Source organism: Thunnus albacares, chromosome 13, assembly GCF_914725855.1.
Source record: "Thunnus albacares chromosome 13, fThuAlb1.1, whole genome shotgun sequence".
NCBI lineage: Eukaryota > Metazoa > Chordata > Actinopteri > Scombriformes > Scombridae > Thunnus > Thunnus albacares.
The window spans coordinates 21846300-21918388 of record NC_058118.1 but is presented as its reverse complement, the minus strand read 5'-3'; the positions used below and the strand labels follow the sequence as shown (position 1 = coordinate 21918388).

The 72089-nt window shown below is 39.6% G+C and overlaps 1 protein-coding gene across 2 annotated transcripts; it reads left to right on the top strand.

Annotated features, from left to right (window-relative positions):
• The first annotated feature begins 58649 nt into the window (after positions 1-58649).
• Positions 58650-71314, top strand: pitx1 (paired-like homeodomain 1). 2 transcript variants are annotated; one of them, XM_044371710.1, is made up of 5 exons: positions 58745-58762; positions 59906-59960; positions 65244-65393; positions 66626-66828; positions 70429-71314. In XM_044371710.1, the coding sequence occupies exons 1-5, from the start codon at positions 58760-58762 to the stop codon at positions 70975-70977; spliced, it is 960 nt and encodes a 319-aa protein (XP_044227645.1). In that variant the 5' UTR covers positions 58745-58759; the 3' UTR covers positions 70978-71314. The 2 variants fall into 2 exon arrangements, with proteins under 2 accessions (XP_044227644.1, XP_044227645.1); XM_044371709.1 differs by lacking the exon at positions 65244-65393 and having other exon boundaries at positions 58650-58762.
• Positions 71315-72089: the final 775 nt, after the last annotated feature.

The window sequence follows — 72089 nt, the reverse complement described above, 5'->3', positions numbered from 1 at the left end:
GAAAAGTAGGGGAAGATGGGAAGCTTTGACCATCTCTCTAAATCATTTTTGGTGCGCTCCAATATTGTTTTATAATTATATTTAAAAAGAGCCTCAATTGTGCTTGCTATCATAATTCACAAATAGTTACATTTCTTATGTTCAATTTTAAAGGGCAGATGATTATATGTAATCTGTTTAGCCAAATCATATAATGGAAAAAGTAGAGTTTTGGATAAATTTATTTATATATCTGAAATCTTACCAAATCTCTGCAGTAGCACCAGGAGGTGAGGCACACCCTCCACCGGGTCAGACATATATAGAAGCAAGTCGTCTGCATAAAGAGAGACATTTTATGACTTGTCTCCCCACTACCCCTGATTCTACTCTCTGACCTATGGCTATAGCTAACGGTTCGGTCGATTTTTGAGGGAGGATTGAGCTTCAAGATATCTAGGGCATCAAGTAATGAATAATTTCACAAATCTATTTCAGCAGCACCTGATTGGTATAAAGCAGAAAAGTATTGTTTAAACTGATCATTAATAGTTTAGGGATTGTGTGAAGTTACATTTGTACCTGTGTTAATCTCTGGTATTGTATATTTAGCTGACTGCTGTTTGAGCTGTTGATGTCACTCATAATTAACAACCCTGCCTCTTTCACATGAGCGTGCTCGTAGCTGCATCGGAAAACCAAGGGTTGACTGAGCTTATTGATAGCCAACTTCGTGGTACCGGTTATCTGGATGGCCAATGTTAGGTTCAGTGAAGCCAGCTAATGAAAAGATATCCAGGGTATGTTGAACTTGCTTTGTAGTACAGGCCCCTGATGTGGGCAACAGAGCGTATCTTTTATCTATATCAACAATGCCGTGTGTTAGTGTTAGATCCTTAAGTCGCTTAGAGCGTTGTCTGTTTCTGTATGTAATGTAGGAAATTATTATTTCCTATATTTAGGAAATTATTATTTCCTAAAATAAATTATTTGTCCTCTATTTGTCCTCAAAAAGAAATTACACTACATTTTGGAGGTAAATGCACTCCAAACTGTAGTGTTGTAGTAAGCTAGTAGGAAATTAGCCAGCTTGTGCCATAAGCTGTGGCATTAACATGTAGCATAAACAGTAGTCGCAATAGTCCTAGGTAGCATTAACCTTCACTCTGTGAAACATCTGGGGTATTATAAATTTCAAGAAATCTATTTGTTCAGGTCTTGCATGTTGACAATATCTGGTTGTGTACTGTATTAGACTGAATCATAAAAAAACAATGATACATCAGTAAAACCAAAATAAACAAATAGAGCATAACAAACAAAAACAACCCTGTGTCATCCTGGATCCCTGGGCTGGTCTTTCCTAAACCAAAGACTGCCCTACGAACACTTGTCTCTCCTTTTAGCATATAATATGTCAGAACTATTCTAAACTCATAAAAGAACCATGCATGGGTTTAGCACGCAGATAAGTACATACAAGCTGAAGTGCCATCTAAAGCTTACAGTTGGAGACATTATCCAAAAACAGAAAAAAAAATCTTGGTGAAGAAAAATAGGATAACGATAAAATCAAAATAGAATCATTTCACCAATTAGTGATGGATGTGACCATATAACTGCTTCCATGTTCATGTTTTATATGAACATAAATACACATAACTTCCTCCAGACAGGTTATCCAGGGGTCCTTGAGGGGGTTCCCGGGAGTCTGGGATATTTTGATCATGGGTTTCATACACTTCCTGTAAAAGCGTCTAAAAAGCATCTTATCAGATGGGGGAGCCTGGGATGAAATCTTATCTAATGGAGGTCCGTGGTCTAATTTGTGTCAGTTTAGGAGTCCTTGACATAAAAAGTTTGAGAACCATTGGTCTATAGCATTGTGTGACTACATACCATAGCTACAGAAGTTCAGTATAGTATTGTCTTTTACTCAGGTTCTTACGCCCACAGTGGCTTATATATTATATTTGTGACTGTCACTGGGCATGGTCCATAGTACTTTAGGTAAATGCACTCCAAACTGTAGTATGTTGTAGTAAGCTAGTAGGAAATTAGACAGCTTGTGCCATAACCTGTGGCATTAACATGTAGCATAAACAATAGTCGCAATAGTCCCAGGTAGCATTAACCTTCACTCTCTTTCTGTCTCTTTATTAGCTTCAATATATTGCTTTTCCTTGTTGGGTCATCTAAGGATTTTTGCTCACCAGCCAATGTTGTGATCTTCAGTGTAGCTGGGTACAGGATACCGTATTTCACACTAGGGACATCAATGAAGTATTCCCCGGACTTTGGTGAAGGCAGCTCTCTTTTTTCTGACCGAGGCAGAATAGACATTGTGGAGGATGGGTTCTGCACTCATGGCCTTGGAGGACATCCACTTTCTCTGGGAAGTAGCGGAATTTGATGATTATCGGCCTCGTTGGAGTGTAGCTTAGGCCTAGTGAGTCTTGTAGCAATTTAGCTATGGCTTTCTTCAGTCATATGATCCCAAAACTTTCCTCCACACCAGTTAGCCTAAAATTATCTCTCTGCTGTCAGCATTCCAGGTCTGCAGTCTTTTGGCTATCAACCAGTTGACCTGTGAGGTGAGAGAAGTAACTTTTCCACGAACCGGTCAGTGTAGCAGTTAGCTCCAGCTGTGATGGAAGTATAATAACAAAAAGAGGGGCTAACAAGACTGCAACATTGAAAGGTATCTAACTGATTTGACTAATTTGGATGGCTGATGGCTTCAGGTAAACTTTTAAATACATTTTTGCACAGAAGAAGGCTTGTGGATTTTAGCCCCCATCAATGCATTGTAAATGCATTATTAAGGGATCTTTTAATATCCAGTATGAACAGGAGGAATGATTACAGTGAGGTGAGCCTCTTTCAGTGTTCATTTGGGCATCTGACTGTTGTTTTAAGACAGACCTTGAAAAATTGTGAACCCATCCTTTAAATTGTAATGTAAATATTCTATGATCTTTGCTAAAAATCAAGTTTTCAAAAGGAATCAATTTTCTACATCAAATACATATGTGTAAGTTGTATTTTTTCCCCCTGCTATATGGCTATATAAAATCTTTGCTCTAATTACCATTGCATACTCATTTTTCAGAATCGGTTATTGTTTGGAAGCATTGATGGTCTGATAAACTTGAAAGGTGATGCATTGCCTAATTAATACAATTTTTTTAGAAGTTAGGAGGAGAGCATCTTTAGTTTAAGATTTTGCACATTGAAACTGTTGTAAAAAGTGAACCAAAACAATCACAACAATGTTGGTATAATAGACATTTCTTGAAATTGTTTTAGAAGACCATTTGAAATCTTCCAGTAAGCCTTTTGTGTCAAACAACAGTTTTGTAACTCCTACTTCATGTCCTATAAACCCTTACATGACTGCAGTAAATGCATTAGCTTTTCTGTTGTGATAATGGAAGCAGCTAAAGCTACACGGTGGCAACTGACAGCAACCCACCCATGAACTTCATGACTGATGTTGGATCAACTAAAGAGGCTGGTTATGATCCATGAAAGTCGGGCTTACTGGGATGAGTCTTAGGCCCTCTTCACACTTGGCGTTAAAATGTGTCTTGGGTGATTTAATCACAGGTGGACAGCTCTGAGTACAGGTATGAATGCACCCAAGATGCATTGAGGACGCATTAGGATCTGATCACTTAGACCACATTTGGGGGTATTCTGATCCACATATGGCCACATTCTTTTAGCACTGTGTGCTGGGCCACACCGAGGGATCACCTACTCAACTGACATCCTCTGCATAAGCGGAAGTACATACTCATTTGTGCACCAATAGCGTCATATTAAAGTGCAAAACAACAAGAAGAAACCACAACAAGTTTTGATTTTGCCCGCATGCCAAGGTCTTTGCAAGCTCATTATTCTTCTTTTAATTTCCAGCAGACTAGGCAGGGGGAACGCATTGCTGCCTCCTAAGTGATTAAAAACAACAACGCATTTGGTCTCTGTAAACGTAAATGATGTATGATGTGTTTACTTGCATATAGAGTAGGGAAGTGAGAGCCAATCACAAGTGGTTACTCGAGACGAATATAAAGACGTATTCTAATGCCAGGTGTGAACTGACATACTTAGAGCTGTCCACTTGTGATCAGATCACCCAAGATGCATGCTAATGCAAGGTGTGAACAGTGCTGTGGTCATAAATGATAGTGAGTTTCTTTGCTGTTTTGGCGAGTAGCATGACACAACATCTCAACTAGATATGTTTTTCAGCAAGAAATCATTGCAATATTACCATATTGTAGTGTTACAGTACTCAAATTCTCTCACTCTAAAATTTGTTCTGGTCAACTTATTCAAACTCTGATTTCATGAAGTAGTTTTAATGTATTATAATATATCATTCTCTATCTATAGTATTCACAAGCTGCCATATTCTCCTTTTTGTTTGGTGGTGTAGTTATATTCAGGCATGTACATACACACCCATATACCGTACATGGGTGCATATGGGTTGGCTGTGTATTTGAAGGCACTTTTGTTGCTGGGCACTTAAGACAAATTTCTACTACATTTCATGCTGTGGACAATAAATGTTTATATCTTTTCTATATTATCTTATCTTAGGTGTAGTTTCAATAATTTCTTGCTTTCTTTCCCCGTTTCAGTCTAATTCAGTCACTGTATGAATGCTACATAAACAAACATGTAAATACAATACATGTTCTACAACAAAGAATAAAACCAAATAAAAAGATGTCTGTGGCTGAACCTCAATGAAGCTGCCACACATTATTACAGCCTGAGCTAAGACACACAGCAGAGCCACATACCCCATCACAAACCTAAGGATTATACTTTTTAAACAACATCTGTCTTTCCTTGTCCTCCTTCTCTCTCTCTCTCTTGGTCTTCAGAATGGGATAAACAAGCCAATACGCATCCAGATCCTAAACCATTATCTTGATCCTTTGCTTGTCTCCTGTGTATGTTGACAGAGATTACAAATTACTGAGTTTGTGTATTATTTTGCTTGGCTGCTTATGGTTTGGTTTCCCTGTGTATAACCAGATGTGGTTCACATCACCAGGGCCAACTTTAACTTGTGTTTTAAAGTCTGTGTATGAGTGGTTGTCTGGAAGAGGTTGAGTTATTATCTGTGGTGATGCAGTCAATCAACCATCCAAAGAGCCAAAAGAATAACTAACCAGCCAACCAGTCTGCCAGATAGTTGACCAGAGGGTGAGCCAAATGGCCAACGGGTCAGCAAAACAAACATTTGAGATAAACATGGTTGAAGTTGATGCTTGGAGTTTGGGTTTATGTTCATGGTGATTATTGGAGCCAGAAAATCTAAGTTGAGGCAACAAATTGAAATTTTTGGAACTGAGGTGAGGCAAGCAAGAGGAAACCACTGTGACTGAGTCAGACCACCTTAGAGATCTGCAAATCACGGCACACAACCCAAACATACTCTTACCATTGGAGTATGTTATTTGTGTAAATTCCTGTAAAATTAGCCTAAAATGCCTATCCCAGGCATACCCAAAGTAAATTGAAAGTTGTTCTTGAACCATTTGGAGTAAAATGCATGGTTTCTTTTGAAAGGTAACACTCTGAAAATTTCCCCAACAGTCAGAATCATTGTAAGTGCTACTGGCATTGAGTAATAGAAGTTTGAACAAAGTGAAGAAGAAGGTTTTTATTTCCGCCTTAATATTTTTTTGCAAACAGATGCCTGCAGATGACCCATAGCAGTGACTTATTAGCTGGAAAACACAATGAGACCACAGCATTGAGCCTTACCAAGTCCAAGTTCAAATTTGATAACAATACCACAGAAAATGAATATTTTACACATGTTTCTCTAAGGGTATGTTAAGGTGTTTCCCCCCAAAAAAGGCCATTTGGAAACTCCAAAGAACCCCTGCTTCAGAGTAACTGAAGCATAAACACATTATAGTGCTTTGTTGCCCTGTTAAAACTAAACTTTGTGCATGTAAAAACAAGTGCTATGGTGGAAAAGCAGTTTATATAAAGAGCAACAAAGAAAAGTATTTAAATTTACATAATTGCCTTGTTGTGGCTGAATAGAACACATTAAAACTGAACATGGTCATTTTCAGTCTTTCATTGGCTATACGAAGTGCCAGTCATTAGCGCAATATGTTTCACCTGATTGGATCTTCTCACAAAAGAAGGGGAGCAGGCACTTCCTGTTAATGCGGACTCTCTTTGGCCATTGTAGGCTGTGGATCAGACATGGAAGCTCCTATTGGGTCAAGTGAAGTTGCAATTGAAAGGTCAGAGTGCAGCCGCCATTTTGCTACCAAAATGTCAGCAATATTTATATGCTAACTCGAATTATGAGGGAGAATACATGGACAATTAGGCATGTCTGACGGCTAATTTGAAATGATGCAACAGCATTCCATGGGCGTTTATTCATGTAATAATGTGCTTTGGAGTAAATATTTTACTGGATTAGATCGACTGGACCTTTGCCAATGTAACAAGACTGTTTTTTCTAAGTTTTATCAATAGGTGGCATATTATGAGGCTTCACAGGTGAGTTTCATCAGTCTTGTAATTGTTTGTTTGTTTGTTGGTGGTCTGACAGTATCTTAAAATGGTTTGCATCAGTTGAATCACAAGAATCTTAGCTTTCCAAAGATATTGCGCATGAGTACCCACTTAAAGGAGTGTGTAGGATTTAGTGGCATCTAGGGGTGAGGTTGCAGATTGCAAGGAAATCAATCTACGTCTCCCTCCCCCTCCTCTTCCAAGTGTGTAGGAGAAACTATGGTGGCTGTGAACCTTGCGAAAAACGCAAAGGGCCCTCTCTAGAGCCAGTGTTTGGTTTGTCCATTCTGGGCTACTGTAGAAACATGGCAGTGCAATATGGCAGGCTCCGTGGGAGAGGGCCCACTCTCTATATAGATATAAAGGGGTCATTCTAAGAAAATAAAAACAACAGTTCTTATTTTCATGGGATTATACACTAGTTAAAACATACTTATGAATATTATTTTCCATTTCTGCCAAGACCATTCTGCTAGATGCCACTAAATTCTACACACTGGACCTTTAAACTCAGGAGTTGTGCACATAGCATAGTTTGTGTATTTAACAGTCCATTGTTATCCTCCTGATGGGTCAGTCAGTACAAATGCCTGCTGTGCAGCCAAAAGTTGTTCAAACATACTGAACATTATTTAAAATTCTAGTGGAGATCCCAAAGTTCCCAGAGATATGAAATATGTCTCTAATATGTCTCTAAAATGATGCACAAGGCATCTAGAATATTTTTGGAACAAGCCGATACAAAATAAACATAATGCCGTCAGACAGTGTGGAATAAGAGGCTTTTTGCAATGTTAAAGCTACTAAAAGGGACATTTTAAGGAGGAGTACTGGATGTTAAGAGAGTAAACTTAATATCCCCTGAATTCTTTCACTAAAAGACCCATTAGTATAAGTCAAAGTAGCTATTAATAATCTACATTGTATTTTTTAAAAAAACTATTGACGTTTTCCTCTTTCAGCTCAGTATAGTCATAGGTTTGTTTGGTTTGTTTCACTACAGGAGGCATCATAAAGTAAAATTGGTTATGATAACATTTTACTCTACAAGTTAATTGCTGAGGTAACAGGGCAGCAAATAAAAGCCAGTAAACCAGCCTACACATCTGCCAAAAAAATCTGCCTTAACTACTATAAGCTAACGAGTCAACCAAACACTGAATTAAACAAGGAAAACAACCAACCAAACAGTCATCTGAGGCAGAAGGAAAGAAAACAGGAACCCACCAAACAGTCAGTCCACTCAACAGACAACAAACAAGCCAACCAAACCATCAATCAGACAATCAAATTGTCAACAAACCAACCAAACAGCCATCTGAAGCGGAGGCAACCACACCAGGCAGCCACACCTAGGGGTTTGGCAGTATGCGTCCTTATACAAAAACCACAGCTCTATGTTTGTCATTACAGTACCACGGTGTGCAATCAAATGACGAAGATTAACGTTGTGCAGAACTGGGAGAGATTATGTCTTTGTTTGCCCCAGGAAAAGGCCATCCATCAAGTGCCAAGCCAGCAGACCAGCACCTGTGCAGTACAGTATAAATACCTGTGGGGATTTCTTGAAGCTACAGGACAGGTAAGTGTCACACTGTCGACACAGGTCAAAGTCTCACTTTGCTCACAGAGTAGAACAGATACAGGAATGTGTCACAATGGCAGGAATATCAACAATTTACAGTGTGACAAAACAGCATATGAAGTATATTAGTGCAAAAACGGGACAATAATTTCAAACACTTCTCTCTTGGATCAGACAGAAACACAGAAAGTAGCGGCCTGGAATAGACATTATAGAAAACTGCATACATCCAGGGTAATTTGTTCTTTTTTCCCCAAATCTCTTTAATGGAGCTGGCAAGTGCAAAGTTAGCATGACCCATAGAGTCACAGTTGCTTATAAAATTTTAGCATTTTTAGGCCTTTTTATGTAATATGTCAAATGAAGAAGATTATATGAGCATGTAATATGACCAGGGATCTCAGATTAGCTACATTTATTGACAGAAAAGGAAAAGAAAATAGCATTACATTACACTGAGCTTATAAGTTTGAAAAAGAACTGGGAATTGTACCCTCAACCTGTCCCTGTCAGTGTTTGGATTTACCAGTCTGAGCTGTGAAGCATGGCGAGGTTTGAAGGAGGAGATTATCTGCACGATCACACCCCCATTAAACAAACTGAAACACTGTTTGGATTGCCTTAAACTGAACAATAAAAGAACAGACAATCAGATCAAATACCTGCCGTTACTTAAGCATCTCCCTTTAGATGATGACTCACTCATCTTTTCTGAAGAGCCACGGACTGTCAAGTCCTAATCAATTTATCACAGCCTTCAAATGAGAGTGTGTTTTGCTTGAGAAGTTTTATTACAGCCAAGCATGACTGCCAGACTCAGAGAGAAAATAAATGCCTCCTGTGTGATCTCTCACGCCTGGTTAACATGACTGACAAAACGCCGTTTTCACACAATCACCAGATAGTTCTGTCTCATAGCAAATGTGGAATCCAGTGAAGTGTGAGATACAGACTTTTGATGATAGCGCTAATGATGTGTCACTCTCCTGCTCTATCAATGGGTCATGTGAGGTTTTGTGAACATGGTTGCTGTTTTGATTTACGGTTAACTGCTTTGTGTATTGCTTTGGTTATGTTTGGTGTCATGTTTAAGGGGAGCAGAGAGCTGTGTGAGGTCTGGCCATGAAAAAAAGGAGGATGAATAAGTCTATGTATAACATCAACACTCCGTATCCATGTGATTTCACATCTAACGTAAACTTAAGAAGTAAACATGCTGCCCAAACACATTACATACCTATACCACAATAGCAAAGGAAGCATATATACTATACAGCGTGTGCTGTTGATAAACAGCAAAGCCAGAAATTGATCCATCATATCACAATATATTGTAATTTAACAGTAAACACAGAATTTCCATTCCAAACATTGTGCATAAAAATAAGGGCTGTTTCCTCTTTTGTATTTTTTTTTTTTAAACATCTGGCCAAGTGCGACGTCTGGTGCTGCAGAGGAGAACAAGTCTCTTCAGGTAAATCTGTTTCCATCTTTGGCAATTTGACTGAATAGTAACCAGACCACTGACAATGTTAAAAGAAAATCAGTAACCTCATGATTTTAAATTAAAATGTTGCTGAAAATAATTCATATCTGTTATATTTAGTAAATGGCAAATTATTATCTGCATTGGCACTGGAAATAAATTGTTGAGTAAAGAATATTGTCCAGTATAGACATAAATTCTGGGGATACTCTTGTTCTTCTTGTGGTAAGTAAAACTACTGCTACTACAAATAATAAGACTATTAAATTCATTTCCACTACTGCAGAACTAACAGAATTCTTATACCTCAGCATAATGAAACACTGCATGAAAACATTACACTAAATGATCTAGACCACAATTACTTATGCCATTAATTAATATCATTGAACAGTGTAGCAAATAGCAAATAGTATATTCTAGTTATGGCTATATCTCTGGTTTCTATTATAGTTTTATTTATTTTTATATTTAGGTTGGTCTATTTGGCTATTGTATATAATTTAACCTTTTATTGTATTTGTATTTTCATTTACCTTCTTCATTAATTTTGTATTTTGTGATTGATTAAGTTTCTGAGTTGATTAAGTTGCTGCTGTAACACTGTAATTTCTATCTATCTATCTATCTATCTATCTTATGTATCTAGTCATATTAATTTTCATGGCAAATAGCAGTATGTGTCAGCCTCCTATATGTTGCCCCAGTCACATCCCTGTTAGATAGTTTCAACTGAATAATGCTAATAAGTTGGATTTTGCAACAGTGATGTGCTTCAGAATCAAAATCCTTTTGTGTTTGGGTTATGTTGTCTATCCTCTGTATTAATACTACTTTTACAACTTCTGTAATTACTACTACTATAATCAAGACTGTGTCAGTTTGTCCTGTATGTCTCTATGGTTACAGCATCATGTTATGAAAATAAAAATGTCATGCTGATAGTCATTGCGGATACAAGTGCTTGGCAAATGGATATTCTGATGTTACCAAATACAACATCAGTAATACTTGGTAACCTCTCCTCTGCTTCTTCCGGGAGGCCCTGCCCTGTTTGATGTTCTGGATGAGAGGTAGTGTTTGTTAATGCTGCCACCGCAGGCGGAGACCCACCAGGTCAGCACTGCCGCAGGTTGGGTCATGTCTAACTGACTGCTTGACTGTGTGACTGAAAGTGGGAGGGAAGCATCGCTGAGGAAACCTGCAGAGAGAGAGAGAGGGACGGTGGGAGAAGACAGACGGATATTCTTTGTTTAGTGTTGTGTTCTTTTTTTGTACTCTGTGAGATTTTGTTTAGTCAAACAATTCAACTACTTCTGCTAACAAGGCTAATATTTCCATTACCATTCCTCCATTACTACCACTGGTACTGTTTATATTACTATTAAATTACATCCATCTTGCATTTTGTCCAAAGTGATTTACATTTTTCCCCACTTGAAAACATGGCACTTCAGCATGTAGACAAGAGGAACCAGGGATCAACCCCATGATGGCTACCCTGCTCTTCTACCTGAGCTATAGTCCTGCTGCTAAAACCACAGATGTCTCTCAAACTGCAAATGTTGGTGCTATGCTACAATATGGTTACAAAATACCATATTATCATTATTACTAAGGTTTCTATTAACTACCATTGAGAATATTCCATTTTTAAGCTTAGCACAATTCACTTAGAGGTGAATTGCCTTCAATATTTGTTCACATTATAGAGGCTACAGCTACTTTTACAGCTGCTGCCTTTTGCATTCACAGTACAGCTACCGCCAGCTAGTTTTTCTTATTCAAATCTTTTTTTTACTTTTTTTTTTCAAAAAAAGAGAAAGACAGAAAGAAAACTGGAAAAGTGCAATATACATGGCATGTCCCCATCGTCCCCCTACCTGTCCTATTCAGTGTCCATAACCTCTTTATCAAATTGTTAGCATTAGCATGCCCCCGCCTGGCTGGCCAGGCAGTAAAGACTATAAGAAAAATGTAAGACAAGTATATCAAAACCATTGTGATTATTATGATGATTATGTACAATAATAAATAACAATTATTTCTATTGTCCTCACTGTCATCTTCATAAAAAATAAGGGAAATATACTGTATATATATCCATGTTTCCATAATGTTAAAATAAGTGTACTAACAAGAATGCTTAATATATAACACGTATACCATTTTACTAATGCCAAGTATGCCACGTCATGTATCTCCAGATGTAATATGGCAGATCTGTCATATAGGGTATATATATATGCACACATAAAAATGCATTATAATAATGCATTTTATACACACAATCACATATACAAACCATATACCATATTATGTTCATTCTGGACCCTGGGGACAGCATCATGAAATCGTCTCAACTGAAAGGTTACAGAGTGAAAAGAACTCAAACCTTGAAAAACTTTCCACACGAGGAGTTACAAATCCTTTCAAGACAAAGACATGATATTCATGTTCTGCTCAACATCTGAGCAGAAGTTCAACTGACAAATCAACCCAAAGTCAAGTTCAGAAGAAGAAAACTATTATAACTGATCACGCTGTCATTAATCACAACAAACATATGAGTAGGGACCCAACATGAAAGAGGAAAATCCTGCACTGATTATTACTGTTAAAACAATGTTATTTTTATCTTTAAGCTATTTTTTTTTTTACAATTTATTTATAATGTGTAATGTCATATCATCCATCTATAATTACTGCTACTATTTATATCTCACTGCAGTTTGTAAAATCACACTTGCCTAGCATGACAAATAACTTCAGCTGCTGTGGCCTTATTTGCCCTCTTGCCCTTTACAACGCAGCTAATCCGCAGATACACCAGAGATCTCTTTATGCATTCTCCATGAGTGGAGGTCCACAGCTCTGAGTGCAGGCAGCCTAACTGCCCCCCCTGAGACCGGACTAAACAAGGGAGTCTGAGCCTGTCAATTACCCCCAGGAGTCGGTACACCAAAGCATATCGGACGCTGCTAACATTCACATGCACACACCCAGTCTTGCATGTTGGCAGAAGAGCAGTGGCATCATGGATATGTATGACACATGCATTCACACAATCACACATCCAGACAGCTGTGATTTCCCCAGGTAGCTTCTCTAAGCCTGCAGAGGGAGGATTTGTCGGAGGCCTTGTTTAACACAGATGTCAAAATGAGAACGGCGCGCGGCACGGTGGGAGGAAGACTGAGTTGATTTTTGACAGAGATGTTCGTCTCTCACTGCTTTGATTGACAGAGAGACAAGCTCTCAGTTTAACCCTCCATATCTGACAGAGCATCTCCTGAATGATCAAGTGGTAACACAACTTAATTTAGCAGCTGTTCGTGTTCAAGAGGTTTGTGGGGTCAAAGGGGGTTTTGCATTTGAATTTGCCACAAATTTTTGGCATCCTGCTGGCTTTTTCCTGCGCAAAGCAGGACTACACCAACTACTCCTGTTGTAGTGCAGAGTGAATCAGATTAAATCCATTTTAGACTTTACGGATATCTTTGTTCCCTCAAATGTCAGCGCTGTCAAAGAATGTTTGAGTTTTTTTAAACTAGCAACTAGCAACTACACAAGGAAGCATCTTTGTGATGTGAAAACTGTGATTTCACAGAAAAGAATTCATGTTTTGCTGTTAAAATAAATGCTGGTGTGACTGAGCCTGTAGGGAGGAGATCAGAGGTCAAGGTAGATGGATCGATGAGTATAAAGCGGTACATATCCTGTCTCCTACGGTCAATGCTGGTTTATTTTTTCCATAAAGACAATCTTTCCTTAACTGTAACCAAGTAGTTTTAGTTGCCTAAAACTAAAAAAAAACACCTGCATCACAGTGGAAGTCAGTTAAGTTTAGTGCAGGAGGAAGATTTAGTGCCCCAAGGATTGGGCTGGCAATTTTTCTATATTTTTTTTATTGTCAATAAATCTCATGTGCAGAGCCAAACAACAATGAATTGATCCTACTTACAAGTATTGTGTGTGTATCCAAAACCTGATATATTGTATTCCTCTGTGCCCTAGACCTCTGTTGTTGTCCAAAAACTATTAAAAACACATCAATGAGCTACACAGCTGTACTGTGAAACACGTTCCTTCACCACTAAGAGTTTTGGGCATGTTAGCTTTGTTTAGTAACAGCTCTAATAACAGTGATAAGGTTTCCTGAGGAGAGTAGTTCTTTGTACAGCAGACACGACTGCATATGTGCAGGGACGCAGTTCTATTTACAGAGCTTTGCTAGCTTGTTGTGCTACATATAACAACCTCTTGACTTTGTACCACATGATACATTGAAAAATTCTCAAAGAACTTCAGTACAAAGTCAAGAGGTTGTGATGTGCAGCACAACAAGCTAAATCACCAGCCATATCCTTTAAAATAACACAAGTCATATCAGCCTACTGGGTTTTACATAAAAGGACTGGGCTGAATGCTACGTGGAGAATTAAAGTTTTGACAATGTAACATTTCTGAGACATATCTCACCAACTTAAAGTTTCAATTTCATTTATTGGACCTTTAAGTTTAAAACGGAGCTCATATGATAATAGTAGAATATTCCAGAAATGTTTTTGTATGCCTGAAAGTTTCGTTATCTGCCAACAAGCGTTTGGTGCATTCTTTCTGCTCTGCTACTCTGATGTTTGACAGTTGGTGTTTTTAGTTGAAATAAGTCCCCACACACAGTCCAAGAAATGTGACTTTGCTCCCATAACTCAAATTTAGCAAAAACATCTCTAAATGATTGTGACTTTGTGAAATAGGTAGACACTGCCTGAGGGGAACCTTTTGACCTGTTACCTACCAGGCCCGAAGCACTGCTATGAGGAACTCCATCTTAATGAACTCCTCTGACTGTCTGGGGTGTGGGACGCATGAGAAATGTCAAAAAGGAAAGAAAACTTGAGAGATGTAATCTCCTCTCCTGAACCTGTCTGCTTCTTTTTGGTTACACTTGCAAACAAATGGAGCGCAGAAGAAAAAAAACTCAGCCCCTCAGGAGGGGAAGACAACCCAGACAATGATTGGCAGCAGCTTAACAAAGCACCTGTCTGACAAAGACAGATAGACAACACAGACGCAAACATGCAAACAAACACCAGAACCTGTCCTGGTTTTTACGCCTCCACAAATGAGGCAGAAAGAGAAAAAGTCTTCAACTCACTGCTGCCCATCCAAATTGGTGTGAAAGGAGAAAAGGCGAGAAAATAGCATAACAGCGTAAACAAAATGAGTGTGGGAAATTATGCAGAGGCAAACAGTGAACGAAGAGGAAGAGGAGAAGGAGGAGAAGATGTGGTGACGTCAGACTTAAAGCCCAGAGATGGGGCTTGTTAGCAGGAAGCTCTATTAGATTCGCCTCCTACCCATTTCTCGTTCCCGTTCTCCTTTGTCCTCCTCACCTCTCCCGCCAGGCCTAAATTGGCCTCCAGAACTCCACCTGACTCCCCTCCCAGCCTGCAGCACTCATGTATATGCATCGCAAATCCCCCCTAGACACGGACAGATAGGCAGGCCAGGCGTAGCGCTGGGTTCACCTAACAAAAGCAATTTGGTGCAATACACCGTTTGGGTCAAGTACCCCACGCGTTCCCCCTCAATTGTTTTAATCAGGCCGAGGTAGCAGCAAAGAGAGGGCTCGGAGGCACCTAAAGGCACCTTTCCTCCTGGCCATTATCCTCCAGTGTGTGAATTGTGGATGTGGTTGTTAAGAGAGGCGGACGTGACAGCCCATCTTGTAGACGAGTCAATTAAAGGAGACTGGAATTTTTTTAAGGGTGAAAGATGCATATAGACATATATGTTTTGGGGGAAATTAAAAGGACAAGTTTGACACCAGAGACGTGGAAGTGAATGTCAAGAGGGAAAAGCACTTGTTAAAGGGAGACTTTGACATTTGTTATTGAAGTTGTTTCAGACTTCTGGACCAGACAAATGATCACACTGTGGAATAAAGTTTTGACATTTGTCCTTTGGTTCTGTTCAAGGACTATTACAACTTCTTTACGATTGACACTATTTTTATTTTGACTATTACATTATTGGCAGTTTGGCACATTGATACCCTTAGCCAGTGACTGAACAACTGACAATGCAGGCCTCCCTTGTAGATCAAGCTCCAACCTAACAGTTGATCATTCTCTGGAAGTTGGCATTATCCTAAGACCTTGCACAACCAGTACCACAGCAATTTATTCCAATTATGTGGCAGTTTATTTAGACTGGATCTTCTGTCTCTCATGGCCGGAGATTTGGACAGAATGAGCACAACTTGATGACTAATACTCTCTTGCTGATGTTGCCATCAAAGTCCTTGACAAACTTACAATGAATAGACAATACTGTTACTGACATCCAGCAAAATTTGGCAACTTGATCAAAAAATTAAAAAAAAAAAATCTCGTCCACTGAAGGATCTAAGACAATCTCAAACTATCCTACTCTCTAATGAGGTCATACTTATAACTGCATGTTTAATGATTGAACAGTATTTAAAAGCTCATCCCCTTTAACACCTTTCAAATGCCAAAATCACTGGGGCTTAATCTTTGAGGAGAGACTGTCAAAAGTCTCTTCTCCTCTTTTATGATTCATCACGTCTCTCACCTCTTTAAGACAGCACACTTCTCACTCCATCTCCGTGTGTGGCTCAGAACAGGTATAAACTTTTTTTTTGCTTTTAGAAGCAGTTGGACAATATTTCATTGTGTTTCAGTACTCCACTGATTTAGCATTGCACTCTTCTAAGACTTTACAACTCACGATATACAGGATTTTTATATCCTTAAGTATCAAAATTGATGCAGCAAAACCAGAAATATCTTTTTTTATTCCACGTATTCTTCTTCCTTGTCAAGGCCTGGCATCTACATTATCCACAGTGCAATTTGACCGCCAACAGTTCTGTCGGAAATTTGGGTGTGTTATGCTAGTAGGAGCTGATGAAGCCTCGAGTCGCTATCATCAGGCAGAGATGAGGAGTGTGCTACAGAGGTCTGGTAACATCACTTCCTTCTGACTTCACACCCCCAGATCTCTTTCCATTTTCAGACTTGTAGTCTTCAGCCTCAACTGGCATCAACAGAGGCAATATTTCGGACTTTGCGGAGCTCCCTTTGGAGCCACAAAAGACTATATACAACTTTTGTGTAGATGTGTAAACAGACTTTAATTTGTAAAATTGGAGGAGTTCCCCTTTAAGAACCACTGGACAAAAACTGCCAGCTGCAATTTTGGGTTTCACCAAACCAGGCAGAGGGAAACCAGAATCATTATGTGCCATTTTCTGCAGACAATATAAGAATTTCCCAAAAATGAAAGATATTATAGCTATATAGTTATAGCTACTATTTCACATTGCACATAATTTGGCTTCGCAACTTTTTCCATGGGCTCTTTTTGCCCACTTTTGCCAAGTTGTCCAACACAGTATCTGCTAGGATGTTATACTATCTCATGGACTAATGAATAAATTGTGTTTGAATTCTCATAAAAATTATGCTAAGTAATTGAAAGAATGATAATGGGTAAAACAAACAAACAAAGAATACCACCACAGACAATGTTTGGTAGGATAACATGTTTCTTATGATATGGTTATGATTTTCCTTCCAGGATAGACAGTCAGACTTGAATGAGGTGCTGATTAGCAGCCAAACTGGAAACCCCAGATATGAGTTAAAGTGTTTTTTGATCCAGTGTGATAAGTGTCATTTGCTTGGCTCTGATCCTGTGTCAGGTCAAGGGTGAATAAACAAAAGCTGGTGTGACAAAAGAGAAAAAAAAATGCTGATAGATTCCATCAATCAAAGACCAAAACAAATGTTCATGTCCTGAGGCAGCTGTGCCAAAGATTCACCTTTGCAAAGACTGTAAATGTTTTGATATCTGAAAAGCCACAGGTGTTGATTATACTTGTTGTAACTGTCACAGGTTAATGCGTTTATTTTTTCTAAGGCTGCTTTACTTGAAATACTACTGACTGACAGCCTTCATGTGTGTAGATTACAGAGCCATATTTCTATAATGACACAGTAGTTTGACAGAAACTAAATTCAATCCCAACATGTCACCTGACTGTTTGTGAGATTATTAAGTTTGTAACATCTCTATGACAAAAATACAGAAGCCACCCAGAATGCTTTGGGCTCTCACAATGAGTGTCTCTTTACACCTATTACACCATACTTACAACCTTTAAAAAAGTTAAACACATCAGAAAAGTATCTCCACAGCATGTAAAGGAGGTCAAATCAATCTGAATCTACATCAAACATTTATCTCTGATATCATCAGGGTCTCTCTAAGACCCTTAAACAGATGATAGAAGGTCAGTGATGTACTTGTGAGAAACACTAAAGCAACACTGAGACTTCAAACCCCTGAAAAGGAGCAAGTCACAACAAACAATGAAAACATACAGTATGAATAACATTGAGAAGTCAAGGTCTGACCTTTAAAACATATTCAGCACTAGTTGGTAACTTGCATGGGTGTTTAACTGTAACAGTATGTATTGACAGACATATGACTCACAAAGTGTGAAAGGCAGACTTGAACCATGCACATCCAGTGGAGCTGAACATGATTTCACGGAACTGGCGTGCAGCATTTTATATAACAACGTGGGAGGGTTTTGTTTGGCGGCTAATGGACTGTATCAACTCTTACCATAGATTCTTATCTAATATTTTAGAACATCATATTAACCTTGTTATGCTGACAAGGGATAAGAACATGCAGCAAGTAATAAAATAAATATTCTACAAACTGCATTGGCAGAGGTTTACAAAGACAGTTGGATGTCAGCTAGTTTGCTCTGAATGCACTGAGCCATCGTGCAGTGCAGTATGCTGATGCGTCATTGTCCATTTTTTTCAGGAAGGAATAATGGTGCTTTTACAGGTGCTTCCCCATGAAGAGCTGCACTGACACAGTGGACACACACAGTTAACACTTAATGAAGGGGTGTCCTCATATAAATGAATGTATACAAAATAACTAACTAGCTTGTTTCTTTTCACAAAATATGTGTGGTTGTGACAGGAATTATTATGCAACTCAAGATTTCCCTGTGTATTTGTGTCTGTGTTTATGGATATAAATATGATATGCAGAATACGTAGGAGTGTTGTTTTATTTATACAAGATAAATGAATAATCCACGATTAAGTGATTTCAATACAAGTTAACTAATGGGTGAAGATTAAAGATAAACTTGGCATACTGACATTTTTTCTGACGTAGTAAACCCTGCTAACCTGTTTTCTTGTGTAGATTACACACAAAACTGTTTTTAAGCTTCACAACTCAGACCTACACCTGCTGGCAACACAGCTGTGTAAGAGCAGCACAGTGTTATGTAAAAAAGCAGGATGATATTTGAGAGGGGTTATTACAAGAATCTGTCTGTCTGATGAAGTGCAGATGGCGTCTCTGTGAATAGCTGACAGGCTACTGTCCATGTCACTGGCAGAAAACAGAAGCAGGTTAAACCTGTAGAGAAGCCTGCAGGGCAGAGTATACACAAAGTATGTATTGATTAAAACATACAGAGACAAAAACTGTCTCAACATATCAAAAGATCAACATATCAAAAGAAAGGACAAATCGGCTACTCGAAACACTCTCGAAAGCGTATCTAAAATGCGATGACCTTTACCTTTCCTGCAGCCATTGTTGCTGGATTGATGTGAAAATCAGCTTGCAAACATTTGATACATGTTTGAGAATACTTAAAACATTTAGTCTCTTTTCATAGTTGTCGAAGTATTAAAAAATAATGGTACAATAATGTTAAAATAGTGTTACAGTATTTTCATGCTGTAATGCAGGAATGCATTGAAAATACTCCATTATGGAGCATCCAAGAATACTCCAAAATCTAAGAAATAATTGTTGACAGTAAAAAATAATTGCACTTTAATTGCTATGTAGTGGAGAACACAACTCTGAAAATTGGCATCATGAAAAGGGTAATGAGTTTGGTAGTGTTTTTTTATATTACAAAGGTTGTTCCTAACTGTCTCCTAAATCCCAAATGCTGGATTTAGGAAAGGTTTAATGATCCCTTCTGCTGACTATATCAAGATGATATGACAAGATGATACATTGACCGACATTAAACTACTTCTTGTTGTAGTTGACAAAATTGGATTCCCTCTATCGCTGTATCTCAAGCATCCAGCTGCAACAGGTTGGTACTGAAAGGAATGGAAACTATGACTGTTTGAATGGTAGGAAATCTACCAAAAGCTGGCAAGTTTCCTGTCTTTGTGCAAAATGCCAAAAAAATAATCTTAAAAAACTGGCATATTTTTAAAAATAGTCTGAAATAATATAAAGTATGTGGGTTGTAGTTCATGGGATAAAACGTACCAAACAATTTGTATGATCCATTAATTTTCTCATGTTCAGTATTCTAGGAATATGGATCATTTCATCAAAGGGAACTGAGTAAAGTTTTCTTAAAATCCCCATGAAATGGAAAATTCCTGGAAAACTCTCATTTCCTGCAAAACAAAGTATCTTCAAAGGTGACCTCATGCTGCAGCTTGAACAGTCCCGCAACCCTGCCCCTCCCATCAAATCAAACTGATATCTTATTGGTTTAAACTTGTGCGTCACGTCCCGCCCCAACATGACACCACTCTACATCTTTATTACTTCATTTATATTGCGCATTTGTGTAATTTACATAAACATAGGAGGAGCATGGCAGGCATCTGGAAACCGTTGAACTTCAGTTCAGCCCCCCAAAGCTTCTAACAAACTTTAATTTCCAGCTAAAATTGCAACCCCTCTCTCTCCCCCATCCCCCTCCCAGGCAGCACTCAACTGACAAAAATATATTTACCGTTTCCCTTAATGACCATGTCACGATGAATCACTTGGGTGTGTTGTTATAACTGTTGCTCCATAAAAAAGTTTAATGTGTGCACATGCATGCTCTTGCACATATCCATCTGTGAGTTTGCATATCATGACCGGAAAAAGTATATGCACTAGCTATTGAATATTGAATTACTGCGTATCTGTATGTATTGTATGCATGTGAGTGTACTTATACTAGTCTGTCCAGAGTGTTACCAATCTTCAAGAGTAACAGTTCTCCACTAACTGCACTGTGTGATCTGAACTTGTCTTCCCACCTCTTTTCATGTTACAGCATCACTTCTACTCACGTGTGCACCTTTGCACAGATGCCTGTCTTCCGTGTGTGTGTGTATGTGTGTGTTTGTGTGGCTACTGTCACAGTGGTGATCGACAGGTCACCCTGCAGGGTATTCTGTCATGTTGAGAAAGGAAATGCAGACAGTGAGAGAGACAGCGAGGAGGACTGGAGGGGGAAACCTGCATGGTGATAATTACGCCGTCCTTCACCTCCTCCACTTAACCTCGACAAGATGTAGATCGAAATCATTCCTGGCGCTTAACAGGAAGTATTTTCTGAGAAGTAATGATGGTTAAAACTGAATTATTGCAGGAGATTGACCCATTGACCATACTGGACTTAACTGTAAAACATCATACTGGAAATGAGTAAAACTCATCTTTTATCATTGACACGTGCACATAAGTACATATTTTAGCACTTTCAAGTCAATTTAAAACTTTGACTTTTAACTTTTTAACTCAAGGTCCATTTAGTAGCTGTTCTATCCAAAAAGCTACAGAGCAGCTACGAAATGTTGTTGCTACTAAGTGTTATTTCAGCTGCAGTTTCCAAGGTTAGGAATAAAATTTTAAGCCTACATGGAAAAGAAATCCTTAAAGTGCTCAGGAAAAAGCTAAAACATCTACAGTTTTGAACATGTACAATTTCATGACAACTGGACAAACTTCATTTGTTGATGAAGATCATGGGAAATGATGAAGGCTCCACAACAGCTACAAAATCAACTTTGTGGTGATGTCTCGAGTGAACATTTAACATTAGGTCATTTAAGTAAAGTCAATGAACCCACATTTTTAACGCTGCAAAGACACTTGAATTAGCTTAAAATGTTATAGCGCACAGCAAAAATTAGAAGTCCACTTAACTCAGTAAATTATATTTGCATGATATCAAATCATAAGCACATCTCAACAGTTACATGCAGATTCTTTGGAGAGTTATCAATATCACTTAAATTCTCCAGCATCTAACACAAGCATGCTCATTTTTATCATGCCAGATCCTTGCGCAAAGCTCTTCCAACCCAGCCAGTCCTCATTACCCTCCTCTGACTCATGCGGACTATCATCGTCCCTCATTACATCCTTGCAGTGTGTAGTTTGCCGCATGCAGTTCACCAAGGGGATATAGATTCATAAAACATTCACCAGCACGCTACATTTACACCCACTTTCCTAATGTAAACACAACGAGGGTGTAAAATATCCCTATGAATCTTTCAGAGTGGAAATTATGTGGGCTGCCTGTGGGGCAATTTTCTTCTAAAGGGTTTGTGTGAAATGGGGTGGAGCTAGTTTTTTGTTTTGACTTGTCAAGGGCAAGAAAACAAGATGGTGGCTGATTGAGGCAAACCACAAGCAAGGTTCAGTACAATTAGAGGTCGTAAATCTTTGCTGTTTAGAAAGAACAACGAAGAACCTCAGGCTATATTGTGCTTCCACGAAATAGAGAAGAACTGAACAGATAGATGGGGACTCTACATTTAACATCCAATTTGTTTCATGGAAATCTGTGTTCTTCTACTTGTAGCCAGAAACTCTGGAGGCTTACTGAGGATCATTTACCCTGATTTTATGCCTCTATACTTTATCCAGTTTTCTGTGCACTTGAGGAGAATCTAAAAAGCTTTGGTGACATCATACAGCCAAGATTTTGCTCTATCAATTTCCCAAGATTGATTCAGAAAGCCCATTTTAATCTCTCCTTGACTTAACTCTGGGCTTCAACCCAAATAAATAAATAAATAAATAAATAAATAAACACAGAATCTCTTCTGTGAATTTACAGACTATTAAGACCATGTTTCTGATATTCACAGACCCCTGTCCAAATCTTCTTGGGGCTTTGAAATCCTTTTGTAAACTTTATTTTTTTGTCTCCTTCCCTTCTCACTGGAAGTGGATTTAACAGGTGAAATCAATAGGAAATAAGAGCTTTCTCCTGGATTCAGAGGGTCTTTTGATTTCATGAGAACAGCCTGTTGTTTCTGCGCTCTCTCTGTGTGGATACAACAAATACACATTGTGTGTGTAAAGGAGGAGAGCTTTTTTGTCACTGCAGAGTGTGTGAACGGTGCACTTTGTTTTGACTGGCACCGTGAGAGAATTGTTCCTCTGCCAGTGAAGCAGTTCATGTGTGTTGATGGAGGCAGGTTAAGAGTGTCAGTCTTGCGTCTCACTGATGCCCTGCCTTAACTGTTATTACTGCAGCTTTTCAAATGCTCCTCCTCTGACACTTTGACACTCCAATTGTACCGGGATGAGAGACAGAGAAAGGGAGAGAGAGTGTGTGTGTGTGTGTAAGCATGTGCATGTGTGTATTCTGGGTCAATTTCTTTGTAAGCACATGCCTACGCAACCTGTAATATTATGGTATGTTGTTGTAGGCTCTGTGTGTGTTTGTCATTGTGTTTCGAAAGCGGTCCTCGTCACTATGACTCTGTGACAAACAGGCAACACATTTGACTCGGGACTTTGATGTCACTGAGTGAAGTCTCCATTGTTTTTATCTAACTCGGATTTACAAGCCATTCGAAGGCACTGAACTTGTACTAAATAGTTTGGGAAGTTATTACTGGTTGTGTGTTTGGACTCCAGATGGGCTCTGCTGATACAACCAAGAGTCTAAAGGAGTTGTTTGATGTTGCCGTTTCTTTATTTTGTTTGAGCCTTGTTAGTTAATGTTAGTAAAGCAAAGCCACTTTGTGACCAACTTGTCAGGCCCAGCTGGGAGAATCAGAATGAGTAACACCACATCTCATTTCGCCTGTCTGAATGTTGATCTTTATTAAATCCTCTCTTGAGTCTATGCTCTTTCCATAAGCCCAAAAGCGTGTAACCACAATTACAGGCACTATGAAGCTGTAAACTTCATTATACACCAGGAAATATTGTCAGCTGGGTGAAAACCGGAGCAACAACTTTGTTTTTATATCATTATCACTAGAAAAAATTACTACAAATAAAAGCACAATTTGTCTTGATGACATGCATCAAGATGCCACTGGTGTGTTGCCTTACATAGAAAATACAGCCCAGTATCCCATGTGGACTTACTGTATGTCCATATTGGACAATGCTGCACCTTATAATTTGTACTCAATGCCAACGGGTTAGTGGTGGATAAAGGTGTAGTGAGTCTGACTTTCATGCATTTCACAGACCTGCAATAAGTGATCGCTTTTTTATTAAGCACAACCACAATTTTTACCTAAACTTTTAACTAGCTCGTAATTGCCCAGCACAGATACTGTAGAAAGTAAGAGTTTAATAATGATGTCATTGTCAAACTTGACTCAAATCAGGCTAAGCTGTACTTTTTCAACCTCACTTGTATTTTGAGCTAAATACATTAGCATGCCTAAAGCTAGCATGTTAACATACCTGCAATATAGTATTTAATTTTTCAACATGTTGATATGCTAAAATTTACTGTATGTTCTGAGTGTATATGTGTGTGTGGTGTTGCAACTGTAGTATCAAACTAATAGATATTAGTTATATTAAGAACTGGTTTGCTCAGGAGAATTAGCCTAAGTCAACATCTTTCTCTAAGTATGATTTATTTAATCACCTGAATGGCTCTTGAAATGTGAGGTAATATTGAATGAGACTTTTGACATCAGTGATAGTAAGTAATCGTCTTAGTGCAACCTATATTTTGAAAAACCCGGGACATGATGAGCAGGTATTACAGTGTAATACAGGCATCATTACTGTGCTCTTAAAGTATGCAGATTTTGCAGAACATCATTATCTTAATGATAGTGTGTGATAAAAATGAATCAGGACAATTTTGGCTAAACACTAATTATTCTTTAAGCTGTTCAAATCTAGACAAAGGAGCCTAATAGCACTGCAGTTTCTTCTAGTGATTGATCTAAAAATCCATCATCTAATTACAAACTAAAAAGCAGCTCAGTGTTGGTACAGTTGCAGTTAGGGAAACAGTGTTAATATATCATCTCAGGCACTTCTAAGGGTGGGCCATATTTACTATACCGCCATAATACCCTATCATCAATTCCCTTTGTACTGGCGGATTGTGGAGGCTCACAGGATTACAACAGGTAGTTTCAGTGAGGCACATTTACAGGTGTAAGCTCAGGCTTTTGTCTGCAGTGTGTGAAGACTGCTAAGACAGTGAAGCTGTGTGTTTGCTGCTGCTGCTGCATAGCTACAAGGTCAAGATGAGCAGCGAAGAAAACCAAAATGACCCGTTATCTCCGCAGAAGGGGTTAGTAGGATTCAGCAGGGACACAGATGTAAACTCTCTCTTCCGCAACACACTGTGTCACCGTTCTGCAGCAAATTGGCAACACAGTTTCTTGAAACAAATTCAAAGATGCCACATCTCCAGGTTTGGCAGCAAATCTCAAAGTGGGTTCATAAACAGAGGTCAAATCTCAAGCAGCGAGGAGACAGGATTACATCTGCGCTGCACTAAATCCAGCCAATCCCCACTTTAACCCCACCATCCCCTCCTCTCCTGTATCTGCCTCCATCTCACTCACACATGCTGACCAGGGTGGCTCCTAACGGACTAAATGAGGGCCACTTAGGTGACGGCATTAGGTTTAGATAGCAGAGTGACAGGATGAGGACTTACAGTAAGTCCAAGTAAGTCCTCACTATCTCGCTCTCTCACTCTATCTTTCTGTCTCTTTCTACTTTGCTTTTTTTCTGATTTTCCTGAATGCTCTTCACCATTTCTGTCTTCCTTTCTTGATTTTTTCATGTATTCTTCCTTGAATTCTTTGTTTCTCTTTTTTTCCTCTCTTCAGTCAGGGCTTACCAAGGACTCATATGGGGTCTGTGTGCAACGACTTCAGTTGCCACGTCTGAATAATTTAGGTGGGACTTTACCTTAAAATGCTGTCAAAACAATGGTATCGCTGTCGCACCTGTATCCCCCGACCCCCCTTCCCGGGATTTACTCCACAATCATTCTGTCACAACATTCCTGAAATTGTTAATAAATAAGAAGCAGTAGAAGACAAAAGTTTGTCTTCTGGAATGACTGCATTTTGGAAAAAAAAAAAAAAAATTAAAATGTATTCAAAAACAGGCTATATATTCTCACAGTTAAGATTAAAACATGCATTTTATTCATCCATTGTTTGCAATTGTATGAATCACTTGTGCTGTGCAGTTGGGACTACATAAATAAAAAGTAATTGTACAACCGCTATGAAATGTGAAGAGCATTTGCTAATTTGCCTAACGTCAATTAGCAAGTTACAACCTGTGTAAATGCATTCTCTTATCTGAGTAAAGAATCAAAAATGCAGTTTCACTGCCAGAATTAACTGTTGCAAGGAATCCCTAGTCCTAATAGTGTGAGATGTTGTTCAGTCACATTTTTAGGTATAATTTCTTTTGTAGAGCAATCTTTTTAGATCATAATTTCTGTTTTTATTAGAGTACCTATAATGCTCAAGATGTGGCACAAGGTTACCAGTTGGCAGCAAATGTTGACATTTCTCTTTAATCACATGCAATTTTCTCTTTAGGAGAGAAAAGCAACCTAAGCAAGATCAAGTCACACACTCATGGTTCTCAAAAGACTGCAGAGTGCAACATCAAAGGAAAGCGAAAAGTCACAAGGAAAGGCAGAGCTAATGATACAGGTTCATAATCAGTTTTAATTATATGTGTAGTAGGGAATAACCATCTCACGGCAACAACCTCCTACAGTCTGAGTCTCCTATTGCCAGTGTTGGCACAGGGAATCAAAGTATAACTTTAATAAAGTTCAAGTTTGGTGAGCAAGTTTAAGGTTATCCTTCTGTTATTGGCACATAAACACAGTGTGATTGGAAAGACCCAGATGACACCAATTTTCTGACGTAGGTAATTTGAGGTGTCATATGTGACAGAAGACCTCTTTCTAATTTTTGTAAGCCATGAAGAAAACAAAGCGGTTATTCTCCTGCACACGCGACGTCAACCCTCAAACTGCTCAAAACTTCCAAGATGATTAAGCTTTCCCCCCCGTTTTATTTTTCTTACCAAACCAAACCTGTCACAAACCGCATGTTGGCTCTTAGGTGTGACAAGTTTAGCCTTATACAAGCTACATGTCTCTCTAAGGCATGTGGTTTAGACTTTTGCTCATATAACCCAAATGGTTCAACAGAAATCCTGCAGAATGGATACAAATTTGCCCTTGAGTTGAATCTGCCGGCCTCTAGACTGGAGAAACAAACTTTCCTTCCTTTGGTGACTGGATTTCATGACAAATTACCTTTCAAATTCACTTCAGGCATGCAGGCATATTTCATATGACATGGCCATCTCAAGTTGTTAGGGTCATTAATCTTGATACTTATATGGAGGACAGATGCAAAGCCATCTATCTATCACATACTGCAGCCTTAATATTAACCATCCACAGGGATCCATGTTCAGAGGGAGTAAAAGTATAAATACTGCAAACTAAAGTACTCTATTATTTGTGAAAGTCTTTCTGCCAAAATCTCATTATTTTACCCTCCAGACATGTGTTGAGACATAAAACACTCTTCTTTAATAATCATGTGTCTGTTTAAAAGAAGCTCAATTACCTTGTTAAAATTCTTAAAATAACATCTCCTCCTTTCTCCTGATTGAAATATCCAGAATCTATGAATATACAAGTATTGTTCTTTTCAAAGTGTCCACATTACATGTGCAAGTTGGATGCTGGACTGCTATTGACTGCAAACCAGTTGTGTTATCATAAATCATGCTCGCATGTCTTAAACTCAAATTTAATGTGGGCATGGAGAAACTTTCCTTCTTCAGCAGATGAATGTGAAGACAACCTTCTAGTGTCAAACTTTGCACAAACAGTTCTCTCTACACAGTTTATTAGTAGGCCAAAACCATGACTGGGCTAGTCATGGCTAGACTAGGCTGCTTCAGGAAGTTTACTCCTTAGTTAGCACTTCTTCACTAGACATGATCAATCCGTCTTTAGCAACAGGTTTTGTACCACAGTCCTATAAAGTAGCTGTAATTAAACTCTCTCTGTGGAACCATCTTCCAGTTTGTGTCCAACAGGCAGACACCCTCTCTACGTTTAAGAGTAGGCTAAAAACTTTCCTTTTTGATAAAGCTTATAGTTAGGGCCGGCTCAGTCTTGCCCTGGACCATCCCCTAGTTATGCTGCTATAGGCCTAGACTGCGGGGGGACTTTCCATGATGTACTGACCTCCTCTCTCCTCCTCTCCCTCTCCATCTGTATTCATTCATTCAACTCAGCATCTTCTCTCTCCCATAGTTTTATGCTTTCTCATCCCGCAGGTATTTCTGCTTCTAGAGCTGTAGAATCTGGATCTGTGATTGCAAGCCACCTACAGCCACTGTGGCCCTGCTCCACACCCACTGCTACTATTATCATTAGTCATATTTTTATTATTATTATTGTTGTTGTTGTTGTTGTTGTTGTTGTTGTGCCTCTGTGTCTCTCTCTCCCCTCTCTTCCTCATTCTTTCTCAATCCAACCGGTCAAGGCAGATGGTTGCTGACCCAGAGCCTGGTTCTGCTCGAGGTTTCTTACTGTTAAAGGGGGTTTTTTCCATCCCACTGTCACCAAGTACTTGCTCATGAGGGAATGTTGGGTCTCTGTAAATTAAAGAGTACAGTCTAGGCCTACCTAGACTGATAACAGGGCAACCAAAATCTGTCAAGTGTGACTAAACATTTTCATCGGTCACACCGGTGTGCCTGAAATTTCTCTCCTGTGTTCCTGTTTGTACTTTCAGATATCAGCCTTATTTTACTGTTTACTGATTGCTTTCAGCTGTATCGGAGCTGTGTTAAGTTACTGCTGATAAAAACATTTCCTGCTGCTGTTGCTTCACATTATAAAATCTTTCCACTGACAAACTAACGGAAGGCTTTTATTGTGTAGAACTTATAGGAAATGAAATGTGGTTATCGCTGAGTTAGCAGAGCTTCATTAGCGGCACTATTCTTTGCTAAAAACAGGTTGACACGACAAGATCTGGAGATATTTGGAGCTTTTTGTTCAGCGGATCAGTTTGAAATACTGCAGAGAGGAAGAGTTCAAGCAGAAACAGCCACAGTGAGATGTTTGATGAAGAGCTGCAGACGACAGGCTCTTAGTGCATTTTTGGCAAACAGCGCATCTCCAACAGGTAGTCTAAACAACTTATCTTACCTTGCAGTGATGGTACCGCACTAATGTAACAAGAGGGAACACTATGAAGGGGAACAGACTTAAACACTTACTGTTGTGACATCCCTCACTGTGCTTCTGGCTGATCTTATTTCCGTGATCGTCAACATCTGAACCCACAGCAGATGTGTGCCAAAATGTAGTTGCTAACAGCTAGTATTATACTGACTGACTTACATTATGATCCACTATGATCTTCTCACACCATGGAAAATACAGTCCGGTGGCTGCTAGTATGTATTTTAGTTCTGTTGATAACGAAATAGTTACATACTGATAACAAGTGATTGTTCACTGAAAGGCTCATCAGCTGTTGCTCATTAGCTGAAGACGCATCCGCATGTACTCACAGAACTGGAGTTACATCCAAGTAACTAATATTTCTTGTGGGTGACCATACTCGCTTGACCCAAATTACATAGTGTAAGAACAGGTGCTCAGAGAGCAGAGTGGGAATGAAAGAGGCGCCATTCGCAAGTCAGTGTAACATCACAATAATTTTGAAGCTGTTATTTTAAGGTAAAATAGTTGCATAATGTTGCTTTAAATAAGATTATTATTAATGTATTAAGGTGTAAGCGGTATTTTAATATTGTAGCTGGTCAAAGTCAAACTAATTCCAACTACTTTATATACTCTTGGGTAGGTTAATCTAGAACAGTGCATCATATTTATATGACAATCATATGTTTTGGATGAAAAATCATAATCTGCAATGTAACTACCTACACATATTCATGTGCTTTAGTACAAGGCACAAACACACGCATGCACAAAAGGGCAGAAACTGATTTCATGTACCCTCTTCCACTTCTAAATTGGGTGGATTTTTCTGATTCTGTCGAGGTTTTGTGGAGTGCAAAGAACAGCTTTGATGTCACCATATATCTTCCTGATCTCTCTGGCTCCACTCTGGCCTCCGCTACCTTCAGGTTTTACTTAAAGCACCACCAAATGTCTATTTTAGAGCCAGGCTTATGGAAATTGGACTTAATATACTGCTTACCCCTTTCTCCTCGAGTACCTTAACAGGCTCTCTGAGTTGGAGAACATAATTCACCAGTTAAAGTGTTTGGCCAAAACCAGGACTAAAAAAAATGTGTGTCGAAACAACATGTGATGTGACATCTGGCTCCAAAACATATGAGGACACATTTGAAAATATCACACTGATGAGATGACAGAAAGCTTGCAAAGCGATAGTTCCACTTTTAGCAACTCGCTTCAAAACAGCTCTTAAATGTCTGTGTTTGATGGCTTTGATGTTATTACGTTTTTTGATGCTGATGTTTTTTGATGTTTCCTCTTGAAACAGGATGTTGAGGAGGAAATTAACAATGTGAAACACTTCATTTGAGGGATTTGATCAAGGCTATTATTGAGGTGATGCACAGGTCGTCGGACAATACATAATTATTTATTTGATTAAATTTGTCTGAGAAAAAAACAAAAGGCTACACCAAGAGATAAACATTGTGACAGTGAGTGTACATCTGTATATAAGTTATCATGTTGATACTACAGCCACTGGGAAGTCCCACCATCAATCAGGAATAGCAGTTAAGTAAAGACAGTACAGTGAGGCCAAAACACACAGGCAGAGTCGTGTTTTTTCTGCATGTGCATCATCTGAAACAGCTGATAGGGAAGAGAGCTACAGTGTTTGATGCAAGAAAAGTGTGATGCTTGCTGATGCTGATATATATATATACATACGTCTTTATATTTGTTTACAGCTACATTATAATGTGTTATAAATCTATTAAGTGTTTACATACTGCGTAAATGCTGAAGTTAAGATCAATTGCTACCACACTTTAAAGTCCATAGCAACAGCGGGAGCTATAATGCTTCCAGTATCTTCTATTTATGGCCATTTAAAGGCCCATACCTGTGGTTTTGTATCTTTTAGCCCATTTCCCACAATGCAGTATACTTTTAGCAAACCAAACTGCTGTGTTTTTGAAATTTGAAGGTATGTTTTTACTGTTCTAGGGCTCCATTCGTTTCCATTTATTTCTGTATCAGTCTGAGTTTCCATCACAGCAAACACAAAGTCTGCATTTATTTTTTCCAAAGGTACATTGTTATGAAATAAAGTCATACAAACTTTTAAAATGATTCTGCACTATCATGATACAATAATGTAATATTTATAAAAGATAATGCAGACTGGACGTTAAGTGTGAAGAATTATGCAACTTAAAACTAAAGACTACCTGAAACAGCAGAGAAAATATATATCCAAAAATCTCAAGCTCTATATGGAATGCATGTGAAAATAGTCAGCAAAAATGTAAAGTATACATATTTGATAATGAGCTAACACACTATATTAACACCTATCAGTATATCCATTAAGAGTGTAGTTCTGACATTAATAGTACACCAGCCTTTACAGAAACATATTATACTGAAATGATAGGACACTGAACATTAGTGATTGGAGAAGTGTGCTGTACATACAAAACAAAAGACCAACCTATTTTAACTCATGCTGCTTTCTTTGTGCATATCTACTCTGCTGCACACCACAGCCCAGTTATGCAGAGGGCGATGTTTTGTATACACAGGCAACTGATACAGGCAAATGCTTTACTTTGCATTAAATCACCTTAACAAAACATGTGCACCGGGTCAACGGTCTCTCTCATCCTCCTTGCATTTGAATAAAAATGCACCTTGACGCTGAAAGAACAAGAGCGAAGAGGAAAAAAAAGAAAAGCCCTGAAATGTAAGCTTGTCTCTCCTTGATATCCATGCCAATTTATTCCGCCTGTCTGTCAGCACTGCCATCCATCTGTAACATGAAGACAATGATGAAGCTGTCTCTCATTTGGCAGCTGTGGCCTCTTGTCAGGAGCCAACCAACTCCTTTGCATGCAATGCGGACGTCCCAGCATACCTTGCAGCAGGCCAGTCTTCATATTAAGCAGGTATAGCTGGTTTGAGACAATCAGTAATGGAGGTGAAAAGCTAGTTGCAGCGGTAGAGAGGGGAGGGGTGAGCATGAATTATTCTGACTGTGCTTCTGAGCAGTGTTGTCATCTGCATACTACAATGCAATCAGACCAGCCCCGCGCACCAAGCAGCTGCCAAGATTAGTAGACAGTTACACAAGAGTGTGGATCTGAAAAATGCCCTGAAAGCGCTGGCAGTGGCAACGACTAGACACAACCTCGCCACAAAAAAAAAAAAAAGCCATCAAGGTGATACATCCTGTGTGCTCACAAAACAAAAGTAAGGCCTTAGAGAACTAACAAAAGAGCAGCAATTCATTATACCTTATAATGAATACGCCCAGAGGAAGAAAATCTGCACACCTACTGTAGCAATGTCTCCAAGAACAATCACCACATCCGCATGTGCTTGAATCAGTTAGACCACAACAGTAACAAATATTTTCTTCTTATGTGTGACAGCAGAACATGTGATCTTTTGCTAACCTTCATTTATTCCACACAACCCTGCCTCAACATTTGAGAGGTTTTCTACTGTTCTGTGCTGCTATTTGAATTACACACATCTATTGTGTTACTCACACCAATAAAACCACAATTATGCGCTCCTGACGGCTGAGCAGTTGGGCACTCAGGCTCCACTCAGGGGCACCTTCATGCTGTTTACTGAGGGAGGAAGAAGATTTACACTTTGCCTTTTCCTGCCATGATTTTCCCTGTTGAGATGGGGATTCACATTCCTGCTTCCAATCACAACCCCACTTCTCAAACTCTCCAGTCCTCCAATTGGCCCATTGAAACAGTGCAAACATACTGACATAACACCTCATCTCATCTGCCCAGCAGAGGCTTCTCCCAGATAATTGTGGATGTATAATTTGCCCTCTGACACTTAAAGGTGGAAGCAGTGATGGATGGACTCTGAGCAACTGACAAAACTGAAGAAGACACTTTCTAATGTTATTATGAAGACACTTACATTAACCGAAGGAAATGTCTGACTGGACGACTGAAGCAGAAGATATCAGAAGGAATAAATGGACTCTGGAGCTGAAAAACTCTCCAGTGTGCAGTTTGGATGACACAGATCCTTCTCATACACACACACACACACACACACAGACATGCAGACAAACAAATATTAGAGCATATATGTCTTATGTAGATATACATGCCTGTGCATACACATTGAAACACTCAGACACATAAATCATATGCATTGACATCATAATTTTCTTGACTGAAAAGGGAACCTTCATTTCAACATTTTGATGGACTTTTCAAGGTGTCTTCTTCTACTATTATTCATGGCAGAACCAGTCTGAGTTCTGAACCAAAGAACAAAGCGATTTGTGGGAAATCGAGGATGTCTTTAAGATCAATTTAGGGTACGAGTTTATGTTTGGTTCAAAGAGGAAACAGAATCAGAGTAACCTTGGGTTGAGGGTTAAAGAGAGGCCAACACTGAGCAAGGTTAAACATCCACTATGAATCTTTGAAAAAAGTGGTGCTTCTTTTTTTCCAGAGTAATTGATGGTGTTTAGGCTTAAGTCAACATACAACTTATTGTTTTTTCCAACACTCATGGAAGTGCTAATATCAGGAAAACTTCCAATATGTTTCATACAGTATATTGAGTATAAAAGGAATTTTGATTGTTTGTTCATCAGAAAGACAGACAGATAAATGAATACATTACATAAATGGATCGATTACATGACAAAAAAATACATGGACACCCCTGTCCGGATACCTTTGGATTTGTTAATGGCGGCGCAGTTTTAACAAATGTAATTAGTTCAAATGAAGGGAACATGTAGTATATTAATGCTACAGCATACAATAAGTTAAGACAGTAATGTGCTTCCAACTTTTTGGCAACAGTTTTGGGAGGTACTTTTCCTGTTTTAGCATGAGAATGCCCAATGCCATGGATGTTTTAAGAGAACTGGATATCATTTCCCAAGATGATGCTCCAACCGTTGCTTGATCGGGTGGTGGTGTCCATACCCTGAAGAAGTTTTTAAGTCTTCCTCAGGTTTCCACGTTTTGGGGCATTAGAGCCCATCTTTGGCAGAGCCTACTGAGTTCCTGCTGGATCCCCACACACATGAATGTCATGAAAATAATTATGTTGAAACTTTTGAATTTCTGTTCCAAATTGCTTAAATTCATTTTTGATAGCTGTCATTTCAGGGTGTTTGTGATGCTCAAAAAAATGCATTTATTTTTATTTATTTTACATTACTTTTGTAATGATTGTGGATGCAAAAAAAAGTATTTTTGGGCCGGTGTGTGTCACATGACCTGCAATTCTAACTGTGTCCTCTAGGCCAAAATCGCTGCAAAGCCCAGCCCTGTTCCTGGCAGCTTACCCAACGTAAAGTATTAGTAGTACAGAGTATTAACCCCATCCAACACCTTTGGGATGAAGTGGAACATTGGATATTTCCAAGGAGGCTGTTATATAGCAGTATATTGATGCCCATGGTTTTAAAAAGATCTATTCAACTATCACATACAGTATATGGGTGTAATGTTCTGGTGTCCGCATACTTTGTTCAGGTGGACATGTAGTGTAGATAGACAAAAGACCTCTGACTAGGTCACAGATGAAAAGGCGAGGCAGAAACACAAAAGAGACAGAAGAGGCTGATTTATTGACAACAATGTGGAGAAGTGATGGATTTGGGCATCGAGGGAGCATTCCTCCCCGAACAGACGTGATGGAGAAACACAGAGAGACAAACAGAAATGGAGAGAGAGAGAAGAGTAGAAAGGAAAGGAAGCAAGAGAGATAATCAAACAGGAAAATCAGAGCAAATGTTTCAAAGTGAGAAAAAATGGAAGGCAATACTAAGATGAGAGAAAATCAAAATAGACTGATGAAAGATAAGATAAAGGGAAAACAAAAGAGAGGAATAGTTACAAAAAGGAAAAAAAAAGGATAGATGGCTAGGAACAGAGAGATGACTGAGGGAAGAGGGAAGGGATTAGTGAAGGATGGAGGGAGAGGGCAGAAAAAGTTGAAAAAGCAAAAAAAAAAAAAGAAAGAAGAGACAGAGGGAGAAAGAAAGATCACAAGGGAGGCAGAAGTGAGACAAAATAGGACTGACACAGATAGAAGAGGGAGGGGGAGATAAAGAAAGAGGGTGTAGGGGAGGGAAGGAGAAAACAGCTTTTCTAAGCCAGTCAGGAGGAGAGTGCCAGCTGTGTTTATCTGACCTTCGACCTCAAGGCCACTCCAATCTCAACAAGACCTCAGTCTGACTAGCAGGCATACATACACACACACACTAACACACACACACACACACACACACACATATGTACCCCACCGCAGCACGGCTGCAAACAGTGGATTACTAAAGCTCTACTTTACCTGATTGAAACAGAGCAAAGGTTAGACCCACTGACCAGGAAGGAAACACGACGTTTGTCTGAGAGGCGAACACACCTGGTGGAAAACTAAACTATCCTCCTATTGTGTAACAGCACAGGTAAGCTGTCTGTTTTTTTAATTTATTCATTTACTTCTCTTTAATTTTGGACCATTATAGTTTACCAACTTGCACACAGTTTCTCTCATTGTAATCTGGTAATTAAGGCTCAACAGGTTGTTTTTTCTCTCTCTCCTTCACTAGGACATCAACACCACTCCTCTTGATTGGATGCATGCACCGCTTGCTGTGCTCTCATTATACTTTGCTTTCATTTATCAAAATGGAAAATAATGGCTGCTGTTCTGGAAAAAGAATTCTTTTTACAGTTTCTGAATAAATTTGAGGTGAAAATGAGTCTGTACAGTCAGTCAATCAACAAATGCACTACATACTCCACTTGCTAAGCTCTGCACAGTTGTTTTAGGAGTCTTTTTAAAAAACAAAACTATCGTGAACAGTTTTTAAGGATTTACATCTCCATTAGGAACCACTGGGCACAGGGCTGAGGGCCACATACAGGGAAGGGAAAGCAGGAAGTGTTTGAGAAAATCGAAAAAAAATTGGTGAAGCAGAGATCAAGATATCCTGGTTTTAGTCCCTAGCATGGGTCAAGCTCCAAAAACACTCAATCCTACATTTCCCATAATGCAATCAATAGTATCTTTTCATTGAACCCTTCATTCAAACTCCACACACCAATTTGTAACACTGTCAAGTCTGTGACAATATTTATCTAAAATACCTAAGTTCCTCCACAGCCAAAGACGACATTAAACAACAGTTTTCACAGGCTAAGTAGTAATAATCATGATGAATAAACTGACTTATATGTTAAAAATCAGTGGAATGCCCTTTTAATGTTTTATGATGCTATAAAAGGTTTGTTTACATCAGTTAAGTTTGTAAATTGGGGCTATAATTTCAATTAATAAATCAAATACTTCAATTATATTTAAAAATAAATAATTCATATGGTGAAATAAATAACTGATTAATTATATCTAATCTTGCTATCTTGTCATTTTGTACATTTCCCCTCACTATCATTAAGATTCAAAGGAACAAATAAGTGTGAGGCGGAAGGAAAACTAAAAGGGAAGTTTTTCTGCTTTTTGTGCCAGAAGAGGAGAGCTGCTCCTTAATCCTGCAGCCCTGGCCTCTGGCAATCAGCTCCTCTCACAGGCCAGACACACAAGCACACACTTACACACAAAGTGCAGGCCAGATCAAAGCCTGACAGCCTCCACAGACCCCCACTACAGCCTGAAATATGTCTCTACGCCTCCGTACCTTGTCTCTTTTTCTCATTTTTCGCCATTTCTCCTAATCTTTCGTTCTCTCCCAAATTTCTTGCCCTCTCACCCTATATCTCCTCTGTCCCCAAAAATCTCTAGTTCTTTCTCTCCTCAATTGTCTCCCTCTTTCAGCTCTCTCTCTTTCTGTCCCTGTGAAATATGTCCAGCTGGATTTAGCTTCTTCCTCCTCAGCACTCAGCTCACCAACCCAGGAGAGAGAAAGAGAAGCAGCTGGTTTTGCACAGCAAGAGGAAGGGATGGATGGGGAGGTGTGGGGGTGGGAGGGGGGCAAAGGAGGTAGATGGGGAAAGAGATATGGGGAGTGAAAGATAGAGAGATATAGGAGAGGGTGACAGAAGAAAAATGGGAGATGGAGAGAGAGATAACAGACAGAGAGGGGAGAAGTAGAGAGATTCTTTGTGGGATCATTTAAAGATGTTTTTTTTGTGTTTTTTTTTACTCAGTATCGTAAGAATTATATATCAAACTCCATATTGGACAAATCTGCATCCCGCCATTTATATCCAATACAGCCAATACAGGAATTATTTTGCCCTTTACAATGGGGTGGAGAGTAATGGTGTAAAGGTCAGGGTGGTGGATGGATGTGTTGCGTGTTTCATGCAGAAGACTAGTTTGTGTCCTATCACAGACCTTGCACAGATCAAGCAGCAACAACTAAGGCTTGAGGTTGAAGCCAGTGCAGAAGTATCTTAAAAGCGCAATGCCTAGCTGCTGGCTCCAAAAGTCCCTGGCTCCAATTGACTCCTGCTTAAAAACTTCTCTCTAGAAATACTAAGTCAATAATTTTTTTCAACAAGTCATTATGGTCTCAACTGCTAAATTTGTGCCCTTTAATAAGTGAGCTGGTCGTCATTTTGGAAATGATTGCTGCGTTACTAAGATTTGAAGACTTAAAATAGCTTTGATGACTTAGTGGATGTTGGTACACAGCTGTGATTGACAGTTTGTTCACCTGATGCTCTCCGCAGCTCAATGACTCACACTGAGTTGGACTATAGTCGCAAGTCGTGAATTTAATGTTACTTGATTACGATACCTGCCTGACTTAGCACAATTTAGCTAAAGTAGCTAACGTTAGTCCAAGTGTGCACCAGTCAGTGTTCTCAGTAAGCTAGGATTTGCTTCAGCCCGAGGTAGCAGGGTGTGTTTCCAGAGAGTGAAAGGTAACAAAAGTATCAAATAATGAGGTAAATGTACGTAGCGGTAATCCCCGTGAGCAAAAAGCACCAGCTTCAGACTGCTCTGAACGTTACATATCCAACAGTTTTTTCAACTTTCAGCTCAAGCCGACGTCAGCTTGTGACACATTTCTTTACATGGTCATCTGCTCCACGCACAGCATGTGAGTTCACTGCTCTGCTCTTCTAACATTATGGCATTTTTACATTGTTTTGGTGGTAGTCACACCGAGCCATGACTTGAGTCAAGCTGGTATGGTGTGAGTGTTTTTCCAGTAAACAACATGGCAAAGTAAAATAAGTTGCTTACCTGTTGGAGGTGTGCTGGTCATCTGCAGCTCTTCATCAAACATCATCATCACTGTGGCTGTTTCTGCTTGTACTATTCCTCCCTGCATTATTTCTGATCCGCTGAACAAAGAGCTCCAAATATCTCCATATCTTATTGTATCGAATGGTTTTAGCACAGCTAACAAAGCTCTGCTAATTTAGTGAGGAACATGTTTGATTTCCTGTCAATTCTTCACAATAATAGGCTCACATTAACTAGTCATTTAAAAGCTTTTAATTTTTTAGCAGTAAAGCAGGAAATACTGGGTTTGCATTGGCAGTAACTTAACACTACTCTGATGGCTGCCCCTCCGCAGGCTTCTGGAAAGCTAGCCAATCAGAACAGAGTGGGCTCATTGGGAGGGGGGGCCTTAAAGAGACGGGAGCTAAAACTGCCTGTTAAGAGACAGAGGCTGAACTGCGGGGCTGCATTAAGGGCCAGTATAAGATAAATAAGGAGATTTTTGAACTGTGAATCATGCAAAGCCACTCTAGTGGAGTCCAAAAATAAAAATACAGAGCTGGAAATGAGCATAATAGGTCCCCTTTAAAATATGTGGCATGTTAATATAAGTGTCTATTTAGGGTTAGGGTTCGCTCATCTCTTCTTTTGGTGTACCTGGTGTACCTGTGGCTGTTTCCCAGCTGCACAGGAAGTGATGCATTTTCCAGTTTGTTTTAAAACAAAGCTTCCAAAGGTCCCAGAGAGAAATAGAAAATATTCATTAGAGCTCCTGATGTACAGAAATCAAACACACACAGAGCAAAAGATGAGGATAAGTGGCTGAAATAGGCAACAGGATTCAATATCAGTGCTCTCCCTCTGAGAGCAGAACAAGCAGTTTGTTTAGATTAAACAGAAGAAGAACATTGTCAGTGTTGCCAACAACAACCACAATGGCTGAAGAGGAAAGAGCGCCACCTCTCATCAACATGAATTCCAAGAAAATACACACCGCAGCATCGCCCACGCAGTCCTGAATGAAAGAAAAAGCAGAGATCTCTGGGATTACCACATTAAACTCACCCTCACTCACCGCAGATGAGAACACCAACTAAACATTTGGAGTTTACAGGCATCTTTCATATCATATAATTACACCTATACTTAACATATTAATTTGGAATTTGAGGATTAGTTTGGTAAATTACAGTGGCGACTGTTGATTTCTATGATAGATAGAGTGCTTTGGATTTTAGCACACCCGTTCTAGGAATGAGTCATAGAATTATACTTCTCAGACTGAGACAAACAGAGATTAGTGGGCTTACCTACTGCCACACAGGTAGACACTGTGTCAAACACACATATGACACACACACATCAGCAGACAGCGGCTAAAGCCTTAAGATACACACAATTAAACACAAGCACCAAATGCATGAAAACGGATCCAGTTCTGTTGCAATCACTTTGAACAGTTGCTCTCTTTTGGCAGAAAACACACACACACACACAAAAACAGGTAACCGCAAAACTGCTGTTTTACTGATCACATGTTGTTTGAGTTTGAGAGCCTGTTTTTGTATCTCTTCCAAAGATGCATCTGTGAAAAATGTGGCATTGTTTCATGAAAAGCAATTTGCAACTATGTGGTTTTCATCAACACATCAGCTTGAGCAAGAGTTGTGTATTTCAAAATGTCTAAGCCATTAGATTCTGTTTAATTGTTTCTGGGAAGCTGTTACATACAGTATAGCTAGAAAGATGTATCATAAGCTATCATGGATGTGATACATTTTTGTTATAAACTAGTTTAGTTGCATAATTGATGTGGCAGTTTGTCCACCCACATGAACTACCCATCACTCAGTGCTATTTGAACAAAGGACCATCCTTAGTGAGAAAGTGGTGGTTAAAGATTCACATGGATTATTTGAATTATGAATGTGAGAAGAGTGAAGACAGGAAACAAAAAAAAAAAATGTTTTAATGACGTTTTATTTTTTTTTTACTGTCAAAGAAAAATCTGTTGTGACGTTGTTAGAGATTCCTACCGAGCAGCTTCATAAAACAGTCAGGTCCTGGTGACATATTATGATGAACATTTAATCTATTAATTTATTGCCGAGTAATGTCTTGTTAGTGAATTCTTTATTTGAAGACAGTACTGCATCCCAGAGTTTATCCTGGTATTGGACAGGTGAGGTCACCCTCCCATACTGACAAGAATTTTATTAGTCTGGATTTAAAAAGAAGTCTTTGCATGCTCCGAGATGATCTCAGTGTTTTAGAGCCTCTGCTGCCCAGACGACAATAAACATGAGGAGGAAAAAATGACTCCCTCTAGAAAAATTTGGACCGATAAATGGTACAAAATATTGTCAGCAGCTTTAATTGTATTGGCTATGAAAACAACATTTAAAAATGTAATTAAAATTATATGAGTGTGGTTAAAATTTAGAGGAATTGTATTTAATTTAATGTATCGATCCAACTCAAATTTTATTTGTATAGCATCTTTCGTACAGGTTAGGGCAATTCAAAGTGCTTTACAGATGAACAGTACAAACAATTTGAGGCTAATGCACACAAGGTTTTATTAAAGTGTGATAAAACTAATAAAATAGATTTTAAATAAGAACTAGACAAAATAGATAAAAGACAATGATAAATAAAATAGATAAAGGGATGAAATCAATATCTAATGTAATTCCATTTGATTTGAAAATATTATAAAAACAATTAAATAAAAGTTGAACCTTAGTGTGTCCATTCCTGAAGCTCTGTTGTTCTTGTAGTGCATATTATACTGTATATATGTACTATATATCCAATATATATATATAGGCTAATATACTTCTTACTGTGAACAGAGCAAAAACAATATTGGATTTGATGAATTACAGCTATGACTAATTTTGTTATTTTTTAGTTTGTTATCACATGAGCTAAGCATGAAAAATCAGTCATGTGATAACAGGTGGTTATATATGCACGGGAGATATTAACCCCTGTCTCTGTTCAAACTTGGTCTCCTTGATCTCTTTTTCTGGACCACCTGTTATCACGTGACCGAAATTCCATACTTTGGTTCTGTGATAACAAAACTATCCCCATCGCACATCTTGTGGAAGGTCACAAGATGTGGCTGAAAGCTTCGGTAGTAGTAAGTAATTTGGATCTTGTTATGTTAAGATTTTTTGTGAAACTGTTTTCCAGTAAAACATACCTTCAGGACATTATGTCTGCATGACACTGTATACTGCTAGCTATAGTATGTCAATGGGAAGACTCCATATTAAATGTGCTTGTTTGAATGACAGTGCTCAAATTACAACACACACATACCTCAACATATGTAGAGAGACAAAGAAACACACACACACAAACACGCACACTCCTCACCCTAAACCCAATTCCACAGCCGTCTACTGCATACATTGTCTGCCGTTTCTGAAAACGAATTAGTCACATGTGTTTGCATTTGTACACAAACCCCTCCCAGCAACGCCCAGCTACAAACACAACAAGCATTCAGGGTCATACACGTATATGCACACACACACACATTAACACACTAACATAACACGCAACACACACACACACACACACACACACACACACGTGAACACGTGAGGACATTTAACATGTGTGAAGACAAACACACCAACATGAACGCACTCCTCTACAACACAAACGTACATAAGCGGACTCACACACCCACACTACACTGGTGGTCCTGCTTGGAGAAGAGCTAAAGCTCTGTCTCTTTTGTTTCTCGTGGGAGGCCCAGACAAAAGAAACAACCTGACAGGTAAACAAGCCGTCATGTTTGGGCAGACCTACCTGAGAAAGGCTCTCACCCTTCTGAGCCTCATCCGACACACCCTCCTCCCACCTCTCTCCCACCGCCACTGCCAGCTCCAGTCTGCGGTTTTTCTTCCACGACGTTCCTACTTGCATCTTATAGTCTCTGTCTCTCCGCCAACCTTTACCCTCGTCCATCCAGCATTTAATTTTGCTCCTTTCTCCCTAAACCTGAGCAGATACTTCAAGCTATCTTATGAAATCAGAGTTGGAGTGCAAATTAGACATAGCGTACACTGTGGCAGCCATATTTGAAGTCCAAAATTAGGAAATGAAACGTTACTTACATCACAACAAAAGTGATTTCATTTGGTGCTTATGTGTTCTCTGCCTTTGTGCTTAAATGTGGTGTACCTCAAGGCTCTATTTTAGGTCCTCAACATGTTTCCTAGGATATAAAGGACCATGTTCACTGTGCCACCATCAGTTCAGGGCTTTATAAATGTAATCAGTTACTTAGTGCATATTACTACTCACTGAAAAACTTTACTAAACTAAATCAAAGGAGCCTTTGAACAACTCCAGATGCTCCAGATCACATCTTCTGTATTTAACACATGTAGAAATATAAAAGACTGGTTTAACAAGCAGCCAGACTAAAGTTTGGTGTCAACTGACCTTCAACAGCTAGCTTAGCCCCAGTGGCTTCAGAAGCCTCACACACACCCTGCAGCCCTGAAATAAACCATATGATTCCTGATGTGGGTTTACCAGTGGCTAACGTTAGCAAGCAGCTAAGAGGACACAGCATGACAACTTTGGAGTTACACCTCCTTTGGTAGAGGCTAACTGCCTCCCCATACCTTCAGCCTCTGCACCAAGCTAGCACATCCTGTAGTCTCTCCACCAAAAGCACAGAGACCAAAGTGATCAAATCTCAAACTCCCAGTAAAAAGTAATCAAGTTGACACCCAAAATACTGAAGTAAAAGGGTGTTACTTACTGAGATTAGTAACTGTAATGTAATTACTTAATTTTAAATAGTAATCCCTTACACTGCTCTTTTCGAAATAATATTAATTGCATTACTGTACGTGTTACTCACTAATTACTGTATTCTATACTAAGTTACTGCCCAACACTGGTCACCACTCCTTACAGGCTGCAGTAAAACAGGAAATAGAGTTTCACAAGAATGAATCAAAGCAGAAGATGTTGACCATTTTTCTGGCCAGGCTGACTTACTACACAGCCAGTATCTGTGCATACAAGCTGACTTCAACTTCAATCATGGTTGGTTTTGTAGAAGGGGTCAATAAATGTCATAGATGACATAATGCCTCTCTTAAAATCAGGATATATTTGTTATATGTAAGGCTCTAATGCACCATAATGCACCTCTAGACCACAGAATATTTAAATGCTGTTTCAGAGGTTTTTCTACCCAAGAATAACATTTCCACTGCAATGCTGAATATGTGGATTTTTTTGGCAGCATCTTCAGTCCAAAAATAGCAGCATCACATCTCCATATCAGGAAAATTATTTTTATTACAATTGTGTTTCAAAATTCTGGGGAAACACTAAATATTTGCTAGTTTTGGCAAGTATCATCCTAATAAACAAATATTAAAAATTAACAGCGAGTGTCTGACCAGTGGCATTCAGTTTGATATTTATCCTACTCCCCCTCACACACGCTATGTAAGTGCACAGAGATGCATGCACGCATGCACTGAAGGAGAAAAAGTTCTCCGCCAAGTAGAGCCTTTCCAAACAATTCAAAACATTTGGGAATAAAGTCTTGCAGCGTAAGACAAGAGTCTAACAAAAGCGACCCACACCTGCTTTATCACTGCAGTGTTTTTCTAGTGTTTTCCCTCCAACTAAACACTGGGAATCAGTTTGTTCATTCTGCACAGCAGATGTCAGATGGTGGAAGATCGTGACCACAGGGACAGAGAAGGAGGAAAGGAGAAACAGCCAGAAAGCAGGCAGCAAAAAATCATTGCGGAGTGAAAAGAAAAAAGAAGCTTAGATGAAGAGACTGGTGGTGAGATGATATGATCAGGGATGTAGTGTAGAGTAAACATAGGATACCTTAATTCAATTTAATCACGTTTTATTGACAATATTGTTTACACAGTTTTTATGTATAGTGATAGAGCTTCTTTCTATTTGGGCAAGATAGATTAATTTATGGTACATTTTACTACAAGTAAACTCATTGTACTTTACATTAAAATGCATACAACAACAGGTTTCATACAGAAGAATATAAAATGAACTACAACAACTAATTAAGTAACTAATCGTAGGACTGAAAAAGTAGAAAAGTGGACACAGTTGGGTCTGGTGATCTCTCTCTGGTGATCAGGCAGTTTGTTCTAGAGAACAAAACCCAAAGTAACTAAAGCACCCTCACCAGCAAATCAATACTATACTCAGGAGCCAAACCATTAAGGAATGTAAGTGCTATAAGCAGAATTATGAAGTCGAATATATAAGGGTTGGAAGGGAGAAACACAAGAAGTCCTCCAAATTAAACAACAAAATACACAGTTTGTGATCTGGAGCTAACAGCAGGACAACATTGTTTATCCGTGCCGTCCAAATCATTACAAATCACTGCTTTGCGAAAAAAAAACCCACTATGGTTAAGATTTTGTTAGGTTAAGGCACAAACATGATTTGGGTAGTGTCAGGAAAAGAGCATGGTTGGGGTTAAATAAGTACTAGTTTAAGATTAGCAAAACATCTCTGTTAGGGTTTAAATCACTTATTCATTCAAGTGTTAAACTACTGGGTTAAAGGTAGAGAATGATCATGATCGTGGTTAAAAGTCCCAGATTTTGTTGACCCAACCATCCACCCAGATAGTTTGTGGCTCTGTAATAATGTCACCTGACATCTTTACGCCTTTGGTCCCAACAGTCATAATTTCTACAGCCTCTACGGGACTTAATCACTTGAACGTAAATGTGAATGTTTTGGGGCATTTGCTGAAATAACTCAGTGCTTTTCTGTAAGTATGATCAATTTGAATGCTGTGTTACTTGTGAAGCCATGTGAAGCTGTTTGCATGTTCTGCTGTGGGAAAACACTCTTTCCTGACTGAGTATAACCAGAGTCCCAGCAGTTCATCCTCCTCCTCCTCCTCCTCCCCAACTCCTCTTTAACCTGGCCTGCTGGGTCAGGCTACTGTGTGTATGTGTTTGCATTAGTGTGTCTGTATATACCTGTGTTAATCCATACCTGTGTCTGCATGTGTGGCTCAATACACAACATGGGAAAGAATTAGTTGAAGTTAGAGAGAAGGAAACAAGTTGCTCATTCTAGCATAAAGCAGCTAAAATTTATAGAAGCTAGTCATGAACAACATTTGTGCTTAAGAGCAAAACTTAATCCAGATCATATTTTTTAAAACGTTTGCATTGAAAAATATGATCCACATACTAAAATTGCCATATTTCTAAAGTTTCAATAACCATCTAGAGAGTGCAATGCGTGAAAACAATCGCTGAAAAATAAGCATCTGGCGCAAACACTCTCATAGATCAAACCTTTTTATAACCTATTATTTTAAATCATAGTTTTTATCATTACAGTCCTAAATCTTCATGAATGGACAGTTTTATCCTTACTCTTACATAAGGATGCAGTGCAGATATTCAAAACACTTCATCTTGCTTTTTTTTAAAACAGAGCAGCCAAACTGATATCCCTTTTACTGAGTAGAGTCTCTGTATTAGAAGGATTTTGATTGATGAACTTGAAAGAAAAGTTTTTATTTCTCCTCAAGTATGTTGCTGCTTTAAAGAGAAGTCTTCAGATGAAGCTCCAGGCCTCTGCGCACTTTTATTGGCCTTGCTAATGACACAGTGTTTGTGCGATTTTTATCAGAAACCAGAACGTGAGAAGGAGCTAAAGTGCTTCTTGCTAAAGACTCTCATGTACAGCTTCAGAGCAGCAGATACTGTTTTATCTGACAATCGAGATAAAACTGCCAGGGTGAGTTCACTGCTCTGGCTTTTCCCACTCTCCATTCCCATACCTGGATCATGTGGAATTCCCAGAGAAGGGCAGTAAATTGTCCGGCGGGGCGACGTTGTCCTCTCCCTCCTGAATACCTTTCACTCTGAGAAAAAGAGACAAGAGAGGAGGCATGTTGAATTTCACCTATGTGTCCTTTCTGAAAAACACATACATCACTTTTTTTTTAGGGGAGGATGTGATCTTGAGGTGGAGCATGTGTGTGTGCATGTAAATATGTGTTTGAATGCACTCAGTCCATGACTTTCTCAGGTCCAACAGCTTCCCAGATGAAGTGAAGAGGGAGCACAGTGCTTTGTGAGAAATGAAATATGTGGTTGACCTTTTGTTGATGTACAAACATAGCTGAGGTTCCAGAACAAATACGAAGAGGAGGCTCATTCAACCTCGGTGGTTTCTCTTGATCAATATATGACGCTTACTTGCCACAGAGAAATTCAAGAGTTGCCAAGAACATGTCACCTCCATGCAGGACGCTATTTAGATGTATCAACCTCTGAGAAAGAAATGAAATCCACAGGTGGTTTTATAAAGCAATGCTGTGGTCAATTCAGGGCGTGTTGTCAGCTCTCCGAAAGCTGAGGTGTAAGTCAATGCGCCATATGAATCCAGTTTTGGATCTGAGACTCACATTTGACATTTTTCATGAGTTGCAGACCCATTTCACCAGCACAAGGGTAGTCATTTGCAGTTGAAAGTCCTCACTGACATAAGCTGCTGAACTAAATAAAAGTCCATTAATTCAACTTGACAGTGTTGCTGCAGTTATTTCCATCATAACCAAAGAAATAATGCCGAAAACCTGCAAAAAGTGGGAAATAAAACAAGAGGCAGATTTGCCTTTTAAGTACAAACATTTTGTCTATTAATCAGAACTGTAAGGCCTCTATCAATGTCACCCCAGGTAAAGAAATAGATATGTTAGGAAATATGTTTATTCACTGTGACAGCAAGACTCCAGGAAGTCACTGCACCCGGACAAGAAATAGTTCCAGCACATAACCCCTCATAAAACCACAAATCAACATTTTTACACTCTCAGTTTTGTACAGGTGAGCAAACAAGATATAATATGTTAATTAGTGAACTTACCTTTGGGCAGAGCCAGGCTAGCTGTTTCTCCCAGTTTCCAGTGTTTGTGCTAAGCTAAGCTAATCATGACAGATATGACATGAATTATCTTGTCTGACCCTCGACAAGATAGAAACATTTCCCAAAAATGCATTTGCATTTTCCAAAGTGCTGTGACCAAATACAAAACATGAAATACAGTATAGTCACATGGTTGTAACCATATAGATAAAAAAAACACATAACTGAAGAAAAAAAAGTTCGCTTTGGTTAAAATGATCTGAATGGAACCTTAGAAACAGCTGTAAAACCTGATATTTAGACTGTCTTTCTCTAATTGACCTTTCTGAACTAACTTCAATGACTTCTTTATCTAAACTAACAACCTGTCTCTGAGACCCCTTCCCAAATAGGCTACTTAAAGAGGTTTTACCCTTAGTTAGCACATACTTTACTCAATATGATCAATCTGTCTTTTTTAACAGGCTATGTACCACATTCCTTTAAAGTAGCTGTAATTAAACCTCTTCTTAAAAAGCCTATCCAGGTGTTTTAGCCAACTGTAGACCTACTGTATATCTAACCTTCCCATTCTCTCCAAGATCCTTGCAGAAACAGTCGGCAATCAGTTGTGTGACTTTCTACATAACAATAGTTTATTTGAGGATTTTCAGTCAGGATTTAGAGTGCATCATAGCACAGAGGCAGCAATGGTGAAAGCTACAAATGACCTTCTAATTGCATCGGACAAAGGACTTCTCTCTATACTTGTCTTGTTAGATCTTTAGATCTTGCAGCATTTGACGCTATTGACTATCACATCTTATTACAGAAACTGGGACGTTTAATTGGCATTAAAGGAACTACATTAAGTTGGTTTAAATGGTTTAAATTTATAAAATCTATTTCAGTTCAGTTTGTTCACGTTAACGATGAATCATCCATGCACGCAAAAGTTAGACACAAGTTCCACAAGGTTCTGTGCTTGGACAAATACTATTTACCTTATACAGTATATGCTTCCTTAGGTATTATTAGGAAACACTCTTCAAACTTTCATTGCTATGCAGATGATACCCAATTATATATGTGTATCAATGAAGCCTGATGAAACCAATCAGTTAACTAAACTCCAAGCATGCCTTGAGGATATAAAGACCTGGATGACCTACGACTTTCTGCAACAAAACTCAGACAAAATAGAAGTTATTGTGTTTGGCCCTAAACACCTTAGAAACACATTATATAATCATACAGCTACTCTGGATAGCATTACCCTGCCCTCCAGCTCCAGCAAAGGTATCAGAGTTATTGGTGATCAGGATACATTTCAAGGGCTGCCTTTTTTCACCTACGTAACATTGCAAAGATCAGGCACATCCTGTCTCAAAAAGATGCAGAAAAACTAGTCTACAGATTTGTTACTTATAGGCTGGATTATTGCAAGTCCTTATTTCCATGCTGCCCCAACAAGTCTCTAAAGACTCTCCAGCTGATCCAAAATGCTGTTGCACATGTACTGACAAGAACTAGAAAAAGAGATCATATTTCTCCCATATTATCTTCTCTGCACTGCCTCCCTATAAAATCCAGAATAGAATTTAAAAACCTCCTTACCTACAAAGCCCTTAATGGCTGGGCATCATATCTTAAAGAGCTTGAAGTACCCTATTACCCCACTACAACACTGCATTCCCAGAATGCAGGCTTACTTGTGGTTCCTAGAGTCTCCAACAGTAAAATGGGAGGCAGAGCCTCAACTATCACGCTCCTCTCCTGTGGAACCATCTTCCAGTTTGGGTCCAGGAGGCAGACACCCTCTTTACGTTTAAGAGTAGGCTTAAAACTTTCCTTTTTGATAAAGCTTATAGTTAGGGCCAGCCCAGACTTGCCCTGGACCATCCCCTAGTTATGCTGCTATAGGCCTAGACTGCCGGGGGACTTCCCATGATGCACTGAGCTCCTCTCTCCTCCTCTGTCTCTCCATCTATATGCATTCATGTCCAATTAATGCATGTTACCAACTCGGCATCTTCTCTCTCCTGTAGTTTTGTGCTTCCTCATCTCACAAGTATTTCTGCCTCTGGAGCTGTAGAATCTGGATCTGTGATTGCAGGCCGCCTGCAGCCCCCGTGATCCTGCTCAACCCCCACTGCTACAATTATCATCATTACTGCTATACATCTCTCTGTGGAACTTTCATTGTGCTATGCTCCATTTCCTCCTGTTCTCCTCCAGCAGCAGAAAATAGATACTAGATGGATAAATTCACATCTTGGTTGGTTTTGGCGGAAGCTATCTTTGTAGCTTATTGTCTTACACAATTCTTCTCTGACAAATAAAAAATGACAATGTATGGAATGGTTTGCCATCAACCTTGACAGAGTTGAGTACCTATGTTCTTACATGGGCTTTGTTTTCAGTTGTGTGCCAGTTTGCTTTTCAACTTCTGTTAATGTAGTTAGCAAACTAACTAGCTTCAAATATTACCTATTTTGCAACAATATCTGAAGGAATTTCACTCTTACTTTACGATATGACCAATGGAGGAAGTATGGGGTGTCACAGGTAACCACAGGCACCTGTAGAAAAGGTACTCATTAGTCCTTACAAAGTTTCATCAGTGAATGACCTCAAAACTGAAGTTTGTGAGTGCATGTGCTCTGAGGACATACAGCTGTATGAGTGTGTGAGTATGTGTGTGTGTGAGTCTGTGCGCATGTACATGGGAGTGTGTTTATAACTGTTTACACTCTCCTGGTTCCTTTGCTCGGCCTGGTTCCACTGAGCAGGCAGGTACACCGACAGGCGGGGAGGCCATGGCAGCTTCTTAATCATTTCCCCCTCCTTTTTGTTTCTCTTTTGACAGTCCTTCGCTCTTGTGTGACGGCTCACATCGCTGCCCCGGCCTGCTTACCTTTTCAGGGCTCCTGAAGCGAGACTACTAATGCACTTGCTGCTCTCCTCACCGCCTCGCCGGCCCGCCCTGAGCTCCAAACTCCCGTGACAGCGCAGGACGCTCACTTTGTCTCCTGTGTTTGTCCAAAAATTGTTTCAATATGTATTTTTGGGAACGGTAATGTTTGCATAATAAATCTTTGTGTCAGAGGAATACAAAGAAAGCTATAGGTCGAAACCTGGGTGGGTCGGATTGGACTCTCTCTCTCTCCCTCTCTCTTCCTTGTTTACTTTCCACTCTACTTTCCATTCTCTCTCTCTGCCAGGTTGTTTTTCCAGCCTGCTGTCAGTAGGTTTATATAGACACATATCAGGCCCAGTACAGGGGCTGGAGACGCCTTCCTCTTCATAACCTTTGGCAGTTCTCATGCCCCTAGTTTTGTTACCTTCACATGCCCAGTTACACCGAGGTGCTGAGAATCTGCAGGGATATACAACATCCTACAGAGAACATCCACACACTATGAACATTTTGATGCCATACAGATTTCTAACATAATCCAAGGACTGTGAATCTAACATTAGGGGTTGGTGGGCCAGACGCCAAAAAATCCAATTATCAAGCTATGTGCTGAGTAAGCTTCAGGCTATTGGCCCTTATGCCAAAAACAACTTATCTAGGAATCACTCCTCAAGTACAGTTTCATTATATTTAAACAGATCTCTGATGGGAACCCTTTGAAAGGGCCAAAAGGATTTTTACAGATACTCTGGGCAGTCCTAGTTAGGTTGAGTTGAGAGAGAAAGAAGAGAGGGGAAGTAATGCACCTCATATGATGGAAAATTGGATTTGTTCCCCTTCTCTTAGTCCAAAAATGAGGAAGTGAAGCAGCAACAATTGTCGCAGGACAGAGAAACAAAGACTTCAGCCAGAGAGCAAGTAAAAGATCCTCACTGGTAGTGATGTTCAAGAAATCACTATGACCTCCAGTACCAATATAAACATAACTCAATTTTACTGAAATAAGCTTAAATAAATATTAATTTGAGCTTTTTTCTTGAAAAAATCCTTGTCTCATCAGATGTCCATTATATTTTGAAACTCAGTCGTAATGGAATATGAATATGAGGTAAAAGTCTGTCCAATATGAAAAACTCTGCATCCAGCGGAGTCTTTTCAAAATGAATTATCACCAAGTCCTCCAACCTAAGTCACAAATAGGTTGTTTGTCATTGCCTTCCAGGATTCTTCCCTTCCCTTCTGATTAAATGTTTTCTGATCTGGTGCCCCCTTTGGCACGATGACATTACAAAAATGGTTAATGTGAGCATTTTTCTGATCTTCCACCTCTATGGTTAAGGTTTGGTTAAGGTAGGGGACTGATTATGGTCAGGGTTAGAAGAACGACTTGATGAAGGTTGAGAAAAGATTGGGGTCATGATTAATAGAAACTAACACTGACTGTTGAGGAAATGGGATCAGAACTGCAGCCTGCAGTGTCAAGTCACACAAATCACTGATGCAAACTTCCACCCCAACCTCCTCCCAAAGTGAGCATTTAAACCAAAAACAGACCAAAATGTTCAAGGTGCTGCGTTGGTGTGGTGTGGTGTGGTCTTGTTTCAGGTACCTGTGAGACATGAAATACAATCCAAGAAGTCCAGTTGGAATGACAGATAAATTTGAAGGCTTATCAGATGCCAAAACGTTTGAGACCAGATTTTAAAACTTATCATGGTGACAATGGTTTTATGTTTTGTGGCAACAATCGTGAGGTATACAATACAGATACGATGTTGACATTACAACTCTACCAGAAATATGCTCATACTTGCACATTTTGCACATATTTGATTGGCCAGCACAGCAACTTGCCAGATGATGTCACATTGTGTTGCAGCAGAGATTAAGTCAGGTTTTCACTTTTTTTGCTTCAAAGTATGGTCACATTACATTGCCGTTCAATGAAATTTCCTTTCACTCTGCCCCAAAAAAGGACATGATGTCACTTTTCTGATGTGGATAATAACCAAATATTGATCAGAGTGATCTCAAACTGTGAACAGTGTGTGAGAGCAATACTACAGTTTGTAGTTTGGTAGTGTGATAATGTACTAAAAATGATGATGAAGCACACTTGAATAATAACTTTTCCATTTCCAAACAGTGCAGCAGCATTAATATTGGCTGACCAAGCACATCCGCTTGGTCAAAGTTGGAAGTGTAATGTGACCTTAAGATGTTTTGTGGCCATTATAACAACATCAGGCTACTTCTGCCTTTGCTCTTGATAGACAGTCATTTGTGCAGCAGCAAGATCAGGTAAAGGTGAAAATGAGTAATTTAAAGGGAGCGTATCATGCACATTTCTAGGTCTACATTCTGGGGCTCTACTGGATTATCTTTGCATGATTTATAGTTCAAAAACTTTATCTTATGTAAATATGTGAGTGGACAATAAAACAACCTTTGGAACAACCTTAGCAACATAGGCTGCAGAACTGATGTCCATTTCTGGGCATGTGTGAACAATCGGACGTCATCACGAGGAGGAAGTAGAGGTAACATTACCAACGAAGCGTTCAGAGCAGGCTGAAGCACTGGTTTGTGACTTGCAGGGATCATTTTTACATACGTTCACCTCATGTTCTGGTACTTTGACCATGTTAAATCATATATGTGTTTTACCAAAAGACCAATGCTGTCCTTTTTGTGAGGATAGTCTCAGAATAACATCAAGGTTCAATTTATTCAACAATAAAATCATGAAAATCATGGTTTCTCTAATTTTGGAATGATTTTTTTGTAGGATGTTTCAGAGTTTGTGAAGAAATCCATCTATTTTACTGTTTTTTATTGCATAAAGATCATGTGAAGAAGCACGCAGCCCAGTTGAGCCTCTTCGCTACAAACTGAACAGTCAAAATCATCCTGTAATCAGAGCAGCCACATGACCTTGTGGTTTTTATTGTCCCTCGCTGGTGACAGAAGCAGACAGAGAGGGGAAGAAGGGGGCAGACAGTTTCCCTCGATGAGCCAGAGGCTGGATTGAAAGCGGGGAAGGAGGGGGGGGGAGAGTATAGTGATCTTAGTGGGACGGCGCAGGGCAACGCTATCCCAAACACAGCAGAGTGCTATAAGCCTCCACCATAAATCTCCAAGCTCGCCGAGCCACAGCCAAGCTTGTTCAGTGCTGTGTGCCGCTCAAAAGGCCAGAATCCAGATGTTGGAGAGAGACGATAAATAAAACAATCAATCAAAACTGAAGAACAAAAAAAAAAAAAAAAAAAAAAAGATTTTTTCCCTCTTCTTTAAAAAGACTCATTTTCATGCAACTGATATTGGAAAGACAAAACTATTTGTTTTAGGTGATTATCAATGAGGTTGTATGGGATACACAGCACCAACCAGACACATATCATGTCCAATACAGACTCCCTCAGTGAGTGAAATCAGTACTTTAATCCCATTTGGGACAACACAGATATTATAGCACCATGCACTCCATGTAGCTCAAGGTGTTTCTGAATACAAAACAGATCTGTTCCTCTGGATTAGTTTTTATCATTTATAGATGCAGGTGGATTGAAGGGATAAACAGATATGGAACCCTCATTGTGGAATAAATATCCACGGCTTAAAATCTTAGTGTGCAGAGCATAGTGATGGTTTATTTTTTAAGACCTTTGCCTCTGGACATGAACGCCTGCTGGCCTGGGACTGAATCCTGAAGGACCCATTTGTATTCTGCATCCTCGCTGCTGCTGTTGTGTCTTTCTCAGCTTTCAGTTGGCTTGATAAACAAAACGTGACAAAAAGGGGGCAGACAACTCAGAGTCATTTTGATATTTAAGATTTGCATGCTGTACAACAAAGGAGGCGGAGCATTTGGTGATTTACAGCTACTGTAGGAAAGATTTTAATACAAAAACACACACATAGTCTCTGTCAAAAATTGAAACCCCACTCTTAACAGGTTCAATGAATCTGCCCAAATGGGATTCTGGTGTCAGGTTTGATCACTTGAAGACAATCAAGTCACACGAACTGTAAAACTGACACTTGAAAGTGCTCGTCTCTGCAATGTCACATCTAATCTCTTTGATCTAAACGGATCCCTGACTCGTCAGATTGATGAACACGAGAGCGCTGTGTGTGCAGTTAAACGATGACTCTTTCAAGGATTTTGAAGTTCACACTGTTTTCAAACAGTTACCTGTTGCTGCTATTTCGAGCTGCCAGCGTACAGAATAGCCTGGTGTAGCTTTGGTTCTTTAGCCACATGTTTGGTGTCTTTGGGAAATTTTGGTTCATCTGTTAGAATTCCAAATATTGAGCCACAAATGGGTCTGCAGTGTTGAAGAAATGAATGGAGAGGGAAAAAACATGATTTATCTCCAAAGAACTAATTATTTTAAGATCATATGTCTTCAGATGACAAGTGTCAACTCCAGTATGTGCTACATTTTACACTAGCAGTCAATAATGGAGGAGTGAGTGTCTTTTTTTTTTTTAAGTGATGCTCACATTTGTGGGTCATTTTAAAAATTGTTAAAAGTCCAGAAGTGTTCGACCTCTGTCAGCAGGCGTAGAGATTAGATCATCATTCAGGAAAGATTTCTTGTTGAAATCTGGAATGGAAGAAGATATATTTATTATTGCCTGTTTTTACTTGTTAAGCCAAAGAAAATGATGGAGATGTTGTTTTAGACAAACTCTGTCAAAATGTGGTGCTGACTGAAGGTTGCTCAACAGCAGGTTTTGGTGGTCGACCATTTAAATGTTCTACCAAAAGGAAATATCACTTAGCCAGCATTAGGTTTATGCTCAGATGAAAACTGGAAGCTGGACGTCCGATTCTCATCAGCGCTAAGCCAAAGAGACCTGCTGAGTTTGGATAAAGTGGAAAAAAGGGATGATGCCTCCTCTTGAAATGATGATCTATGCACCAGACCTGTTTACGTTGGTAATCTCTGAACCCTACGTAATCAAAACATCACTAATTTCACTGCCGATTGGAAACTGTGACATCTGTGTTTTCAACGCACTTCAAGGGGGACTGCTTTAAAGAAGAAAAAAAAAAAAAAGGCGACTGGGAAGCATCCATTCTTCATAATAACCCCAGTGATGAGAGGGTGACTTCATCCTCATCCACTCACATGTTTCAAAGGGGATAGATATCCATAGTAGTGGAAACTTTATGCAGTAAATATCCCTGCATGATTTGCTGGCTGTCTGTCTAACAGACTGTTGTGTATCTGTCTGAGCGTCTGGGCAGGCTGGCTGGTGGGGTGTTTGGCTTGTTGACATGCAGGCGGACTCTCCGGCTCTGCTGCGAGTTAGAAAAACGGCTGCAACGTTACAAAAGGCTTTCCATCCTGTCGAGCTGCCCAGCGTCAAGCTCACAAAACCCCCCTGATTGATTCTACAGAGTCTGGATGACACACGGTTTCAAAAGCACTTCTCTGCTCCTCGCTCAGCGGAAACAGGCCTTACATACTAATGCCACCGGCTCTGCTTTATTATGATTGTCCTGGATGGGGGAGCTCGCTGGTTGAAGGGCCACAGTGAAGAGAAAGAACAGGAAAAAAAAAAGAGCCGTGCGTTTTGTCCAGATTAACAAAAACACCCAATACCGCTGTGAAACTGATTCAGGAAAAACACACATGACTCGGCATGTGTGTGTGATGCTTCTGTGTGTTGTTAAAATATATCATGAACGCACACTTACACGTCCAACCTCCTTCAAACTCAAACCCGCTGGTAACAACGGGGTGTGAGCTTGTTTTCCACTTTTCCAGTGTGCATCAGCCCTTCTGTTATTTAGGAATAACTATTTACGCTGCGGAGGTGACCATCAGACAGGCCCTGGCCACAGACACACACACCTCCTCCCCCTTCACACACACTCCAAACGGGCTAAATAATCCCTCCACCTATTTACACAGGAGAGATGAGGCCACAGCCTCACCTTCAGGGTACTACTTAACTCCTCGAGTCACTCGTTGAGTAATCACAGCATTCTCCTACCTGCCTGCCTGCCTGCCTACTGCCTAATTACAGAGACTTTGTGTGTGTGTGTGTGTGTGTGTGTGTGTGTGTGTGTGTGTGTGTGTGAGTGAATGAAAGACTCATTATTTAGCAATGCAGGCCTCACAGGTAGACAATTACACAGGCTGATACTGCCTATTATTACTATTTTCTGGATACAGTTGCATGCTAAGGAGCAGGGGTCAGTGTTGTCACATGGAAGCGGGATGGGAGACAAATCGTGTTTGAGGCATGATATACTTGACATAATTTGGTCAAATTCAACTGTTAATGTTAAATTTCAGTTGGACAAGAGGTTTTAAGCTCGTTGTTATCATCTTCTAAACACAAATAATCTCGATTTTGACTTTATTTGACATGAAAATCAAGCAAAATCTGCTCCTGAGCCCAAACTGTCTGGATTTTCCTGCACAGATTCAGGCCTGAGCATTACATCACTGCATCTCACCTGTAGGTGCAGGACAAATATTGACACGTCCATTTTGATGGAGGAGTAACCTGGTGTGCTCCTGAGAAAAGGAAAAAAGAAAAATCAGCTGACGTGAGGAGAGGTGAGAGAGCCTTTGGTGTCTAGGAGAGGTACCACTGGGAAGGAGGCCTGTCCGTGTCCCGTAGGGAGGCCCGCAGCTCCCCTTTAATCCCTCCAGGATCCCTCTCTCAGAGCCGGGCTTTGCTTCGTGCGCAGCTCTTGGCCGAGTTAAAAAGGAAAGTGTAAGGGTGGGACAAATTTCACACTTTCTCCCATGTCTCAGGCCAAAAGAAGGAGCTTGTAAACCAAGTATGTGGGGCTGAAAATATTCTTTGCCACACAGACGCAGCGGTGGTTCAGATGGTGGGACCGGCTGTGCGTGAGCAGTAGATCTGGACTCTGGACGAGTAAATCCAACCTGAACGTGTGTTTGTGTCTCAACTATGAGATCAACAAGGATGCTGATAAGAACACGAATAAAAAAAAAAAGTCTAAATCATTAGTAACGTCTCTCAGATACTGTAAATTAAATTAAATGATTTGTGTATATTTTATTGTATTTATTTCAATGTCACGTTCATGGATTTATTAAAAGTAGGCTATTCAGTCCGCGGCTTACAGTCTAAATCTGCTTTAATCTGTGTCTCGGCTACTTGTGGCCTACTACGTTACTTTGCCTTTTCAGGCCTTTTGTCTATTAATACAACTATGCGGCGAGCTTAATACCTCAATCATCAGTTTATTTGCTTTAGCCAAAGGACATGTGAGTGTTTTCGTCGTTTTCATTGTGTTTTGTCTTGTTACTCTCCGCCGCTGCAGCTCACAGACACACGAATGTTTCCATCTGAGCATGATCCTTTCTTTATCACAGTTATTTTATGTCAACAAAAGGATGCAAAAACTCTATTGCAAAAACTTTTGTAATGAATAATTTTTTTTTTTAAATCCAGCATTAAAGTCACAGAGCAGATATTAAAATATGGAATTAAAATGTTTTGATTAATGTAAAACCAACAACAGAACAAAACGGCGCTTAAACCTGAGTGTAAATATTAGGATATGAACAACTAATTGTTTAAATAACCATCTTTTAACAAACGCTTCAGGCCATAATTATCAGACGGCTTATTGTTGACCGAATCCATTAATTACTGAGAAGACAAACATTATTAGTGCTCGCAAACACAACGTAAAGGAGTCCTGCTGTAATTATAGAAATGAATTGCTGCCATCTGAGTGGAATATTGTGATTTTTCGTGTTTGACAAGAAAAGTAAGAATAAAAATACAACAGTAAATGGTAGCTCGTGTGATCTATTAAGTTTAAATCGCTGTCTGTTTTAGATCTTTGTAAAATAAATAAATAGTTCAAGCACAGTAAAAATTAAAACATCTGCCGAGTCTGTTTGAGTGAGACTACTATAGGCCTAATGTTGAACTTTCAGTAGTCCAATAGTTTTATTCCCGTCCGATAATTCAACCTGAAGCCTTCCTACAGTGTGTGACTTCACAGAAACGCTCTTTAAAATGTGGATTGCACGTGATGCTCAATTAATGCGCATCATAAAAATACTCTTAAGCATAATCTTTTCCCGCCGAAACAGTTTTTCTTCTAAGCAACTGTCACAGCGCTAACACACAAATAATACAGAGGAAACTATAAGAGTAAACACACGTATTTTTTAAAAAAAATCTATAAAATATTTAAATCAGATCGGCATGTCACAGTATTAATTATTATTATTGATGATAATGATAATGATAATAATGAGAAGAAGAAGAAGAAGAAGAAGAAGAAGAAGAAGAAGAAGAAGAAATTAAAAAATCAGGATGAGGATTAAATTTAAGATGAAGACGAAGATTAGGAAGTGAGGATGAGGATAGGGATGAAGATGATGATGGTGAGTATAACGACTTGAATCAGATGAAGATGAGGATAAACTGATAAAGGTGAAGAAGCTGAGATAAGGAGGAGAAGGAGAATGAAGGTACAGGAGGATGAAGATGAGGACGACGGGGGAGGTGGGAGGCGGCGGGGGAGGTGGGGGGGTTGCGGTCTCATGACGTCACCACGAGGCGTGCTGCAGAGCGCTGGCGAAGAAAACCAAGGCAGCGCCGCGGACACGCAACCAAAGCGCTGATTATCGCGGACGCAGCGTTTACGCGCAGCCGACGCTAAAGTGGATTTACTGAACACCTGCATGGGGAAACTCTGAGGCTTTATTCCTTTTTTTTCTGTCGTCTGCCTCTGCTGGGAACCAAATGGTGAGTAGAACACGCACCTTGTCTGTCAGGTCATTGAATTTTGGCTTTGGGGGTCGGTCAGAAAGTTAGTAGGCATCTCGCTCTTGGTAGTTTTACGCTTCAGTACGAGTCAGACATGAGTCGGGGTTGAACACGATGAAGAAAACTAAATGTTGACAAGTGGTAACTCCGCTAAGCAGTGCTTGTTGTCAGGTTGCTGGGGTCAGAGAGGCAATTGACCGTAGAGAGGCCGGAGAGTGTGAGGAGCTTTACGCACAGCAACTGCAACTAGCCTATTTCTGGTATCAAACAGCAGCAGCGCCTGTAAACATTTTATTCAGCCAGCAGCTAGAAAAGAGTCAGCGATACTCCGACTGTCTGAGCATCACTGTCAGCATTTAGCCTACTGTGCACCAGTGTGCTCCAGACAAAATCTGTATTAATCCCTGACTCACGCCTTAAACGAACCAAATGAAAATAAGTGTAGGCGGGTGCGCGCATTGGAGCGTGTGACCTCTAAGGGACAGAAGAGAGATGAGTAAAGATTTACTGTGGACATAAAAGCAGTAAAGGGATTCCTGATAAGAGCTGGCTGTGTGAGTGTGTGTGTGTGTGAGTGTGTGTGTGTGTGTGTGTGTGTGTAGTATCATTGCATGGGTAAACTTTTTTTTACCATGTTGTGTTTGGCATGTCATTGCACTGAAGGCCCAAAGCATGAAGATCTGTGTTTATATTAAATATATTAAAGCAGAATAAATAACAGTTTTATATGTGTGAGGACATTTTGCTGTTTGATTTAATATTGCTGCTTAATAATGTTATTTCTATTATTATTTTATCGTGGCTGCATTGCCTTAGAATTTGCCTAATTTTATAATAATATTTGGGTTTTTTTTTATTGGTGTTTGAGAATTCAGACATGGACCCAGAAAATAGTCCAACATGAATATAAAGTTTCCTGTGTTGTATTGCAGTAGTTTATTATTATTGCACGACTTAAACAAAACGTTTTGAACTAACTTGCAGCAGCAAAAAAATATTAGATTATAACACGAACACACTTATTTAATTAAAGAGAGGAAATGACATGTATTTGATTGTTTTAAAGTCTTTGATATGCAGGAAATTTTCTCATCATGCAAACCTCTTGTTCTGTGTTTTCAGGCAACTGGAATGGAACTGAATCTGTCCAAGAATGTGATTTCTTGCGGGGATCCAGGTATGACTTGTTCCCTGCTCGGTTTAATAATTAAATTGCTTCTGAGAGATGTAGAGTTTTTAATTGTTTGACTGTGTTTACTGTCCATTGAAAAAACTAAAAAATTATCATGTAAAGCAAAAGGATGCTGTAGTCTTGGTTTGCAGTACAGTCTGAGCTCGTTGTTGATGATTCTTACAGCACACAGGGCTGTGCGTGTTCACAACCATCTGGCTTTTAGATACGATATGAGTGATATGCAGCGAATTAATGCGCGCGGCATTCAAGACATGCTGAGATGCAACTGGGGGGGCGCGCGGAAATCAAATGAAAGCACACTGAGACAAGCCTACAAGATTTTCAACAGCGTATCCTACAGTTCAGTTTTTACACACAGCAATCTATTTTCTGTGTCTGGTTTCTTATTAGATGACTTCCTGGTGAGTTGTTTTGCCTTTGAAAAGCAAAAGGGGGGAAAAAAAGAGGGTAAAATTTCAAACCAGATGGACTGCAAGCATCAAAAAGCTCTATTCAGGAGGAAAATAGTTTCCCAAAGCAAAATATTTTTCTTATAGCATCCAATGAAGTTTTAGATCAGAAATAAAAAAAAGAGGTTTTTCTCTAAGCCTGGGTTTAATCACAGACCAAAAGAAAGAGCCGTGCGTAAAATGGAGACTGTAAAAACCTTGGAAAATATCTGGGGTTTTTAGACATTTAAATGCCAGACACGCGAAGAGGAAACTGGTTGTGTACAATCTATTTAAACCTAATTTTCTTTCAGGAAATAATCATTTATACTACTAATAAAATAGCCTCAACCTAAAAGCTTGGGTGCTGAATTAAAACAGCAAGACACAAAGTGGACACACAATTATTATAAAGACAAACTGGCTGAAGGAAATTAATATTAATAGTTGATGTTAGTATTTTGCCTTTTATTAAAGTTACACTGTAATCTATGTTGCAAAAGATACATTTTATCTGGTTTTTTGGAAGTCAAACCTCTGTTTTCATGTGTTACAAATTTATATTTTCACATAATGAGAACTAATTCCACCTCAACTCAAGTTATAAACCGTATTTTTAATATAAAAACCACAGCAAACAGCAGCTGGGTTGAGTAAATAGACAGTGTAAGCATGCAGAACTGCCTTACAAGGAGAGTGATTTAAAGGACATGAAGAAAAAAAAAACACACATTTTCTGGCATTTTAATATATTTTTCTTATGGGTGTTTTCACTGTGATGACCATTAGAGGTGTTGTTTTATTTACACCTGTCAGGTTGTTTGTTGGTTGTCAGGCTCCAGGTCAAACAGGCCTTGGACCAAGCAGAGAAACCATCACCAAGGCAATAATCAGCTCTGTCCTTCTCCAGTTACCCACCGTGTCCAGTTACATCTCCACTGCTGCCCTTCCCTTGAATCTGCTCGCCAGCTTTAATTTTCGATATGCTTTGTTTTTGGCCCCGTGGTTAGCTTTACTTTACTTTGCTTGGTTGCCTTACAGCAAAGAGAGGGAAAAAAAATACGCCAGGCGTATATTTTTGTGTGTGTTTGGTGTGTGATTAACGGCGTTCGCCGAGTTTATTTTCACTTCTTGGAGGAAAATATGAGTGTTTGCATTGCCACTGGCCTTTAACCTGTCCTGCCGGATGGAAAGGCTTTTTCACTCATCCATCACACGCAAGTGCCCTCCAGAGTAGAGGAGGAGCGGGACGCAGGCAGGGATGCAGGCTGAGGAGGTTGGGTATTTAGATTACCTCCATCTATCAGCCTGTAATATCTGCTGGGGGACAGAGGAAGGTAGAATCACAGGAACTATCACCTCCTCCATGGAAAATCTCCATGTGCTGTAAATCCTTGCCTTTATTCCCGTGGAGACTTAAAGGGTCATTGGGTTTATTGCGATCTGATTGTATTTTACTGTAGTGCTGCTGTGATATTCATATAATAGGGGAAACTTTTCAACTATAGTATTTTTAAGCCGTAGTTTCCCTGTAATAAACCTATTGGGTTTTATAAAACAGCCGTTTTGCTGATAATTTACGATATTGTATCTTTCTTAAATGTATTATAGATTGACTTTTTTAAAGAATAGGCTACAACTGTACTACTGCCCCTAAATCATCGTGTATTAGCCCACCCAGCGTCATGCGCACTTACGCAATACCGCACGCAATGCACCCATTAACCCCCACTAACTAACACGCACCAGTTCCGACTTTCAGTCCATTCAGCCTTCAGACCTGCATAGTAAATAGCACCTGCTGACACGATGAGATGACCAGGTCCTCGAGGTCGCTTATTAAAAAATGCATCATCACTTCTCCTATACAGTGCTGCGCGCGCTCTACTGGTTACTCCCGTGTTTTCTGCCCCAAATATCTCATCAAAACCATTTTACGCACTTGGCTACAGCTCAGAAAGTCAGTAGGCAGATGGGGGATAGTAGAGTCCTGCCCATGGACGCTGTGGTAGCTATGTGTGAGGGTCGAACTTGTTCCAGGACTGACTGTACACAGCAGGCCACCATGACGCATGTTTGAGGTGGGTAGTTTTAAAAAAAAAGGGATAATTCTGCTTTAAAAACCAAAACATGTGGATTGGTTGATAACAATTTCTACATATACAGATCTTTTTATTAAAATGAACGCATATAGCGGCCCTGTAACGTGTAGAAATATAATACAGGCCTTTATATGAGCCCTTCTCTCTTTAAAACAAGCTCTGTAAAGACAAATATGGATGGAAAAAGGCAAGTGATTGTTGAGAGCTTGCACAATTGTCGTCTGAAAGGGCCTTCGGGGGAGTTTTCCGGTCGGACGGGGATCTCATGTCAAAAGTCACCGTCACACAATGGCCGAAAACGCTCGAGACTGGCGCCGGGGACAGTCCGAGTCAGTCTGTTAAGGCCTGAGCCGGTGCACATTTACCTGACACATGTAGGCTACAGGCCGGGACACAACAAGCCAATCACCACGCAGCCAGTAGTCACCCACGAAAAGGAAACTCGTAAAGTGACGTTATTTGTGTTTTCAGTCTACTCATAGCCTAATTGCGCAGACACACAATACAATGGGCTGTATTTTCTTAAATAAAAAAGGAAGAGCTGAATTCAAGAAAAAGTGAAATAAATTGGAAAACTGGGCAAACTAGTAATGGTTTCTCACTGGAGTGTGTGTGTTTCATTTTAGAAAAATAAGATTTTAAGACTAACAGGCTAGTAAAAGGAGATCTACTGATCTTGCGCATACATTGTTACACGTGTGAAAATAGGGCCTATATGTGGGCATATTGGATAAGAAACAAATGACTGCTCAAAATAAAATTAAATACCATCTCTGACTTCCTTGGATAAAGAAATGGCCTCCGATAAGGCCTCACCTGGCGCCATTATGACGTCTGTGAGCAGTCGCGTTTTTTTTTTTTTAAACAAAGAAAGTTTTGTTAAAAATGTCCAATTTCTACTTCTGCAGCTTCGGCATTACTACAAAATATGAATGCATATATCACTCCAGCGCAGCACATAGATCAGCAAGTCAACATCTGGACGAAGCTCTTTAGTTCTGCACACCGGCTCACTAGTGTTCAGAGGGTTACAGTTCACTTGAACTGTGCTGTGAGGCAATGCAAACACTGTGCACGGCTGTCAGGGATGACAGATTATAATCCAACTAGAAGACAGCCTGGAATTAACAACTCATTTGCATTTTTTTGATTTTCACAGTTAGTTCTTCCTCAGCTTTATCTAAAATATACCACAGGATTGAATTGGTTTGGATTCCAAATGACCTGAATACTGTCAGTCTCCACAGGGATATAACACGTAAACCTTAACGTCAGTGCCAATAAAACAGACTAAAGGCTCTTTATATGTCGTCATCACATCAGTAGCTAATGACTGCATTTTAGGTTATCTGTAATCACATCATATCAGCGGACCGTCAGTCATAATGGGATTTGTGCTGAAAGTTTGGGATCCAACAGTGCAGTCAGAGTGGGATGTTGGGACACTGAGAGCATGTTGTTGGAGTTTCAACTAAGTTTCTATTTATGTTTGATTACAAACCGGCGGCTGTGCAGCGCAGACAGATCTGCTGCTGTCAACAGATTATTATTCACTGACTTATTTGGTAGAAAGCAGCCTGGTGCTGGAACTGCTACAGAAAACACGCAGCGCAGGTACAAAACACAGCGTGTGTTAAGCAATGAGAGAGAGAGAGAAAGAGAGAGAGAGAGAGAGGGAGCTCTGATCTGTCTGGCTTTTATTAGTACTGATTGTTTATTTGTCAGAGAAAAAGAAAAGCGTACCAAGGAGCTGATACAGCGACTCTTGTCAGTTTACAGTGTCTCATTTAAACACACAATAATCTTCACGTCATCGTGCACTTTTCATTCTAAGGAAACAGTAACTGGGCAGGCCCGCGTGGATAGCAAATGTTTATTCAGCTCAGTACATATCCGAGATATAGTCTACATCGTGTGGGAGTGTGTGTATAAGCGCACCCAGCTGCGTTACACCGGGCACATTTCAAACATGCCTGCACGAATAAAAGGCCCATTTTACTCCGAGAGAGCAAAGCGTTGCCCTGCGCGCCCCCGATAGATAAACCCGCTGGAGAAAAGCAAGTGAACGCTGCAAAACATAACCAGACATCCAGTCTAATACTGAGCCTATGTTCAGGTAACAAACCTACCAGCAGGGTATAAATTCACTTGGTAGGAATAGTCTGTTTTGCTTAGATGGGTCGCTTTTGATTTTTTTTTTTTTCCCTTTCCATCCAAACTTGATTAAAGACATTTGCATGCGTCAAAAAAACAAAACGTCCAATTAATTAATCGCACGTTTTCCATTTGTTTTAGCTTGACGTCAGACTAAATATCTTGTCTGGGTGGATATGTTTTCTTGCAGCGGGCAGTGGGTGGGACTCGCTCGTTTTGGGGAGGTTAAACGCAGCAGATGGGTGGGTCTCATGTGTGGGTTGGAGAGACGGAGCTTCCTCTCGGTCACAGCGGGCAGAAGCTTTTCTCTGCAGCGGATAGTAGGAGTGCGCGCTGGGCCGTCACTGCTGCAGTGGAGGGAAAAGGGGGGCTGGCTGTGTGATTTTTTTTTTTCTTCTCTCTTTCTTTCTTTCGTGGAAGGACAAAACTCTCGTGGAAATTCTCCCTGCATGCTTAATTCTCTCATGTCGCCGTGTGTGTCTGGCAGCGGGTGGATTTTTTGTAGAGTAGCTGTTGAGGAAAGCTTTGTGCAGCCCAGGATTCACCCCCGTTTCCTCTTTGTACGCATCCTTCTCTTCAAGGTGGGATGAATTTGGACAGAATCGCTGAGGCAGTGAGAGCACCGCCGCCCCGCGACGTGGCGCCCGCGTTTCATTTACCCAGAACTTCAAACAGCAGTCGGGAAACTTTAGAGAACTCAAGCAGCGAGTCTTCAGACACAGAGTTGGCAGGTACACAGTCACAGAGTGCTTTTAGCAACTCGATTCCTTCTTCTAAGTGCAATTACAGTTTATTGAACGTCTGCCTAAGCAAGTTTACGGTGAGCTGTCACAGCTTAAAGCTACGGAAAAGGGAGACTGAATATTATAGTAAACATGTAGTTCCAGTGTTGCGTATTCTTACTGCAATGACGAGTTGTTTCCTTATGTTACGACGTAACATCCACATGGATAAATGACATCAAAACACATTTTAAATAACTTGATCTGTTACTCTCCAGTTTAATGCGCACAAATACAACAGAATAAGTAATAGTTCAGTTTTGTTACACCCCCATTGTCTGTTTGTTGCGCTGGCTTGAACCAAACACTTGGCAGGATCCCGAGGTCTGTCAGGGAAAAATGTGCAGAACAGTCTGGCCTGCTGTCAGTAAATGCATTAAAACAAACTATAAATATTGGGCCTATCCACCAAGCTAAACTGAAAGCCAGAAGGTCTGAATTAACAATTCTTAAAGAAGCTTTTTGTTCTTCAGCTTTGCCACATTTTTCAGAAAAAAAAAAAAACAGATTTTGTTTTCTGTCTCAGTTGTCAAAGGCCACATGAGGAAGAAATAGTTCATAGGAGTGAATGTTATTAATTCCTCCTTTCCTGGGTTGAAATTATTTATAGGGCTTAAATTATAAATGATGTTTTGGCTTCAAGTTTTAAGTTGCTTTTTTTTATTTTTGGTGAACATTCAAGAGAGTATTCTGACTTTGTGATTAACCTTTGCACGTGTTGACCCTTCAGATTGACGAGGCAATCTTGTTAGGACACGAATACAAGATAGCCGTTGGGAGATAAGGGAAGACCTTGTCGTAAAGAACAGTAATATTGATCTATCAGTGTAAACCGAGGCAGAACTAAGTGTGTGTTTGAAAGAATCGATAGAAAACTCCCAGACATATTTGTAAATATTTGGATTTAGTCGGTCATTGCTCTTCTGTGACTTATTTTGAAGGACTTTATGAATAATTTATATATAGTTTTGGCTTTCCGTATTGCATTCTGTCAGGCCTTTTATTTGACCCTGAGCTTTAATTATCCTGCACGTTGCTGCATTTAATTCCACTCTGAAATGTTTAGGTGCAAATACTAACATCTTAAATGCCAAAAAAAAAAATATCCTCTGTTTGCATGCTATTCCAACTACCTTACAGCTGCATCATATTGTATTTCCACCCCAATGTACAATCCACAGAAAAGGAGAGGAGCGCTGAACACAGGAGCGATGACGGGAACGCGGACGATCCCAAGAAGAAGAAGCAGCGGCGGCAGCGGACTCACTTCACCAGCCAGCAGCTGCAGGAGCTGGAGGCCACTTTCCAGAGGAACCGCTACCCGGACATGAGCACCAGGGAGGAGATCGCCGTGTGGACCAACCTGACCGAGGCCAGAGTCCGGGTAAGAAGCCAGCAGGCGGTGTTTTAAAGTTTGCGTAATGCGTGCGTAAAGAAGAATTGACAAATAAATTAAAGCGTTCTCGGGTGATTCTTACGGACAGGAGAATTCTCAATTATATAAATAAATGAAATAACTCAAGACACATGGACCAAATAAATAATGAAATGCTGAGCCAAACACACCGAAATAAACGATTTTAAGAAAACAACCGTTACAACAAACAGCAAATTACAGCAAAACTAAAACTTTAAATTAATGGATTGGAATGAAAGTCGTATGATAAGCGTTCCCACTAAGATTTGCTGCTAAAATGACCATTTATTTACCTAAACCGAGCTAAAAAATCTCCATTGAGGAAGTCGACACAGACAGACTCGCTCTCCCTGCATTTATGTTTTATATCAGGACAAGCCGATCACAACGTCCACTCTTATGAGAGGCATTGCGGTCTGTACTGTCGATACAGTGTCGTCACTTCTGTGCTCTTACTGAATGAAGAGTGAGTGGAACTCCAGCCTGTTTCATGTAAATGACTGCGGTGATTTTACATTTAATCTGTGACATAATTCAGAGATGCCTTGAAGAAAATCCGTTGACAAAAATTGGGAGATTTTCAGAAAAGCATGTTAAGCTATATGAAGTTACACATGTAATTCCCAACACCGCGCGCATTTCTGACACAAGCGGGACTAAAACTGCATGTTTAAAAACAAACAAACAAAAAAAAAAACCACGCATTTCATGTTGAAAATTTTGCAGAAAATGCAAGATGTCTTACACTATTTGGATGTGTTGGAAACATCCATTTTAAGGGTGTATCCGCACTGCTAATGGAGCGTTTGTGTTTTGATGACATCATCACCAGTCTGGACCCCTCTTGCTTCCCGTAGAGGAGACTGTTCATGCAGCCAAATCTACCTGGAGCTGTGCAAAAAAAAACAACAGCATGTTATTATATTTATTCAGCAGGGCGACGATAAATTTGCCAACTTGAGGGGGAGGGGGGGGGGGGGGTCACATTTGAATAATATCTTATTTAACCAACTTTAGCAGATTTGAATTATTTTAACTTCATGGTTCATTTAAAGCAGAAAATAACCGACACATTACGTTGCTTTTTAGTTTAAGTGGCTGAAGAAATGGTGGACTCCTCGGTGTACCCCGTTTTTATACAGGTACTCACGCAGGTTGCCGTTTTCTGGACGAGAAAAAAAAACTTGACGTAAGAAACGTGCGTTAAACACGAACAATAGCTGCTGGTTTTCATTTACAGCAACTGGCGCCTGGCGGCCTGTCCTTGCAAAATCCACCGTCTCAAATTGCATAAAAAATGTTAAAATTGAAGTGCAGGGAAGTGAAAAAAAAGTCTCAGAAGTAGTTCAGAGTGCTGGATTTTTCATTTCTGAAGCCAAGAAGTGGTGAATTATACAAACAGCGCTGCCTTTTATTTGGGCGGAATAAAAAGAAAACATTGTAAAAAGCGTAGACTGAGTGACAGCGCGGGCTGAATATTTCAGACTCATATTTAAGCTTTTAGTGAAATATATTTTGTCATTTAAGTGTTTTGACTTGACCTATTAATGCCATTTAATCAAGAGAAACAGATATGTAGTGGGATTAACTATTTTGAACGTTGCCAACTATTCGTTTAATTAGGTTTTTGCTTGTTAACATGGCATTAAAACCCAAAGTATTTTATTTAATTTAGTTTTTGGCTGAAGCCTCTCACACGAGTCGAGGCAGTGCCGTGAGACGCAGGCTGCGTATTTCCTGCGCAGCTCTCCTGTCACATCGCTCAAGTCTTTTGTGGACAATTTGTCCGCAGCACCCTGTTCCTCGCGGACTATAAATAGCCGCCGTGGGCCTGCTGTGATGATACCACTTGTAAACTGTTTCTACTATGAATTAAAAATGACTCTCAGAGTGCCGTCTAACGGATATTTTGTCAGGTTTCGATAAGGCGTGAAGATATCCAGAGGCCCGTTTCTGATTCATTTACAGTCACCCGCCTGTGCGCGCGTGATTCATGTTGTAAACATGTTGGTTTTATTTTGGGGAGTCTGACCTACATACTGATATATACACTGAGGCCTTCATTTTACCGGCATGCAACGCAGAAATAAGTCTCATTGCATTGCTAGATATAGTGCAATAAAAATTAGTCATAACAAGAGTTAAAAACCCATCTTTACAACGTTTTCAGTAAAATTATTAAACATTCAAATATTATTACCGTGAAATGTTTTATTTAAAAAAACGCCCAGGACTTTTGTTGATCATTTAATTATTTTTTTCTATCCAGAGCACATTTAACACCTCGTGCGCAAATAACTAAGCACAACTGAATATAAATGTGGCTTAAAAAATAGAAAAAGGCTTTAATAAATAATCTACCATAAACAACACAAACAAAAAGCAGCAGTTTGGAACTGACAGCTACTCCTTGGGCTAATTGTAGCTACTGTTTCACTTTAAATAGTGAAGTCTTTGTTTTCAAATACACTTTGATTTTACTGAAGGATTTTGAAGACTGAACTAATTTAAATTAAGGCTCCGCTGCTGAAATCCGGATTGATTGTGATGGTTTTAGTCGAGTGTTTCAATGCAGGGATTTCAATTTTTAGTTTTAAATGCAACACAGAGGCACCGTCCATCCTTAATATGTTTTCATCATTATTTCATTAAACAGCTCTCATACTAATCTCCAGTCAAGACTGAGAAAAACTGAACACTGAGTTATTTTTGTCTCTATTTTTAAAAGGCCCAAACTGATTTTTGTGATCATAAATAAATAACTGTTATATTTATAGAGCATAACTAAAAAGGTTTTAAAATGAGGCAAATAAGCCTTTGTGTGTTTCTCAAATGACCACAACTGAAAATTGCAGAAATACAGTCCGGGCCCTTTTTTATTATTATTATTTTGTGTTTACAAACTGTTGTAAACGGAGCTCTCCGAGTCAAATCTCGAGACATCTGAGAATATTAAACAGATGCACTTATATCAAGGAGCTGTCAATCAATTTTGGGAGGGCAATGCAGCTTCAGATTGTGAGTTTCGCTGCGGGCTTTTCAATGTGCCTCTAAAATCAAAGATCGTTTTCAAAGAAATGTTGTTGCACAAGTTTAGAGAGACAATCAAAGATCATTAATTTAGAGTTTTAAAAAAGCACACACACATTATTTTGTATTGGTTACAGTGTGGCCTGAACACAAACACACCCTACAGGCAGCAGCACTTATGGGGATCCAACAAGGGTTTGACCCCCCCGGTCAAGTAAATGCTCACAGAAATATTGTTTAATTATTAATATTACATGATCTACAATTTATGATATTTAAGGAAAAGCCACTGCAGCGTCATTTCTAATGAAAAGTCGGATTTTATAACGTGATATTACAACATTATATGTCTTTAAGATACTGCAGGCTTTGAGTTAGTGCAACACTTGTGATGTTTGTAGATTTTGGGGTTATAAGACACGGTGGAAGTGGAAAGAAAATTCACATTTTTGGCTGTTTCGGGGGCCTCTTGGTGACTCTGCTCCGCAGCTGTCTGTTCACGTCCACGTGTATATTAACCTTGTGTGTCTGCTCCAGGTGTGGTTCAAAAACCGCCGGGCCAAGTGGAGGAAGCGGGAGCGGAACCAGCAGATGGACCTGTGCAAGAACAGCTACCTGCCGCAGTTTAGCGGCCTGATGCAGCCCTACGACGACATGTACCCGGCTTACACCTACAACAACTGGACAAACAAGGGCCTGACTCCGGCGCCGCTGACCACAAAGAACTTCACCTTCTTCAACTCCATGAGCCCCCTCACCTCGCAGTCCATGTTCTCGGCGCCAAACTCCATCTCCTCCATGACCATGGCCTCCGGGATGGGCCACTCCGCCGTGCCGGGCATGCCTACCCCGGGTCTGAACAACATCAGCAACCTGAACGGGATCGGCACGTCCGGCATCAACTCTGCCATGTCGTCATCCGCGTGTCCGTACGGGCCTCCCGGCTCTCCGTACAGCGTTTACCGGGACACTTGCAACTCCAGCCTGGCCACCCTCAGACTCAAATCCAAACAGCATCCAACCTTTGGATACAGCGGCCTGCAGAGCCCCGGATCGAGCCTGAACGCCTGTCAGTACAACAGCTGACGGGCCAAAAACGGGGCCTAAATATAAATAAATATATATGTGATGAACGGACACGGTGTAAGAGCTTATAGGCTACCTGCGGATGAAAAAAAAAATCAAAGACAACTAAACTGGATTAGTTGCAATCATTTTTCAAAAAAAAAATGGATTATGCGGGTTATGTGTTTACCATTGAACTTGCACAGCAATTGAAATGTCCAGGTTTTTCGGATTTTTTTTTTTATGATGAAGACGTGTTACATTGCTGCATTGTACATACATAAATGTAAATATATACAGGCCTAACATATGAAACAGACGATGGGATTTTTTTTTTTTTTTTTTTTTTTTTTTTTTTTTTTTTGTGCTTGCTTGCTTTTGAAGACTGGCTTGGGGAAGAAGGGGGAGGGAGAGAGGGGGGGGGAGGTCTTGACCAAAACAAGGATTTGCAAGAAAAAAAAATAAACTGTGTGAGCATATCATGAATCCAGACTCAATGAAAAAAAAAGAAGAAATATAGCATTTATTGTACATATTTTATACTGCTTCTGTGTGCTTTCTATTTACCGTCTATGCAGGGTGCCACCGGCCCGTTACTTTCAAATGTTTTTTTTTTCTTCCCATTTTGTTTGCTGAAATCTAGAAAACCACGCATGTTTAACTTGAGTGCAACGTGTTTTGTACGATAATGTAAGACTTTACAGAAGTGAGTTCATTAGCCTAAACTGTATACAAAAAAAAAGGTGATTCAAAGTCCTCATGTGTTTATGGTAACATGTTTGTTTGAATAAACTCCAGGAAAAGAGAGGTTTATTTCAAGTATGTTTTAGAGGAGACAAGCCGCAGTGGTCCAGTTTTTCCCCCCCTAAGAGAAGCAAAATAAATAACTTGGCTAAAAATCCGCAGCCTATTGATCCACACAGTTTAAAAGGATTATCTCAGAAATATGAAGATTTTTAAGGATTAAAAGGACTAGCCGGTAGTTATCTGGGTTTTACGCACGATATTTCATTTTTTTTCTTTTGTTCATTTTGAAGCTTATTTTTGCATTATTGTGTATTTATTTATTTATTGCACATCAAATTACACTTTCTTTGTGGATGGAAATAAATCCACTGAAGTTTATACGCATC

Coding starts and splice junctions, on each gene's coding strand:
- pitx1 (XM_044371710.1), top strand. Junction 59,961..65,243: donor GATTTCTTGCGGGGATCCAG/GTATGACTTGTT, acceptor CTTCTCTTCAAG/GTGGGATGAATTTGGACAGA. Junction 66,829..70,428: donor TGACCGAGGCCAGAGTCCGG/GTAAGAAGCCAG, acceptor TGTCTGCTCCAG/GTGTGGTTCAAAAACCGCCG.